Source organism: Sycon ciliatum, chromosome 1 (genome assembly GCF_964019385.1).
Source record: "Sycon ciliatum chromosome 1, ocSycCili1.1, whole genome shotgun sequence".
Lineage (NCBI taxonomy): Eukaryota > Metazoa > Porifera > Calcarea > Leucosolenida > Sycettidae > Sycon > Sycon ciliatum.
The window spans coordinates 60,195,788-60,266,709 of NC_088643.1; the positions used below are offsets into that span (position 1 = coordinate 60,195,788).

The following is a 70,922-nucleotide window of genomic DNA, read 5'->3' on the forward strand; positions in this document are numbered from 1 at the left end:
GCAGTCATGCAAAGTAGAGTTTGCACGTCCGCGTTACCACCGGCTATACAATTGCGTTGAGAAACACAACCAGCTGAGGAAGTTTCGCTTGTGCCAGGCCACCACCATGCCTGTGATACCAGGGTGGCAGATGCCGCTCCGTAACGGCGAGAGTGAGCCGTGGTATTCTCGTCTGGTACATGTACAATAATATGTGCTAGTGCTAGAAGTGCAGTACTGCCAGTAGTACTTACTAAGTAAGATGTCACTGCTCCACCACCTGCACCACTGCCAGCTGCCGAGCTATAACTAGCAGGTGAGCCGGGTAGTCTACGAACAGCGCCACCTGGTCCAAGTCCTCTTCCGGGGCCCCCACGCCGCCGAACACCGCCGCCTTTCGCTAGTCCTTTACCGCCTGCCGATCCGTGATCCACCTTCTGTCGGCCGGTCATGAACGAGCGGAACTGCGCCGCGCTTGACGCCTGCTGAAGGCGCCGGGGCGCCTTTCCGCCGGTCGACTTCCGCGCAGTTTGCTTCGTGCGTGCCATTTCTGTTCTTCACTGATCCGGCGTGTTTGTCCTGCCTGCTGTCTCCCAGTGGTTCAATGACACTACAGCTGCTGAGTACTCACTGATTTAGAATCCTGTATCCCGAGTACTGAACGGTGACTGCGGAGGGGAATGTGATATCGCAATCCCAACAGGAGAGCTTGTGTGGCGGGTAGCGTGCGCGCTAGAAACAGCACTAGCTGCAAACAAGTCCGATTTTTCTGGCTCAAAAGTCAACCAGGTCAAGTAATACTAATAGTTGTGGACCGCGTACAGCTGGCTGCTTGTTTTGAAAGCTGCCAGTAAGTAAAGTTGTAGTCCCTCTACTAGCTCTAGGCAGTGTCCTGCACGGCTTGTAGTGGTGCCTACAACAGGAAAATTTTGGCTATCCTCACAAATCCTGTGCTGCAAAACGGTCACAAGTAACAGTTACGAGGACTTGGCTTGTTGAGAACTTCTCTGAGTTCTCAGTCGTGAGAAAGTAAAAAATCGCATCGGGTTGCACTTCGCTGGCTGGTACTAGATACTGGTAGTACTAGTAGTGGTAAAGCCGTAGATCTACATGGTCTGGCTCCGGCCTGGGCGGATCCCGAATGAGCAGTCTGCTGGCTACTGCCTTGTGAAGTAATACTACTAGTACTACCGGTAGTTGTGTCTGATCAGTGATCAACCTCGTCTGGATCATGGACTGGAGCCCGCGCAAGCTGGATGTAGTAAGTAAAAAATTATTGTGTGACTTGTCTACTACTACTACTAGTACCAAGAGTCCATAACCCAAGAGTATGCAACTGTGATTATGGGTGCATGCGTGGCGCGCTGCCTTCATTACGTAACTTATCTTCATCACGCTCTGAAAGCATGCATTCAAACTCACAATTTCTCGTACGAGCCCATCTGTTTTTGCTCGATTCGTTCCAGTACCTACGCGATCTCTAAATTCTGGCGCGTGAACTCCAGTTCCGTACGAAAGTTCATTTCAAACCAGAGGAAAAGTGCGGTGTTTGATTTTCCGCAGTGCGCGGACTGCAGCTGAATGATGTAATGAAGGCAGCGCGCCGCGCGGTTGGCCCATAGAAAAGAGATCACAGTTGCATACTCTTGGGTTATGGACTCTTGCTAGTACTACAGTACAGTGGCACATGGTCTACCATAGGCATATGGCCATGTGTAGCTACAGCCTACTCGAGGTAGATCTACAAAATATGCCGGATCATGATGCACACGATCAGCTGAGTCTGAGCTAGCTCAGCAGATCAGCTGACACACCAAAATGAAATCGCGTGACCAGGTGACTCAACATGCCAAAAAAGCTGACCCACACAAAAAATGAATAAAAAAAGCTGCTGTGACACAGTGACGTCACGGACAGAAGCAGTGTCATCAACTAATACTTGTCACATCAGGAAGTCGACTCCTAGGCCATCCCTTCGGCCATGGCATAAGTAGGCGCTAGGCATTAGGCTGTGTTTACATGAGAAATAAAATTTAACCCTTTAAGAGCCGCCCCATACTTGAATGCGTCGTAAACGACGCATTCAAATGCAAAACTTCAAAAGATCGTAACTCAGTCTAATCTCGCTCAAATCCATCGATCGAAATATCCAGGGCGAAGAGAAAACTCTCACCTGTCGGGAGAAACAATCCGCAAAGCGCTGCGAGCAACGGTTCCCGAGATAAATCACTCGTAAGTTGAGCCGCGATCGCGGCAATTTCAAAAGCGCGCAGTGCAACTTTAGTATTGAGATTTTTGAGACTTTTCGTCACGCTGGTTTACTCGAATTTGCACGGGTTTCACTGTTGATATTGTCAAGGGTACACAGCAAAAAAATTGGAACTCCACGATCGAGTAGAATGAAATAACTGGAGCGGGACGCAATTGGACGCATTTGGGGCATTTTTCGTACTGTCGCTGCGATCTAGCGCTGGATAGACGGTGTGCTGGCTATCATGATCGACCTCATTCTCTTCCTCTCGCGAATACCTTTCCAGGAAGCCCTAGATTGTGAGGATTGAGTGAGTAGAACTGAAGCTATGATCCGAGGAACATGAAAAAATGCAGATTTTTGAAAATTTCCTGTGGCTCTTAAAGGGTTAATTTCAACCCGGGTCGAGTTCAGCCCGGGTTGAAAGTCTGTACGATAGACAAAATAGGTGAGCGTTTACATGAAGACAGTTGACCCGGGTCAAATACTGATACGCCGCCAAAAGTCCACTTCTAAAGTCCTGTATGGTCAAGTGAATCCGTTCGCGCGAAAATTGCATGTGCAGTGCTGTTCAAACCTGGCGTGAGATATGCACAGAAGTACATTTGTACGATTTTCTTGACCCGGGTTGATTTCAACCCTCCCCTTGGGGGGAGGGGGGCGAAATTTCAACCCGGGTCAAGCGCAATGCGTCATGTAAACGCGCCATTCATTTTGTGCACATGGCGGGTTAAAATTTGACCCGGGTTGAAACGCCTCATGTAAACACAGCCTCAGAGAGGTTCTGGAAAACAAAAATGCGTACAAACTTTCGCTCTACGTCATGAAGCGAGAAACTTCGCACTAACTTTCGCAGCTGTGGACACGAAATGAACTTCCGTGGGAAATTTCGTGAGATCGGGTCATGGCGTACGTGCACTTGGCTTGGCGCGTGCAAACTACGAAAATGTGCAGAACACAAAGTTCGTGTGAAAATTCGTGCACATTTCGCGAGGCCCGTCACGAACCTTCGTAGGAATTTTCGTTTTGCAGAACCTCTCTATTAGTGGCCCGAGCGTCACCTCTGCCAACGGATGGCAACAGTACATAAGGGTTGGATCGCAGAAGCCAAATCGGCAGGTTGGCCAGCTCCTGGTCAGCCCCGATGTCAAAGGAGATCATGTGCACACGGTTCGAGTACCTCTGTAGTACCAAATCTACCACTGTAAACTGACCAATATTCCTGTCACTAAATTTTCGCGATGTCTTTTAACCAGCGAGTTTGCGGTGGCAAAAGTTCGCAAAGCACAGGGGCCACTTACATACACCCACTGTTGAAGTTATAGAGTTCACGATGGTTAATATTCGCGTTACTCTCTTCTTGCGAAAATAGCAAACATTTAATCCGTCGTGGATATTGGGCAGTTGACAGTACGGTAAAATCCCGCCAGAGCGCCCCTACCTCCTCGACGCTTCAAGTGGGGAGGGGCGGATGGGCGAGTCCTACTTGCCGCATGCAGTGCTACATGAAAAAGTACTCACCCTACGAAATCTGTTCGTGCATCTCGTATGCCGACCAAAGGTCAAGAGCCAGGAGTCGTACAGACCCGACAAAACGCAGGGTTTGTGCAATCCCTGGTCAAGAGGGTGGGCACTGTTGCGTACATTTCCAACGGGGTTGAGCACGCGTCTGCAGTACAGTACGGCATCACAGACTGCAACAGAGTCATACGAGGATACAATCAATCACGTCCCTGACAAGAAGTCAGGGCCTAGGGAGGGGCAGATGGGAGAGACGGGGCGCTCTGGCGGGATTTTACGGTACTTGAAGTCTAGTAATATCAAGAGCAGATAAACAAGAGTGTGCAACTCCGGATCTCTTCTGCACAATCTGCAGATACCCCTGCCCGTGGCGGAATTTTTTGTTGACGTCACCTTTTTTCAAGAAAAACGCGCATTTTGCTGCAGAGCAGGGTGAAAGCACGTGCTGGGCACCGACCTTGTAATGTAAAGCCCGGTCAAGTGCACGAGGCAAAACTTTCCAAAGGACTTGCAGGGCGTGCGTCTTCGAAAAGGTTAGGTCAACAAAAATTTCCGCCGCGGGCCAACCCATCCCGAAGTTGCACACTCTTGTTTATCTACTCTTGATATTATCAAGAGTACATAACCAAGAGTGTGCAACTCCTATCTCGAGCTGCGATGGGTTCACCCACGGCGGAATTTTTTTATTGCGTCATTCTTTGGCTGAAGTATGATCAAGTGCGTATGCTTTCCCGCGCATTTTTTGTAGATACGGTGAGAGTTCGCCAGGTTCAGGACACATCGATCTATCGTCCGTTGTTCTGCTTCGACTACCGTAGCTGTGATGTACAAATTCTGTGTACTTTGATCTCTGGCTACGCATGATGGCATCAGCAAGCCAAACAGCCGCCAAAGACTGATGTCATAAACAAATTCCGGCGTGGGGCTGGGGGATCGTTGAGTTGCACACTCTTGGTTATGTACTCTTGATATTATGTACTGTAAAGCGAGAAGCATTCGCGGCGTGCAAATAATTTCACCTTTTCAAACATACATGACCCAGTTGTGGCAAGTGAAATCCGACACTTAGCATAAGGGACTGCACCATGCAGTCTGCAGCCCTGCATACGTAGTACAAGTGTTACATACAACTTTATCTGTCTCATGACAGAACTCGTACTCGTAGATCTACTCATCACAGTCAAGGTTCACAGTCAAGTTTCAAAAGGTGCTGGCAAAAATGAATGAGCACTGGATACCAATACTCCTTATGTGTACCATGTTTGTGAACTGTGTGTATCTACTAACTGAATGAGTACTTTGTCGTTGAGCGTGATTGCCTCCAGGATCTGCTACTGTGCTATTAGGGAGGTTCTGCTCTACGTTTTGGGAACGCGACGCAAAGAATCACGCGAACTTTCTTCGCGTTCCCGTAACGTAAAGAAATGCTGTTCTGCTCTACGTTTCACCTAGAGAAGTCACGTGGAATGTGTACTGGGAATTTCCCCTTCCATATTTGGCAGTTTTCTGCATGCAGTTGATCGATACCCAGCAAATCCGTACGCATTTTCTCTGCGTGTGCCACAACGTAGAGAACCCCATCTCCGCGTAGAAATCTGGAGCCAAAACACGCGAAGCCGTAGACTCTAACCCAGACACCTGCTCTCTACGTGATTTCTCTACGTTTCACGTATAGCAGAACCTCCCTACTGTGCTACTACACCGGGAGTTGATAGAGCACTTATCACTATGTCCAAGAGTACATAACCCCCACTCTTGCTAAGTCTCAGGGGTCGACCGGTCCAACTCCCTATTGTTGTATAATACTATCAAGAGAACATAAAATGTACTCTTGATACTATTAATACTATTATTAATTTTATGGCACCGTGCGTTTGACATGCAATGACTATTGACTATTGTACATGTATGCGGTATACATGTACCATGACGCACACGCAGACACATGCCACTATTGGCAGTATACTGTATACATGTAATGGAATGGCTTTTATGAACCGGTACGGTACGACTACACTGTAGAGTGTAGTACAGTCATAGATATTAGTAGTAGGCACTTCAGGCGGTTTTTTCAAAACCAGAAATACTCGTATTTCTTTCTTGTATCCGATTCAGATAGGTTTAGGAAGACTCCACAGAAAATTTGAAGCAAAAAGAATAACTTCAGGGCTCACAGTCCAATACAAAAGCGTGGAGTCGCGCACGGCTTTGCGCGGATGTCACGTGATGACAACTGACCAATCACAGGCCTCTATTCTCCTCTATTCTCAAATCTTTGATCTTGTCCACTACATCGGCCCTGATGTCCACGAAGCTGGGATTCGCTGTGCTGATTCAAAACCCCCAAACTCAGTGATCTACCGCAGCGTTTCACCATTTTCCCTCCAGTTTTCCGGCACAGATTAGCCAAAGTCTGGTCGTTTTGGCTTCGATTTCGGCACAGCAAACGGAAAAGTGATCGGTAAATGTCTGGAGAATTCCACGCTGAAAAAAATAAGCCATAGATGATCAAAATCCGCCAAGAATGAGATGTAGTGGACATTTTTGAGTGAGTGCCACTCAGCGCGCAGAACGCCAAAAGTGCAAAAGCAGCACCAGATCAAACAACAAGAAAAACGCATGCATGCAGCGGAACAGCAACGCGCGCCGTCCAACAGAAAATCATTGCGCACAGATTTTTCAGTGTTCTCTCCTCAGTTCGCCCGCGGAGTTGGTTGCTGTGCTTTCGTTCTCGCTGGAGTTCTTGTGGCAGCGCATTTCGCCATCATGGAGGAACTGGTACCTCTGGAAACCTGGCCTTTAGTGGCCCTCAACTAACGCCTGGCGGATTTGCTGGTCCCGTTCGCCTCCATCCGATCAGCAGCTCCGTGTTGTATGTTCTCGGCGTTACCTGCCTGGCGAGCTCTGACTCGTTTGTTTGTCTTCTTACCTGTGGAATATCGCGATCGCTCATTGTAGCATCAGCATTTGGTCGAACAGCGGCTACATGACATGAATTTCCTGGGACTAGCACAGGTTGCCTTTCGCCTTCTCCTTCGGTGGACCAATTCTACAAGGCACAGTGAAAGGCAAGTCGTTGCCGAGGGCTGGCAGTAACTGTTCAGTGTTGCAGTGCAATTCCCAGTGAAAATAATAAAGCAAACTATTTCCACTGGAGTATGCACGATCGTAAAAGCACAAGATCGAGACGAACGGAAACGAGAATGGTTTGACACTGCATGCCAAGAGAAGCGAGGAAAGGACAGGTCCGACCAAAATATCGCGAACATCGGCTCTATAGATCTACAAGACAAGAACAGGCTACTCAAGCCCAGGTTCTTTCTCTTTACTTCTTTGTTCTGTTGGGATGCGTAGGATGTACACGATCTGTGCTCTCGTGGGGTCACGCGACTCACGTGCACCAAACCCGCCCTCGCACGACGCTTTTGTCGATCCTGCATACCGACTGTGAGCCCTGAACTTGGCACAGAGATATAGCCATCCAAAGTCGGAGAATTGAATAACGGCAATTTCAGTATTTCGACGGCACCAGCAGCATATCAGAAATTGGTAGGACTTGCTTCAGTGTCTATAGTGGCAAAATACCAGGCTCGCTCGAAGCAGGTCAAAATAACCAGATGAATGCAGAAACAGCATGGTTTGGAAAAACTTCGCATTTTTCATCCGTCCGGCAGCTCAGACGAAGATATCGGGTGTGGTCACCATGGCAACTCCATAGCAACTCCATCGCAACAGCATGAAAACAGTGCAGAGAAGCCTTTGGAAAAGCATAAGATGAGACTTTGAGGTAAGATAAAGTAACTACAATAATTCAGTGCCAGAACACATTGTTGCTACATGTACAGTACTGACGTGGTGATGAGTACAGAAGAACAATGAGCCACAGACGGAGCAAACTAGAATTTTACAGAGTATTTGACGGAAAGAAATGACAAACTATTACATGTAGAACATCGTTTGCAAATGTTTGGGACTACTGAAACTTCAGCAACTCCAGCATGAGAGATTTTGTGCATAGAGTGTGTGCTGGATTCTTGGTATTATATCACCGTCAATGCTTTTCTTGGTTGCTGGAAGCCACCTGCTGATCAGCTGACGATTTGTTCCAAGCAGGCCGTTTTGATGTCAGCTCTCTTGGTCCAGTCGCCGAAGTATATACTGTCCTACTCGTTGCCTGCAGGAGAGGACGACTGCTCCGATGCGACTCCAATAATACCTGGCAATATTAATTTTTCTTCTTGCGCAGCCATGCGCATGGGCTCCGACGAACAAGGACTACTGCCGGGAGGACGCCTGCCGCGGCTCGCTTTTAATAACACCTCGCATTATTTCTTCTTGCGCAGCAATGCGCAAAGTGTTGGACAAACGAGGACAACTGATTCCGAAAGGAAATACGACGCTGAAGACGATGAGCTACATGGCAAATGCGTGCAATCAAGTGAAATGCCCGAAAAATCCTTGCCGATTTTACTCGAACTGTACGTGAGTTCAAAAAATTGCCGCATCATGACGTATGTGGGCTCAAACGAAAGCTGAGGGCCTCAGCTACACGCTGCGCCACACGAGAAGGCCCTGCGCAGATTCCGTGCAGCTACAGATCGATCTATGCATGCGCCTTTCCGTGGTGCCACGCATGTACGCGATTCAGCGTTAGCACTTTTTGACAGGTCGTGTCACGTGACTGAAGTGCCTATTAGTAGTATTGGTATGCAGCGAACTACAAAAATTATTTTTTTCTCATGGTTTTGATGACGAAATAATTGTGACATCACCCATCGATCATCGCCCACATCACCCACGTCATTGTGCAGTCGATCGAGCCATTCACGCAGTCACTACTCGCATACTAGTGCACTGGAGATCTACTGCACATGTGCACAGGTCACCTGCGCTGCATCGATCCTCGAGACCTCGACTCGAGTCCCGTGTGCTCTTTGCCGTCGCCTTTGCCTTCGACTTCTTTGGCTTGGCTTGGGCCAAAGTCTGAACTAACTTGTTTTGCTTGCTGAGAGATCTGGAGATCCAGGAATCTAGTTGTGTGCCTGGCCCTGTTGCTGTGCCGGGCCTACGTGAGTACGTGTTATAAGTGTAGTTAGTACAGGTATATCTGCCTCGATAGCTGTCGTAGTGTGGTAGAAGGCAACCATCAATCTGTGGAAGTAACAAGTATTAGTTTAAGTTTACAGTACACTAAAAATCATTCAATTTTTGAATTATTTGTCAGAAATGCCTGCTTTTCCTGAGCAGCAGGAGGTACCGGTATGTCTAAAGACAGCAAAGTCAGCTTCAGCGAGCAGTCATCCTCGGCCAAGAGAAAGGTCTACGCTCTCCGCGTAGCAGAGCTTCAGGGATTTTTGCAGTCTTGCAATTTGAACAAAAACGGCAAAAAGGATGAACTTCGTCAAAGGGCTTTGACCTTCATCAACAATGCCATTCAGAGTGGGTCTTTTCTGCCAGTATCGGCCAAGCTTGACCTATATTACCAAAAGCGGTTTCCGCAAGCGGCAACACTGCCAACAGCAGTACCTCGCCATGGTCCTGGGGGTGTACAGAAGCAATTGGCGTCGAGTTCGAATTCTGCCGTAGATGTTCAATTCAAGGCACTGCCATTTCATGAAAAGCTGGAGACTCTCTTGAAGCCCATTCTGCTGCCTTCGTTTGACAGTAGAGCAAGCATGGCTCCTCGAAATATGGAGCTTGAGTGCAGGCTGACTCCGCAGCAGGGTGCTCGCGTGGAAGAAGGCCGTCGCACGGTTCCATCAGTGTACGGACCTGGCCACAAGAGCGACCTTCACTTCACCGTGGAGGTGCTGGTCCGGTTTGCTGCATGTGAGCTGAGCTGTACGCAGGACGATCAGTACCCGCCCAAGTGCCAGCTCAGCGTCAATGGACGGACCGTGATCATGCCGGGTTATCAGATGGCCAAGCCGTCCGGCGAGATGAAAAAGCATGGTCAGCCGGTGGAGATAACTGCCAACATGCTACTCAGCGGCAGGAACAAGATACAACTCGTGTGCTCTCCCGTGCCAGAGATCACGCGCAAGTATGTTGTCACTGTGGAGCTTTGCTTGAAGCGCTCATCGGCCGAGCTGCTGCAGCAGGTATGTCAGCGTGTCCGCAGTGCAGACATGTGCCGTGCGCTCATCAAAGATAAGCTGACTGGCGGTGGCGATGCAGAGATTGCAACCACCAGCTTGCGCAGTTCGCTGAAGTGCCCGCTGGGAAAGACGCGGCTCGTCTATCCCGGCCGCTCGATGAACTGTAAGCATGTCAACTGCTTTGACATGGCCAATTTCCTGCAGATGAATGAGAAGAAAGCCCGCTGGGTGTGTCCAATTTGTGACTGCCTAGCCATTTTTGACAGCCTTATGATCGACGGACTGATGAAGGAGGTGCTGGATAAGTGCCCGTCGTCAGTCGACCATATCGAGTACATGGCGGACGGTACGTGGACGCCGTACAACCCTCGTGATGCCAACCAGCGTAGGGCGACGGGCGGCCCGGCATCCTGTGCGACCAATGCTGTTGGCAGTGCAGCAGTGTCTACAGTGTCTGATGATATTGTCCCTGTTGTGTTTGACCTGTCAGACAGCTGCCATAGCTTGGAGCCGTGCGAGCAAGAGCAAGAGGCAGGCGGTGATGGCCGCGCAGCCGCAGCAGGGCCAGACGTTATTGATCTGACTATGGACACCGACTCAGACGATGATGACAGTGCTGCTGCTGCTGGTAGTGGTGGTGCCGGTGCTGCTGCTGCTGCTGCTGCTGGTGGTGGTGGTGGTGGACATGGTATGTTGAGTGCTACCGGTGGTAGTGCCACTACTGCTGATGAAGCAATGGCGACAGAAACAGCGGCAATGTCAGGTCCGGGGTCGCGCGACAGTAGTATTGCCAAGGGAACTACTGGCATGTCGGCAGCGCCGATTGGTAAGCGGTCCGACACGCTGGACAGCATATCGTCAGCTCAGTCGACTAACGTGGAGACAGGCTTGGTACTGGGCAGTGAGGCTGATCTGAGTGCGTATACTGGTGCTGGCCTGAGTGTCTGCCCTCCACTATCCTCCTTGACTCCATCCATATTAGGAATCGGACCGGTACCTTCTTCGTCAGCAACAGCGTATCCGTACCCCACTGATCCATCGAGCTATACCCCCTTTATGGATCAGCCCTGGCCCGAGCAGCCTTACTACCATAGCAGTAGTAGAACTACAGGGCCGTCGACTAGAAATGCACTGCTGCCTGCCAACGAAACGGGCATGTGGCATTACGACCATGGCTTGGACGCCACCACCATGAGTTCTCTGCCAGCGGATGTGGATACTAGTAGCGGTGGAAATGTTGCCGCCGCCGGCGGTGGCAGTCAGAGCATTGTTCACTCGTTTGACACGCCACCCGCTTACAGTCCCTTGCCACTACCCTCGCAGCAGCAGTACAACTATGGTGGACCGTTCGGAGCACCCCCTGCGTATTCTCCCGTCTATATGCCTTCTCTGGACCGGCGCTCATCGGCTGCTGCAGCAGCAGCAGCTCCGGCCTGTTCGTCTCCAACTCAGCCGTATCCTGTCCTTTACCCGCAGGAGGAATCTACTCGTAGAACTACACGTGCTGATTCATCCTCCTCCTATTTGTAGCATCAACACTAAGCTAAGCAGTTCCTCTCCATGGCTGCTGACAGCTCTGGTCCAGACCAAAAGAAATTACTTGTGAATTTGTATAGAAACAACAAAAGAACAGCACGAAAACTGGCTCCATCCGAAATCTTGATTACTGTAAGGTCTGCTTCGCTGCTACTGCCGGGTAATAGTTTCTATCATTATTCTTCAATCCGACTGCATAGTGCATCCCATCCAAGCAACAAGTAATATAAACGGCACTATTCGCCTACAGCATAACAAGCATAAAACCGCGCATGATATTATATATTCACTAGCAGTACAAAACGTGCCTGCTGTAGCGCCATCGTCCGGGAAGCACAGCCCGCCATCATTTTCATGGTCACTCTGCGCCGCTGCTGCGTGTGCTGTACGTCGTGCACCACACAGTATTCTAGGTGTGTGCGTACACCGGTGTGCAATATATCTGTTGAGGCTTTTTCTTTTTTATATCATCCTTAGGCACTCTGTTTTGACTTGCTCGTTTTGAAAATGAATATTTAAGTACGTATCATGTTACGTGCCAGTGCTCGCTTCGTACCCTGCGTGTCAGTCTTGAACATACGGTACATTTCTTCGGGCTTGCGCCGCTACTTTAGATTTCGTCTCTGTGTTTTGTCCCTCGTTCCTTCTTCTTTTGAGTTCAGCAGTTTCATCATTACCTCTCTGTCTGGTGTATTGTTTTTTTTTATATGTATCCGTACGTCCTTCAATTGTGTGGTTTTTAATCCGTTGAAGCAATGCTTTCACAGTCTGCTGTGTACCTACTGTGGGCTGTGAGCATGTCCAAAGCATGCGCGCGTGATAAGTTGTATTGAGACACATGCATTGTTTGTGGTTGATGCCCTCAGTGTAAATGGACACAGTTGAAAAAGAAGAAAAAAAGAAGGAAAAAAAAACAAAACAAAAAAAGGAAAAAAATAAAATAAAAAGAGTGGTCTTGGGCAGTCATCACCGCGTACCGTGACTCGTCACGTCGGTAGTTTTTTGGCAACCACTAGTACAGAATACATTTCCTACAAATTGATACCGTGTTCCCTGCCACTTGCATTGCCAGGCATTGCGATTGTGGTAAGAAGCAAAAAAAGAGAGTAAAGTATCGTGTCCGTCCCCGAAGGGAACTCATGACGCTAACACCCGATAAACCCTTGTATGTAAGAAGACTATTCACACATAAATGGCTAATTATCAAAAACTGCACACTTGGCGATTTGCCTTTTCGCCGTGATAAGATAACTGCTGTGATGGTAGGGTACTCCAGAAAACAGCGTCTGTTGGCGGTCTTGCCATCATCCTCATCTCTGCTTCTGCATAAACCCCATATCAGTACTATCAAGAGTACATAACACATAACCCCGGGTTATGTACTCTTGGTACTATAATTATAGTATTATTATCAAGAGTACATATCCCAAGTTCTGCCGTCGCAGACCCCATAGCTGGAGTTGCACACTCTTGGGGGCTATGTACTCTTGTTATTATTATACTCCCATTTTTTTGGCACTTATCCCCCCCCCTGGCCCACCTTGCACTACAGCTTGGGATTTGCAACTTCTTGCGGAACACATACTACTACTGTAGTATATACTGAATATGGTCCACACTGAACTTCTTTACAGTGGGGAGGTAGTAGTAGTAGTATTCTTTTATTTTCCATCGGAAGCCTCAACAGTGATGAACACAACTCTTAAGAGGGCCGATAACAGAGTAGAGGGGTGTGGGGTGAGAAAAACAATAATAAGAGATGTTTAAACTAAACTAAACTGAGGTATATCCTTTGCGAGGCACGTCTGAACTGAATGCACCTCTGTTGTTGAATTCTACTGTATTTTTTTAGGTAATAATAACAATAGCTACAGTTCGCATGTCACTCATGGAAGGATCCATGGGCTTAACGCATCTGTCAACGAAATCCAGGCAGAAGAGCCGACAAAAGGCATCTCATTATTGTTAGAACGTATCGCAGTAAGAACAACTACGCAAGCGCAGCACATTTTTCCACGAGCATCTGTCATTTTTTTTCTTGTCTAGAGCCAGTTCAAAACAGTCAGAAATATCAATATTGGCGTGCTTTAGATCATTTTTAATATTGTCAATCCATCTGAGATGGGGTCGGCCACGTGGGCGCTTGATGTCCCGGGTATTAATTGCCATCTCCAGTGCTTGGTTTTAGGTAAAAAAAAGTTGCTAAAACATAGTAAAAAAACATAGTTTGTAACATGGAAATTGTGGGCACAAGTCATGCGATCGAGTCCACCAACCAAACCAGATTTTGAACAGTCAGACGTGCACAATCTAGCACAAAACTGACAAGGAGTAAAATAAGAATAATCTTGCCTGCTGATCGCGTAAAAGTGAAACTAATACTTGAGTCACAATGAACCTTGCTCTACCTTCAATTTCTACCTTTAAATTAATACCGGTATTTGTAGCAACGGACGATAACGATATGAAAGATGCCAACATAAAACGCACTCGCAGTAAAAATAGAAATCAGCAGTGATAAATTGCAAGTCCCTGATTCTCAGCATATACATGATGCAACTGTAAGGACAGAGTGTGCAAAACAAAAGTTTACGATGTCAGCCGAGATACCGTACTGCACACGTAGCCACAACAGGTGACTGCTGCAGACCGTCCTAGCAAAGGCACCCCCCCCCCCCCCTTCACAATCCTCTGGCACCCCTCTTCACAATCCTCTGGCGTCAAGTTTGAACGGGAAGAGAAAGTAAAGATGTTGCATGTGAAAACTTACAGCCACGACCAGCGAGCATTAGAATCAGCACACTGCACCCAAGTGCCAGCACAGCAGTGTCAAACACATAGCAGGTGATGTGCGTAGTATTACTAGCCACGGCACGAATGCAGTTAGCCAGCACTTGGCACCCACAGCAGTAACACACCACAACGCAGGTGACGCGTGTACACTGTAGTGCTAACGATGTCACTAGCCACGAAACGGATGCAATAGCCAGCATTCGGCATCCACAGCAGCAACACATAACCAACAACGCAGGTGATACGTGTACATTGTAGTGCTACTAGCCACGGTACGGATGCAATGCTCAGCACCCTGCTACTAGCCACGGCACGGATGCAATGCTCAGCACCCCGGCATCCACACGCCAGCACAGCAGTGTACATGGCAGTGCAATTAGACACATCATGGATGCTGCCCGTGCAACAGCCAACACAGGGTTCAGGATCGGTACGCAGGTGGCCGCTTCTTCCCGGGGGGGGGGGGGGGGGGTTTCAATGCATGACCCACTGCCCAGCATTAGTCCGGTACGTTATAGTCCTGTAGCGTGGTAGGTAGGGCCACTGGAGTTTCCAGGGCAACTTGTCAGCCATTTGATTCAACGTGACCAGTAAAGCACTCTGCCACAGGGCTTTCGTTGCTGCTGCTATTAACGACGATGGTGCTTGTGCTGGTGATCTAGTATCATCTGTCAGCAATAGGCGATCTTATCCTCATGTTGTCAATGTGGATGAAGTCATCGTCCCCAGCTCACCATTGACTGCATTGCCGCCCGGTGACTGGCACAGATCACACTGCGGCCAAGCATCCACAGCATGGATCCACCACACGTGGGTCAACAGTGTACATGTACATCCAATTATGACATGTACAATACAGTATGCTGACTGCCATGGTGGGAATGAGAACTGATCACGAGGACGATGCAGGCCAAAGCTGTAGTATTCAACCACCTCCGCCACACGGAAAACACTCCCGTCGCTACTCCCTTACTGAGGGTGTGGGAGATAATGGACAAGCACACAAACGCGGTCATTGATGGTGAGGTCCAATAGTTTGCCACAAACACAACCCCACGTATCAGCCTGCATCGGGTACGAATATGCGAACCATCTGCTCAGTCGACGCCGGAAGGTGTGTAACCGGGCAGTACCCATGTCGGCTGAGGTGGTTGTGTAAGCAAGTGTAACAGAAGACATAGCTGCAGAGAGAGACAGAGAGACAGAGCACAGTCATGCATGAGAGTGTACAGCAGAGAACCATGTGGTAAACAAATTCCCTGCACAATGCCGGTGGCACACAATACCACACCGAAACAACCAAAGTGCGAGTGTAGAGGAGAGACAGAAATGTTTCGTTACACTCGGCCTAATTCGTTCACAGACCCAAAGCAGCTGTGTTTTAGAGTGCCGGAAGCAAATATACAAGTACATCAAAGTACCATAGAGAGTATAACTTTGCAGCTGAGAGAGCATGTCTGGGCAGGCATATAACGTTATTCACCGCCATTTCTCCAGGTTTGCCTTTACCACCATACGGGTCGACTACTTCAAGGACTAGGTATCAGTCAATTCTCATGCATTGTAGTAGTGTGCATAGGTATAATTATAATATTACCTTCAGCCTCGTGAATATGGGCGAATATTCACTACTACATGTATACAAACCGATGCGAAGCCGAGGTTTGTATAACTAGTGAATATTCGCCCATATTCACGAGGCTGAAGGTAATATTAGACTTATACCTCTCCATATTCACCCTCTTGTCCCTAAAACCCAATAAACGAGTCCTGTTGGTCATACATGTACATGCACGCAGAACTAACGCTGTTACTTCACTATCCTGTATACACCGACTGGCATGTTCTTGCATGAATCTGAGAACGACTTTCACGTGTACTTGATGACGGAATCTTGTTCAACACAGTCAGTGTTGATTGAGGATCGATCGTGTACACGTTCTGGTGCATGTGGCACGGGAGGTGACGACCTTGGAGAACACGCTCGTGCAGCTTTGTGGCGGGAGCCAATCATTGTTAGTTTCGATGCGAAGATTTGACCAATCCGGGAGCATCGCGCCAATCCCCTTGGAGAACACGCTCGTGCAGCTTTGTGGCGGGAGCCAATCATCGTCGGTTTCGATGGGAAGATTTGACCAATCTGGGAGCATCGCGCCAATTCCGGAGTCGGTATATAAACAGCGAGCCAAGCCATTCTGCCTTCACTTATCTTCAAAGTTTGGCAAGTACAAGTCGAAGATATGGCTGATGAACCTCCTCCGAAAAAACGGTTTGGCAGTGCAGGTGCTGCCGAGATCAAAACTTCGTTGAAACAATCAACACCGGCTGCTACAGCGTCAGCCACATCGTACTGGATACGAGTTTTCGATAATTACTGTAAAGAGAGCAGTATTGGTACTGCACTTGATTTCTCTTCAGTCAGCGCACCGGAGCTGGAGGATGCCCTAGAAAAGTTCTACGCTACCGTCCGTAAACAGGACTTTTCTGAGTACAGGCGAAACTCCTTGCTTGCAGCTCGATCCGCAATCCATCGACATGTCACAAATCATCAGCCAATAGTGAATATTTTCACCGATGGAGCATTCCAGCGGGCGAACAAGGTTTTGGACGCTGTATTGAAGGAGAAGAAGCGAGAAGGCCGGGAACCAGCAGTTCAACATAAGCGTCCCATCAGCGATAGCGACTGGGAGAAGATGAGTGAGTATTTCGCAGATACTGACACTTCATGCGACCTGCGGAAGCTATTGATGTACGTTTGTTTCCAGATATCGTCGCATTTCTGCTTGAGAGGTGGCGAAATCCAGGCTAAACTGAGAAAGCAGGACCTCAGCTTTGAAGGTGAAGGCAACAATGTCCGTATAACGCTTTCTACCGACTTCAGGAGTAAGGTCCACCCAGACGTTGACAGGCTGTTTCAGCGAGCTGCGTGCTCACCAGGTATGATACTCTCTAGCGATTTGCCTTGCTGGTTTTTCAAAAGCCCGCTCTCCCATAATAAGTTAGACTCCATGATTAAGATGATTTCAGAAGCCGCTGGCCTTTCTTATTCCTATACCAACCACTGTCTGCGTGCTACGAGCATTACTCACATGAAACGCTGTGGCATTGAAGACCGTAAGATCTGTACTGTAACTGGTCACAAAAATGTCAATTCACTTGCTGCATACAACGGTGTAACTCACGCTGAGTCAGCTAGGTTTGCAGATGCTATCGATTTGAAAGTCCCAGAATGCTCGGTTTCAGAAAGGACTGAAATTTCTCAGTCTGCTGTAACTGAGGCTACTTCACACACGAGTTTGTGTAGCGATCAGGGAGATACATCACCTTCTGGGTTTGTTTTCAATGCTCAAGGTGCAACGTTCTCGAATGTGGTGTTCAAAGTACACGCTTCAAAGCCGAAGAAGAGATTTTGTTTGTCATTGAAAGAGAGGCGTAAAGAAACACAAAGAAAGAATTTTCTAGCTGAACAGTGTGACCAGTAATAGTCAGTGCCATCTTCTGCTTTCGCGGTAACAAGCGTGCTGGATTGCTTCTCAAATGTACTACCGTACTGGCAATATATATGGTCGCAGTGAGGCCATGAAGCGTTACATTGGCACATGTTTACCGCACGCAGGGCGTTACATGCAAAGTCGCACAGGAGCCGTTACACAGGTTTCTATATTGCCGCAGTCCTTTTTTTGCTATTGCAGGACTTCCTGCTGCGTCCAGTTTTGAACTTTTCACCACGCGGTACACGTGCTTTCACAGTTTTCAGCCTTTTTTGCAATGAAAAGATCGCCGCACCCCGCCGGACGCGCGTTACGAACGCAACGAAAATTTGTCGCACTAGCCTGGTCGCGCGTTACGCCGCACCCCCCTGCGTTACGCGTTACGCGGCAACATATATTGCCAGTACGGTAGTAATGCTGTGGCGTTGTTCTTCAATGCATTGCTATTCTTTGCTACCCTGCCTGCTTTCACAGTACGAGAGAGCTTGGAAGCTCAGGGCCCTACGCTATGCTTTTTTGCCTTGATGACCTAGACAAAAAAAGCATAGGGATGTTATAGATTCTTATATTAAAGTTTCAACTTTTTGTTTTTAGACATAACCTGGGATTCGAACCCGCACTATCGCCCTGCATGCATCCCCCGATACACTTCGCATACATACTGATTCTTCCAAGTTGCTTCACGTTATGATCTTGTATTTGAAAGCATAAGGATGTTACAAATTTTTCAATTCTCCTATTCTTTTTCAAGCATTACCTGGGATTCGAATCCGCACTATCGCCCTACATGCATTCCCCCATACACTTCGCATTCATACTCATTTTTCCAAGTTGCTTCACGTTATGATCTTGCGTTTTAAAGCCCTATTTGAATATCACGGCCAGCTGTATGTGGCCAGCTGTGTTTGATGGTACGGTACGGGATAGATACGGGATAGCGCCAGGCGTGACACAAACACACAAACACACAAACACCAAATTAAAGCTGTGTGGACCCTGGCTAGCGCCAGACGTTACTGAAGTAACGTCTTCTGCATAGCTACGGGAATAATTAATTTTTACTTGCTTTCATGGCTGCACTTGCTAGTTGTACATAATGCTGCTGTCTCTCAACTCTCCTTCCTAAAAAAGGAGTGAATATTGATGTGCTCTGTGAACGCTTTGTTTTCAATGACTTTCCTGGAAAAGCCATATCGGAAGTGAACAACAGTGGTGAACATAAGTGGTGAATACAAGCGGTGAATATTGAGCAATATTCACCACTTATGTAGATGGGCAATGGGACGTATGCATCCATTTCCCGCCATAAGGTTTTGCGGGGCAAGTCCACTACAACCGTACACACTGTAATACCAGCTCTGCATAAAAAGGTCATGAACTTTGTGAGGTCATACTCATAAATGTACTATAACGGGTTGTACCGGCCAAATATAGGGTAACTTGCCCCGCAAAAAAGGTGACGGCCATCTTAGATGCATACCTCCCATTGCATGTGGGTGAATATGGAATGAGGTATAATGCATACTACATTGTAGGCGAGAACATACCCCGACACTGAGAGTGCTGTGCTGTTGCGCCGAACTTGACCACACAATGGACACAGGACCGGGTGAGCAGGAGGGTGCACGGCACTCGTCTGAAACAGCAAACACGATGGCAGTACCAGCAAACAAGACCATCCGTGATTAGTTTCCGAGATGTTCAAGATCCTGAAGCGTGTCCTTCTTCTCAGTATTATTCCATCTGTATTAAACGCTGTATAAGCAGAAATATTTGCCTGGAATTAAATTTCGTCTTTTTCGTCCAATGAGCTTTTAGACTAATTAAATGCCGGACTAATGTCGCTTTTTCCAGCTTTTCAATACACTCTTGTGATCCTCAGACGAAAATTTCAACCGGATGAACTCCCTTTCTTTGGAGTTGGGCGAAATTATTGACCGATGAAATTTTCTGCCTGTACAGTACCTATAATAATTATTACGAAAAGAAGATTCCTAAGGTCAAGGGAGTTGAAAACGGGAAGATTCTGCATCGTCTGTTCTGGGTCCACCGGTTCTAAATGCCGGGCGGTCATGTGTGTGCGTGTGTGTAGGGGGAGGGGGGGGGGGGGGGAGCAGCTATACGCAAAATGTGTGTGCGTTTGTGTTTGTGTGTTAGCACAGTGCAATCAGCATTATGTACACTCAGCAGGTTCATACCCAGCCCATCAGTACGAGTACAGTAGAGACCCACTGCACACTTAGTGCACGTCACATACATGATTGAGCAGCTACCCGCACAGCAGCTGGCAACACAGGAATTTGACCGGACAGTCACATGATTATTAAAGATATCCGTTGCATGATCCGGTTCTCATGGACCTCCAGGGCAGGTGATTGGTCACCCGATCAGAGTGATCCCCTTGACAGGTTGTCGCATACGAGCAAACATGTACATAGCTTTCGCAGGCTAAAGGACTATCAGTATGTCATTTAGGACACTTCGCTTCTCAACTCCGAACTCCAAAAATGGTCTCTTCACTGCGGTTCAAATTCAAATTTACACTACACCAAATTTTCGGGCCTGGCCCATCATCAGGATACTAGAGGACAATTATCAGTATGTCATGTTAAAAAATATATATTAACGTTCATAGCCACACAGCAGACACTTGGTGTCACTGGCACAGTTGTGCTCGGTGAAATCTGACCCAAAGTGCATATTTGCTGCCCTCAACTTGCACGGCTCTCGGCGCTCTGGAAGTGGCACGAATGCGGCTGTACGTGCACACGTACAAGTTCAGTGCTGTAATCGGACGCGGTCCAGGGCGTCAGTTTTGCACTTTGGGTCAGATTTCAGTGAGCGCAACTGTACCAGTGAAGGACACACAACACATAAGCAGCACACGCATCACACGCATGGCATACCGCAGTCGTGGGCGGAGGTGGAATGGGCAGCTGCAGAGTGGAGCGAGCGGCTTGACGCGATGCAGTGCCCTCGTCACTCTGCCACCATTCCATGAACTTCAGCAAGAAGGCCAACACGGGCAGACCTGATGCCGCCATTGCCACAACATGACCACCTGCACGACTTGGCAGTGAGAGAATTCTCCAGAGAAACGATCTGTTCACCATAAAAGCAGCAGTAGCCACCGCCATCACAACAACAACAGCAGCAGCAGCAACAGCAAAAGTACCTTGACGAGCAAAGCAATACTAGTAGTTCAAGCAAGACCGAGAACAAAAGCGACAAACATGCTACAATATGCTGCTGGCAGCGTACCATAGAAAGTTGCCAGCCACTTCTGGATAGCCCTCCACAGAGTGCCGTGGATAGTAATGCAGCGCATTCAAGCCCGATACAAGTACAAACAGAAGCTGACAGACTCTACCTCACACAGTGCCTCGCACACATCCCGGCTCAAACTGCCTCGTAAGCAGCGGCAAGTTGTCACTGTTCTGCGCACACCCCAAGCCCATACTAGGCCATAGCCTCACTTCACACCGCTGTCCTGCCCTGCCCCACCGCCACTGCAACAGCAAAAGTACCTTGACGAGCAAAGCAATACTAGTAGTTCAAGCAAGACCGAGAACAAAAGCGACAAACATGCTACAATATGCTGCTGGCAGCGTACCATAGAAAGTTGCCAGCCACTTCTGGATAGCCCTCCACAGAGTGCCGTGGATAGTAATGCAGCGCATTCAAGCCCGATACAAGTACAAACAGAAGCTGACAGACTCTACCTCACACAGTGCCTCACACACATCCCGGCTCAAACTGCCTCGTAAGCAGCGGCAAGTTGTCACTGTTCTGCGCACACCCCAAGCCCATACTAGGCCATAGCCTCACTTCACACCGCTGTCCTGCCCTGCCCCACCGCCCCTTCCTGCCCCCCCCCCCCCCCCCCCCTATGAGAGAGCTTGGAAGCTCAGGTCCCTACGCTATGCCTTTTCGCCTTTATGACCCTGACAAAAAAAGCATACGGATGTTATAAATTCATATAAATTTTTCCTTTTTTTTTAGACATAACCTGGGATTCGAACCCGCACTATCGCCCTGCATGCATCCCCCGATACATTTCGCATACATACTAATTCTTCCAAGTTGCTTCACGTTATGATCTTGCATTTGAAAGCCCTATTTGAATATGCATTGTGGCCAGCCGTCTTTGATGGCACGGTACGGGACAGGTACGGGACAGGTACGGGACATGTACGGTCGAGGGTAACACGACACCGTCTACCGCCTTGATGACCTAGGCAAAAAAAGCATAGGGATATTATAAATTTTTCAATTCTCCTATTTTTTTTAGGCATAACCTGGGATTCGAACCCGCACTATCGCCCTACATGCATTCCCCCATACACTTCGCATTCATACTCATTCTTCCAAGTTACTTCACGTTATGATCTTGCGTTTGAAAGCCCTATTTGAATATTGCGGCCAGCTGTATGTGGCCAGCTGTGTTTGATGGTACGGTACGGGACAGATACGGGATAGCGCCAGGCGTGACACAAACACACAAACACACAAACAAACAAACACCAAATTAAAGCTGTGTGGACCCTGGCTAGCGCCAGACGTTACTGAAGTAACGTCTTCTGCATAGCTACGGGAATAATACCATATACGGTACCCATGTAGCGCTAGTAAATTACCCAAAGCCAGTACTAGTACTAGAACTGCAACACACCACACCCCAACCTCAAAAATACAAGTTGCAATAAATATATTGTTCAGGACTTCCTCTGACTCTTTGTTGTTTGTACTCACCTGTTAGATGGAGCAAGCAATTTGCCGGAACCATTGATCGCATCAAACAACTCCTAAATACATGAACAGAAAAGCAGAAGGGAAATTAAAGGAGGTATCAAGACTCTGCCAGTCGCCTCAAAGCATACAACAAACACAATTACCAGGTGCTGCACAGCGGGAATTTGTTGCACGGAAATATTCTTTCGACAAGACGAGGGTTAGCAGCACCTTTCGGCCTGTTTATCAATGAATTTGTTCCACCTCCCATCACAGGGGCTCTCTGGCCAACCTCATTCACACCGGCAACAGAACACCAAGTCGTAGATACATGTATTGGCAAATTAATAGAATTTCCTCGATACAGCGCTGTTTCGACCATCAAGAGACAATCAATATTCTCTCTTGTACGATTTTGTACACCATGCATGTCCAACGAAAGGAATACAGTTCTGTCCAGACCACAATGTCCCCGCTATAAGCATGTAGCGTTGGAGAAAGGTGCATCAAACTGGCAAGCTGCTGTTCAGTCACCAGTACAACCTCACTAATGTGGAATCTCAGGCTGGCCTCTACACGTGCTTTGCAGTACAATTCTCACACAGCAACGGTGCAACCAAGTCCTTCTTTGCCGCGCTACTCAAAGCTCCGTGTTTGAAAAACAACACTCACCAGGCAGCAAGGAGGACTCGGTTGCACCATTCCTGAGTGAAAATTGTACTCACCGGTATAAGTATGCGAGGTACGCCTGACTGCAATCAAAACTTCCGTCCCAGTATCCTCTATACCATACTGCTTTTCATGATGTTACATGCTCTCTCCTGTTCTCGTGGCAGGTTCCCCACACTGAGACACAATAAGGTTCGCAACATCATTGCCTGCCTATTGAAGCAAGTTGCACGCCCAGCTTCGGTGGTACTCAATCTTCAGCGTCTCTCCAATGAGATCCTCGGATGCTGCACTGCCAAATGCAAAGGCCACACGCATACTTGCCTGGATGTCGGGGGGGGGGGGGGGGGGGGGCAGTAGCAGGTCGGATGAGCAAGTCAAACGCAATATTGTTTTGTTCATGCATGCGTATTCAACCCTCACGTGCCCTCGGGTCGTTCCACCTCGGTTGTTGCTGTTGGTCACATACATGTATAGGATGACTGTGAGAAGAAGTGTGTTGGCGAGGCATGGCTTCTCAACGCGAAGAAGTGTGTTGGCGAGGCATGGCTTCTCAACGCGGTGTGCTTATTGTTTGTAAACGGTGGTTGTGGTCTCCACGACTGGTGAGATTGGTCGCTGCACTGCAGCTCTTTCCAGCACCTCGCCAGCCTGCTAGCTGCCAAATGCAATGGTTCATAGAGTGCCATCATCGCCAATATTCGATGCGAGCTACACGTAAGTATTGGTCCGCTGCGCTCGAGCATGTTTTTCAGCCAAGCAAGATGGGTTTTGGCCGTACCCCTATGAAGCCTGGGCTGCACAGCAGATTTTGCTGCTGAAGCTGAAAATTCAAAAGTTGAGGGAATGGAAAACACGTTTGATTTTCAAGTACTCTATTCACATGAGTCGGACAGACACAAGGCAGGACCAAACAGCCGCAATACACATGATGAACAATTGTCAGCGTCATTCCTGCCGCAGTCATCACGGACCGGCACGGATCATCTTGCAAGCAAGTACCATTAAACTCACCTCATCCTCTGCAGTGACCCGCCGGAGCTCCAAACCTGGTAGACACAGATAATGAAAGGAAAAGTGATGGGTAAAGACTATCATGCTGCAACGACGCTTGTCATCCTTTATACACGGGTATCCTACAAAGCATTGACTGAAGATGAAGGGGCTTGCAATAGCAGTAGATTGCCACTGGACATATAGATGGGTAGTTTCGGTAGGGTTACTTTTCTTATTTTCCGCAAACTCCAACGCGGCAACTTACACATTTATACCCATTAATTCACTCCTCATCTCCAATACTGGTATCCTTACTGCGATTAAAATCAATTCATAATCCACCAAATTTTCGGGCCTGGCCCATCATCAGGATAAATACATCAGGTTGGCTTTGCAGCCTTTGCTACATCGTTTCTGGACAAAAGAAATGAACTGAAGTGAAGAGACGGGACCGGGCCCCCGTCCACTTCCCATAGCCCTGGCCAATCGCAAAGACACTGTAGGTCTTCAGGTGGCAATGCCAGTCTGTCCAACCGTGTCACACGTTCCAAAGCAGGACACCTTTATAAAATGTATACAAAGGCAATTGTCTCCCATGTAAATATACACAATGTTTTGGTCCAAAGCAGGACTGTCCTGCTCAAAGCTGGACGGTTGGACAGTGCTTGCCAATTGCTCTAGCCAATCCAGAGCAAAGCAGCACGACCATGTGCCGTTGACATGAGCATAGATGGCCAGGGTTGCCTACCTGCCAAGTACAGCAGAGGAGTGAAGGCAGTTGTCTTGCGCAGGAGGTATGCCAGCTGAAACAAGAAGAAACAGCCCTGCAAACAGAACAGAATACACCAACTCAATTCTTCCAGCAGGGCAACGAGTGGCAAGAACATTACTATACAGTAGCAATCAGGCTTGCTTGTCGCCTGTACTGTTTACCAAAAAGGAAGATGATGCTGTCAGGAATGGTCAGCTTAACTACAGTCTTCTACCACCTGTGTTTTGTAACAAACACGGTGGACCAGAAGACTGGGCAAAGTATGCACGGACAAAGAGCTGAGAGGAAGTGATCTCACGGGGGGCCACAATCGCAGAAGGAATGGCAACGCCAATGGTGGCGACACAAACACATGCGTCTGCGAACAGACATCTAGTTCGCAGTATGCCCTACCTCCCATAGGAAATGGAAATAAGGATAGACGGCCTGAAACAACTGTAGACAGCGCCTGTCAAGCCCAGAAGCACACACACACACACACACACACACACACACACACACACACACACACACACACACACACACACACACACACACACACACACACACACACACACACACACACACATTGCATAAAAGAAACTATTATAGAAAGCGAAACCAGAGGTTCAAGCAATTCAATGGAATAAGGGAAAAGGTAATACCCAGCAGAAACCTACACAAGTTAGTGTAATAATGTGTTGATTGTGTGTTTACAGGCAGAGTGGATGCAAATGGCGGGCAGTAATTATCATGATAGTTTGAGTTTCACCGCCTTACCTACGCCACTGGTTTCGTCCATGAGCAGTCATCTGTCCAGAGTCTAGTGCCTCGTACAGGTCCTCAAGCTTCTGCTTCAAATACGGGACGAATGTCTGCATGTTTGGACATAGGGAAACGGTGTTGAAGCCATAAGGGTAAGGAATACTAGAAAACAAGTCCAACGTTGCATGCACATGCACTTGCACAGGGGAAAAGCTGGTCCCCCTTTTAGGGGGGGAGGGGGCATGGCTGCATACGTGTAGGATGGTCGGTGCATGTCATTCAGGGTCATTATGTGCATGCAGAACCTAGATCGAAATTCTTAGGGGGGGGACCCCCCCCCCCCCGTGCCCTATGCGGGCTACGCGCCTGCTTGAAGTACTTGTACATGTCCATGATGTGAGAGGAAGCTGGTTGTTCCCATGATGATCTGTGAGAATTCAGGTACACCACTGCACTCAGACTGCAACACTATTGAATATTGAGTCATTGACCGCACTGCACTAACATTGCACTCTGTGTGTGTGTGTGTGTGTGTGTGTGTGTGTGTGTGTGTGTGTGTGTGTGTGTGTGTGTGTGTGTGTGTGTGTGTGTGTGTGTGTGTTTCCAGAGGAAACATGAAAAGCATCACACCAAGTGCACAGAGGACTAGAGACAATACAGCACTGGTCACAAAACTTACAACGATAAACAGAGACGTGTAGGAATGAAAGTGGCAGAGAGCGGTCGGTGGCCGTCCCGTTGAATGGCTGTGTCCAGCCGACGCGCTGGCAGCAGCTGTGCAGCAGTCCGGTTTGGCAGACGGGCTAGTGCAGAACACAGGGAGCAACACCACACTCCTCTAACCATGGCTCCCTTCTCTGTATGTACAAACATGCGTCCCAACATATGCCCTAACGTGCAGCCAGATACACGTAGGCAGCATACCATTTTCATGCGTCCATGTCTATTCAGTATTTTGTGAGATGCACTTGTCCGACAGGAAGAGCAGCCTACTTCTCATGACGTTTTTTTGTTGACCTTCAGGCCAACCAAAACCGGTCCGGTTTGTCAGGTGATCACTGCACCAACTTGGTGGCCACCAACGCATGCTTACTGCTTAGGACGTTGTTTTCACCAGCTATAAAGTATCATACACCAAGAATGAAAGGCTCCGGTATGGCCGGACCAATCAAGACCAGTATCCGGCGGTCCTGAGTCCTTACGCATCAGACAGTTGCGAATCATTACATCAAACCCACTTATAATATCCAAGGCTTCGATCACATCTTACACATGTACTTCTATCTCAAAGCCGTTTTGGAGCTGGTACGTAAAGCTGCCATGATTGAGACACGAGAGGTACCTGGTTCAAGTCCTGCCTGGGAGCGGTTTTCCAGCCGTGCTGCTACCCACAGTCAACTGGGAACTTGTGGCCAGGCACAAGGGGTACACGGATGCAGCTAATGGGGTCGTTTTCGGCACTTGTGCCAGTGGTTGTGAGACTTACCCACTCACCCCCACCGTTAGGCGCTGCATCTGCTGCTAGGGTTTATCGGGTGTTAGCGGCCGTCGTGAGTTCCCTTCGGGAACGGATACGATAATTTACTTACTTTACGTAAAGCTGCCAAAGCGTTCCATTGCTAGTTCACCTTCTTGCGGAGTTAGCTCTACGAATCCTGTTCGGGAATGTTTGAACACTTGTATCTCGTCCAAATAGGCAAACTTTATTGGCACAATAACCCTTTCAAGATTTCAGCGTCGCCGGGACGTGGCTTGACATCATGTAAGCATAGGAACAAGAAAGTTTAAACACACAGTACTTACGGGGAATGTGGCCTGGGACTCCGTCGCAGGGAATAAAAATTCTCAGAGAATGAAGCACCTGTACCAAACAAAGACGGATTAGATACATAAAAGACGTGGAGACAACAATTTCAAAATAGCAACAAATAGGACACATGTACATTCGGCCGTCATCGTGTGGTGATGACGGCAGCATTTATCCTATTTATTGCTATAATTATAGGATTAGATAGTAGATAGCATTGGAAATTGGCAGTCATCGGCAGCCTGAACAGGGTGCTTGGCCAGGTCAGCAAATCACGTGTTTAGAGCATAGCAAGTATACAAGAGAGCATGTGTAACGCTCACACTTCCACTCTCAGAAGGCTCACAGTTATGGTTGGTATGTTGTCCAGTGACAAGGAGGAGAAGATAAAGACAGTGCGAGTATACATGTTCGCACACAGCTTACCATGAAAACTTCAGGTGTACATGCACTACATCAAGAGTAGATAAACAAGAGTGTGCAACTCGCGGATGGGTAGGCCCACGGCGGAATTTTTTGTTGACGTAATCTTTTCGACGACGCACGCGCCGCGAGTCTTTCGGAAAGTTTTCCCTCGTGCTCTTGGCCGGGCTTTACACTATAAGATCGGTGCCCAGCACGTGCTCTCACACTGCTCTGCGGCAAAATGCGCGTTTCTCTGAAAAAGGTGACGTCAACAAAAAATTCCGCCGTGAGCGGGGGTATCTGCAGATTGTGCAGGAGAGATCCGGAGTTGCACACTCTTGTTTATCTACTCTTGGCTACATGTATTTATGTGTATACCAGTATGATGGTATTACGCATGCTAAACTACCTATACGTGTATGGTATTACGCATGCTAAAGTACCTATACAACAGTGTACAACAACACATCTCCTTACCGGTGTGCTTCAAGTAATAGTTCTGCAAGAGCAGGTCTACCAGGAGAAATAGCTCATTGTTCAAGCGCCAGGCCGTGGCCCAGCGCGAGTCTGGCCGACGCACTGCCAACACCTGCCATGCACACACACGCACACACGCCACACACACGTGCACACACATACACGTACACACTAACACACACGCACGCACACACGTCGCACATACACACACACACGCACACAAACACACACACATGTACACACACGCACAAACACATACAGATACAGACAGACGCACGCACACATGCGCACGCACACACACATACACACACACACACACAAATTAGTGCAAAATGCGTAGATGCCTACTACTACTAGAAGATGAAAGCAACGAGAAAGCATGACGAGCACTAGATGCATAAACGAAAGTGCAAAACAAAGCCTGCATACCAAAGCCTGCATACCAAAGCCTGCATAACAAAGCCTGCAGTCAAACTATGTCTAGATATACAGTGCTGCTTAATGAACCGTGTAAGTCAAGTTTGCGCCTTGCACCTTTTCGCAGCCCAGTGTTTGCAGGTCTAGGGCTGTGCAACGCCCGGCGCGTACTTGAGTGACTCGATCGAATTTCAATGGGCAGTACTGTACACGTACTGCACGTGTGCACACGCTATGTCTGTGTATCGTGCACATGCTATTTCCGTGTATTGTGCACATGCTGCGTCTGTGTATCGTGCACATGCTATTTCCGTGTATCGTGCACATGCTGCGTCTGTGTATCGCGCACATGCTGCGTCTGTGTATCGTGCACATGCTGCGTCTGTGTATCGTGCACATGCTGCGTCTGTGTATCGTGCACATGCTGCGTCTGTGCATCGCGCACATGCTGCGTCTGTGCATCGCGCACAGGCATGCCTCCTTCACACATGTACAAACCCAGTGACAGTATGGGAACTGGCCCAGCCTGGGGGGGGGGGGGGGGGGGGGGGCAGCTTTGCACTTGGGGCCGGATTTCACCCGACATGACTAGTCGACTGTGCAAAGGAGCAGTTTATGTTCAGGAAATTATACTTCCACCAAAGACTGCAATTCCTCTCACTGTGGAGTCACTGCAGAGGGCAGTAACATGTCAACAAACTGCACCTTCTCACATCATGTGAGATGGCAGCAGCAGCAGCAGCAGCAGCAAACAGAATACCGGTATGCACCGCAAGTCCTGCCTAGCATGCCATGTGCTACATGTATTCACAACTGAACAGTTAGAGAACTTGCAGTTACATGTACAGTAAACCACCTGTCAAGGCGACCACTCGGACAAGGCGACCACCTGTCCTAGAAGACCACTGCAACCAGGACCACGGGATGCTATTTCCAGTCAATGGACCCTGGATAAGGAGACCACCTGGTGACAGAGACCACACGTTGAAGGTCCCTTGAGCGGTCGCGTTAGACAGGTTTCACTGTACATGTAGTTGGTGGAAATTCCCCCGTGCATAAACTCAAGACGCCTCAAGAGTCAAAACCTTTTCTAACGTGAATAATGCAATGCATTCATGATTGCATGCACGGAACACAGACGCAGCAAAATGATCTCATGACACCGCATTGGAAGCAGCTAGCTGCGGTGCCACTAAATAAAATCAGGAATGCTAAACATCTCCTACCTTCAGGAAATATTCAAAGGCAGGTTTCAATGTGTTTGAGAGGTCTCGCTGTGCTACGAGCTCGAACAGCGTCGGCTGGTCCCTGTCCAGCCATTGGTTCAAGTGAGTGGAAAAGTCACCCATTGCACATCAACAGTAAGTCAAACTACATTCTACAAAAGACAAAAGTTTGTTTGAGGCCATGACCATAAAATTAATAATCAAATGGGGGAGCCAGATCGAGACGGAGTTGATTTCAAAATTATTTTTTTTTTGAACCAGCACACACAGAGCTGCATGCACAGAATCCATGCCATGCCATATGGCCATGCCTGCATGCATGCGCGCGCCTTGCTGAATGAATCCTCATGCATGATACCAAGAGTAGATAAACAAGAGTGTGCAACTCGCGGATGGGTTGGCCCACGGCGGAATTTTTTGTTGACGTAATCTTTTCGACGACGCACGCGCTGCGAGCCTTTTGGAGAGGTTTCCCTCGTGCACTTGGCCAGGCTTTACACTACAAGGTCTGTGCCCAGCACGTGCTCTCACACTGCTCTGCGGCAAAGTCCGCGTTTCTCTGAAAAAAGGTGACGTCAACAAAAAATTCCGCCGTGGGCGGGGATATCTGCAGATTGTGCAGGAGAGATCCGGAGTTGCACACTCTTGTTTATCTACTCTTGATGATACTGGTGATATACGCGTGACCGTGCAGGCGCTAGGCGTGCACGTGGCACGTGCGCAAACTGATCTTGACTCTTGACTCGAGTCTTGCTTGCAGGTGCAGCTTGGTTCAGAGTTTATAATATCTTTATTAGGATGACCCAGAGGCTTGTCGCCTATCAAGGGGTTCACCGCTTTGAAGGATGTACATGTACACGTATGAGCTAAAGTGAAAGGATCTGGACAGGATGAGATTGAGATTCAGATAACCCCCTCCCCTCCAAGCTTGTGGTACTTGTCACGAATACAGTCATGGTCTGCAGTTGTCTCTTCTCTTCTTTCTTCCCTTTGCTTCTCCAGTTGAACTGTTCAGGCCTATCGAGGGGCTCTCCTGTGTAAGTTGTGTAAGTTTGCTGATGGTCTTGTGGCAATCTGCCTCTCTGCAGCCGTAGCGTCGAAGCACTCAGTGACTTTGTTGAGCCGATCAGCAGCATCCACTGTTTTTCTCTCCCGGCTTCACCGTGGCTCTTCCACCTAGTGTTATTTTATTAATTTATTTCAAGTTTAACCTTAATAATATTAAATTATTTGCCTTAGTTCCCCCCCCCCCCCTTTTTAAACACAGGGAACCATGGCCAATACGGTCCGCATCACGGTCAGCACCACTGAGCGCCATCGTCGTCACAGTGAGCAAACAGTGGGTACTGAGTATTAACAAGACAGAGAGTGTCAGTCTGACCAATACAATGAATATACTGACGAATCATAGACATTGGCACAACCGCCCGCGGCACTGACGGCTTCATAGATAAAGGTGATATGATAGAGGTATTGATAGAGGTAGAGGATATTCGTATCCAGTGGTAAAAAGGATTTCCGGAACGAAATATTATCATCCCGCATAGCATAAAATCTGCCAGATAAAACTTCAAGCTCACTTCGGTAGTTTTCAACATAGAACATAATTTTACAAGAATATGAATGGCATGAATGAATACGAATATGAATATGAACGTGTCTGTAGGATCAAGCCTGATCAGGGGTGGCAACGCACCAATTCTGCTGCTCCATTTGCAATCAACTGATCAACTGGTACTACCTTGGACACTAGCACACCAGTGCTATTTTTTTTTAAGCAGTGACAAGTTTGTATGTTTCAGACTCGGTGGCCAGCACACGAATCAAGTCGCACTTGCGGCCAACAGCGGCCACTGGTCACTTTGGTGCCGACCCGATTGAAGTCAGCGTGCACAAGCACCACATCACCAAAATAGTTGTAGAGGCGTGTACATCGGTACAATTACAACATTGGCCATCGCTGCTGTGCTTGACATCTAGTCGGTGATGCTACCGAGTGTGTTCATCGCAGTCAGTCGGCCGGGATACAATCCACCCTGGCATCAGCAGGTCACGGTACTTACGTGCTGAAGAGGTGCTAGAATTGACCAACCTGCAGGATAGCTAGTGCATTCAGCTGGCAGTCGGAATCTGGTGGCCAACCGTGCTCCAGGATGAGACAATACCAGCCATCATCCTGCAAGTACCCTGGAGATAACCGTGCTCCAGGATGAGACACTGCCAGTCATCATCCTGCAAGTACCCTGGAGATAACCGTGCTGCTGACAGTTGGACAACACCGCGATGTAAGTCTAGACAATTGTGTGAAGCACCCCAGGCATGGGTGCAGCTTCTCAAATGTCCAGAATCCAACGACGATATTATATTTGTCCGGAGACAGCCGGTGTTTTAGAGCTGTTTCTCCACCAATCTAGCACGAAGCGCCATAACTATGCACCCCTCACTGATAAGGTCACTACGCTCTCATCCTCATGTGTCAATGGAGCCACTCAAATCGGCCAACCTTACGCACCCGCACCAGCCCCTCATACAGCTGTTTCAGCGATCTCATGATTTGAAGGAACGCCACGTCCTGCTCCAGCTCCTGCTTGGCTTGGCGAAGTACAGCCGCTGACAGCGGGCGCACAGGATCCGGACTCACGTCAACCGGCGTTGTAGACCTTAGATTGCCTGCGGACTGCATGAAGTCAGGTTGCATGCTGTAGCACGGTGCTGACGCCAAAGTCTCGTGTTTCAGTGACCGCAATTCCGTCGACTTCAGGCACAGCTGTGTCATGGACTTGGACAGTGTCCTGCAGGGCGAAACAACAAACAGCACACCCCATACACATGCAGTGGCATTGTCTAGAATCAGAGCTATATGGTTTAATACGAACATATCAACAACATACCCGCAGCGACCAGGAGCCACAAGGAACATACAATCATTATGTATCCGCATGCCCAAAACCAAACCTGTGTTCAGGGACGCACAGAACGTTTGCCTAGGAAATAGCTGATCTACTGAGTGAGTAGCATTACACTGAAGTGCATGCACGCGTAGATCAAAGCACTGTACTGTCTGTGCATGCACGAGTAGATCAAAGCACTGTAGTACTGTCTGTGCATACCAGGTATGGCTGGATGACGGTGACGCTGGCACACGCGTAGAGTTGAGCACTGCCATACGCACGCTGCTCATGGACCGATGGGGGTTTGATACTACATAGTCTCCATCAACAAGCACTACCTGCACAGCAGAGCAACACACACACATACACACACACACCTCAGACATGCCCATCGCGGAAGCGATGATAGCGAACAGCTATGTTAGACATAGCAACTTGTCCTGGGATTACACCATTCAACAGCTTGCAAGGCTGATGAATTGACCGCCACTATTTTTAGCCTGGTATCCACCACACAGCTATTTGAAGTGACTTTTTCTGGACACACACACACACACATACATACACACACATACACATACACACACACACACACATACAACATACACACACACACACACACACACATACCGTATGTGTGTGTGTGTGTATGTGTGTGGCAGGAACACCTGTCAAGTGAAGACTTGGCGAAGCGCAGCGGCATGCCAGCCTCGCTGGAGGAGGCCATTTGTGCGAATCGCCTGCGATGGCTTGGTCACCTCGCAAGGATGGACGACACCAGGTTGCCAAAGCAGATCCTGTTTGCGGAGGGCACTAACACGCGGCCCCGCCATGGACCCAAGCGTCGTTGGAGAGATGTGGCAGCTTCAGACCTGCGTGCGACCGGTATCCCGGAGGCGCAATGGTACCACCTTGCTCAGGAACGGAGGGACTGGCGCGAACGTAGCCGTCGGAAGCCACCAAGCCAGCCCCAACCAAGAAAGTTCGTCTGTGTCTGCGGCCGCGACTTTCGCCGTCCGAATGATTTATCCTGACACAAGAACTACTGCCTCGCCTAATAGCTATCATCGCCTTCGGCGATGGGCTTTCCAAAGGTCCAAAGGTGTATGTGCGTGTGTGTGTGTGGCACACATACACACACACATACACACACACACACACACACACACACACACACACACACACACACACACACACACATACACACACACATACACACACACACATACACACACATACACACACACACATACACACACATACACACACACACACACGCATACACATACACACACACACACACATATACATATACACACACACACACACACACACACACACATACACATACACACACACACACACACACACATGACATCGTGTTATTTTTAATTAAAGCAAGTTGCGTTCTTTTACTTGAAGTGTTCCTCCACCAGCCACCACCGTTTCAGTCCTGGAACTTCTGGGACTGGTGGCCATAGCACCAGGGATGCAGTGCAGACTGCAGTGCAGACTGCAGTGCAGACTGCAGTGCAGACTGCAGAGCAGTGCCGTGCGCCAGGCGACACACTGATACTTGTATGTAGCATGGTCAAAGCACGGGTAGGTTTCCATGGCAACTAGTTGCCGGGGAGAAGAATTTCAGAGAATAAGCTAAAGATGTCACAGTGCAGTGTTGGCAAGTGAAATCCGGCTGGCTCGTGAAATAAACCAGAGGTGCAACACGGGAATCGTGGTGCTAGGGCTGTGCGGTCCCCCAAAGCGGGTATGTTCACGTGTTCGGGGTTTCACTTTCCACCAGTGTACACACAATAGTTACACAGGCCTTGCACAACTCACCATTTCCTCCGAGTAGTGTTGTAACCAGCGACGCAAGTGTGTAGCGTAGTCACTCTGTGCCAAGCAGCGGTCCAGGTGCCTGCGTTCGGCTCTGTCATCTTCAACAGCCTCCATCCCCGGCCAATATCTTGTTCGGTGCTGCAGCGAGAGTGAGAAAGAGGGGAAGAACCGGCGCCTGGTCGAATTTCGGCCGATCCTCATCAATGGTCAAACACTGATGTCTAATCTCTGCAGTTCATTATCATTGTGGTGGTCAGAGAATGCACTAAGGCATGGGTTGTTTAGCTTCAGAATTTAAAATGTCTTCTACAGTCAGACCTCGCTTACCTGGTCCTCGTTTATCCGGATCCCTTGCCATCCGGAAGAAAATCGTTCGTTACCGATTTACAGCATATGCCATGCACACACACACACAGTATGTGTGTTCGATTATCCGGTTCCCTCGCCTATTCGGATTTTTTCTGGAAAACGGAGGTTTGCGGTTATGAGAGGTCTGATTGTACTGTACTGGACCCTTACGGGATAGAGTTCAAAATACAGTACAAAATGCCGCTTTTGGTGTCACACAGACCTAGTAGCGGCAAGTGGATCCCAACAGTAGCACTTCACCTGACCGATCAAACTGCCTCTCATACTTGTAAAGCTATAGTAAATAATTACAATTCCGAGTGCAGAGGTATGGGGGGGGGGGGGGAGTACTAATATAACTACTTCTAACCCAGGCTATCTGCTAAGTAGTGGAGTAGAGTATGGGCACTGACCAGATAACAGTGAAGCACCTCATCGATCAGTGGCATGAGAACAATCACGACATGCGCAGCAGGGAGCAGTGCATGCGCTCTCTGAGGTGCCATTGCCGACTGGAAGTAGCGCGTGCTGGCATCTGCGACGGTCGCGTTGACTGCAACGGACGTGTTCAGGCCGTTAGCCTGGAGTCTGCCAAGATACCTGTGTGAAAGTCAACAAAATGTGTATGGAGAGATCATCATCAAACACAGATAATGTCACAATTACTAGTTTTCTTAACTTTATCCACATTCAGACCCATTCTTTCCTCTGCAGCACTAGATCGTGTCTTTCCGAGTACACATTTGATCCCTGCTGCCAATACAATTTGGTGTGCACTAGAATATTGAAGTGAGGATTTCACGATCCCATCTCCCATTCACCCTCCAGACCAGTAACTGAGCACACACTCCATACGGCAGGCCCGGATGGAACTTTGCTCCGGCACAGTGGCTGATTCCAGCTACTCAACACCTTAGCAGTCTCCCGCGGTGGTGGCTGAATGCACAGGCCCGAGCGGCATGGCAGGTTTCAACTTTCAACCACTAGTACTGCTAACACCATGTCCCACAGATCAGACCGCCGCCACCGCCGATACTCTACCAGCACTCACCGGTCTAGTGACTCGCCGTAGGATTCGTTTGAAGAGAAGAACGAAGAGTCCCACATCTTCCTGTGACACCGTGCCATCCCGGGTGTGCCGACGACATGAGAAGCGGCCCCAGGTTCTGATGACCCTGGCCTACAGCCGTGGAAAATAATCTGTGCCGGCTGTTGTTTGAGACCAGCTCCAGTAGATTGCAACATCAATACCAGCGAGTCCATGGCCAGAGCAGAACTGCTCGGCCCAATCAATAGAGCTGAGGGGAACTCCCTGCAGGTAGCCGGCTTGTGATTCCAGGTAAACAGATGTCGAACATCAGAGCAGGGATTCTGCATGATCGGAAAGAACCACGGATACGAAGGCCTCAGTTTTCATTACGAACAAAGGCAAAAGTGCAGGTGCAAAAGAACACAGTGTGAGCAAAGCTACCCGCTTGGAGAGTTGATATTTACCGCACTATGTAACACACATGTATACAGTGAAATCTGTCTAAACCAACCCGGCACTCAGGGGACCTTCAAATGTGGTTGCTATGTACAGGTGCCGGGTCTCTGCATCCAGGGCCATTGGACTGGAAATAACATCCCGGCTTGGTCCTAGCTGCAGTGGTCCTCTAGGACAGGTGGTCGCCTTATTAAAGTCACGATCGCCTTGGCAGCTTTAGTGTGTATGCACCCCCTACTATAGAATGTATTAGAGAGCATTGGGGCAAATGTAATCAGGGGCTTTTTGCCTACCTCCCATACTGGCCCTGCATCCTCTGGGAACAAGGAGAAGTATCTGTTCGCCAGGTGAAGCGGCGGTTCCCAATGCAGCTGCAGGTTTGTCCAGCTGCTGATGAAGTTCACCAGGCGAGTGAAGACCGTGTGCGCCAGACGATCGTTAGCGTAGTTGTTGGCGTGAGTCATGAACAGGGAGACCTGAAGTGTGGAATACATGGCACACCATGGGTTGCCGTGTGTACGGTAGCACTGAAACTCTCTAAGTCTAAGTGATTACATATACTTTGTTCATCGGTTAGCTTGTACTGGGTCATGACAATAAACAAGCGATTTACTGACCCAGCCTAGGCACAGTAATCGATTTGGAGCCCTCACGAAACACATTCTCGAAATGCATTGCATGTGCACACGCCAGACAGTTTCTTGGGATCGGGAGAGCTTGATTTGACTGAATTTGACTGACACTGCACAAGAGGTAAAATTATTGTTCTTGCTGTGAACTGAAAGAAGACGACGACTAAAACGCAAGGCGCTTGCGCAGAGCAAAAAAGGAGGAAAAAACATGGAGGAAGTCGCCAAGAGGCGAGTGAGTCAGTAGAAATAATAAACACGCGGCCCCGCTTCGGTGTGGGAACGCGGAAACAAACCGGGGTAGAGAACACAAACTATGACGTGTACTGCAAATAATCTCATGACGTTGAACATCATGTCAACGTCGTGACACTCCCCCGTAAGAGATGCAGAGAAAAGGAGATAATTCGTAACAAAGTAACGTGGAAACAAAACACAATAAGTGCATATAACATACGCAAGGGTGAAAGAGAGTAGACCGTCACACAGAGAGAGAGAGAGAGAGAGAGAGAGAGAGAGAGAGAGAGAGAGAGAGTTCAGATGTGAACTACCAACTGTCTAGCTGATTCAACTAAACAAGTTGTCCACGTACACCAGTGGACGCGAGTTGACGACTGCTGACACTTCCATGAGAATGGTAGTCAGTTGCGACACAGTGAGGAGCGCGCGGCCAACGACCTTCTTCAGGCTTCGTTTGACTGTTCCAACGAGACGCTCGTAGAAACCACCCATCCAAGGTGAGATCGGTGGGTTATAGTGCCACTTCACACCAGTCCTCGACATGTACGACAGGACATCATCACTCGTTGCCAATTCTTCAAAGGCCACATCCAGAACAGACTTAGCTAGGATGAATTGTGGCGCGTTGTCAGACACTACCTCTTCAGGGCAACCACGCAACGACACGAACCTGCGGAACGCTAGCAGGAATTCCTCTGTGGTCATGTCTGCCACCAGTTCTAGATGGACAGCTCTAGTTGCCATACATGTCACTAGGAGGACCCATACCTTCTTGGTACTTGGCTGGTGCTTGACGAGCAGAGGACCGAAGTAATCTAGTCCCACATGGGTGAACGGGATAGATCTTGTTGCGCGGGCAGATGGAAGCGGGGCCATATCTGGGGTGCGGTATGGACCACCGTGGTGCTTCCGGCAAGTCAGGCACTTAGTGATGAATGACTTCACTGTTGCACGCCCTCGTGGTAACCAGTACTCGTAACGCAGTCTTGATAGCGTGTGTGCAACGCCGCCATGCATCGTCATCAGGTGACAATCGTTGATGATGAGCTGGGTGATGGGATGCGTTTGGGGAATCAGTACTGGATACTTTGCTTGATAGCAAAGTTCGGCGTTCTCCAAGCGTCCTCTGCATCTGATGAGGCGGTTCTCATCGAGGAAGAGCCGCAGCTTGTCCAACGGGCTGTGCTTCTTACAATTTTCGACAGCACTGACGTCTGACAGATTCTGTTGTGCATGGTGTAGCCACATGATTTTGGCTACCTTGACCTCTGAGTTACAACTAGAATCCACCCCGAAGGACTTGCCGCCTTGTGGTCTCAACCTGGAGAGAAACCGCAAACACAGAGCAGAAACACGCACTAAGGCACTGAAAGACGAAAACCTGGCACAATCAATACCAAATGGTGGTTCATCACATGTTTTTTTTTGTTCGTGATGCGCATCAGGCTTTTTTTTCATTTCGTGTGCAAGCTCAGTGTCTGGACCGGTGGACTCTGTTGGGTGTGATACAGGTGCAGGTATCTCCGAAGTGCTTGAAGGACCCTCCCCAGCGGCAACGTTGACATGGTGATCAAGTGCTGGCTCGGCGTGATGGTCAGCAGTGGCAAGGAAGTGTGGACCGTGCCACCATAGCGAGCTGGCTTGAAGGGAAGGAACAGAGACACCGCGTGAAGGCAAGTCGGCGGGATTGTCGGCAGAGCGGACATAGCGATAGGCAACATCGGGAACCGCACGAATGGTATCGTCAAAAGTACCCAAGCTCTCTGTCGACCAGAACTTACGGAGGTCGAATTCAGGGTCCGTGTCTGTTTGATGAGCAAGACATGACTGCGCCTCTGTGGTGGCAGGCACAGGCAGACTGCCGGTACAGATAAAACCAAGAACGGAGTCGAGCAAGACCAGACCACCGCTTAGTTCGGTGCGGTCCTTGCCGATAATATCATAATAGTGATCGAGACCAATCAAGACGTCTACGACCATGGGCTCTGCGCTGCTGGAGAGCGGTTCTGCAAGTGGCAGAGACTGTAGAAGAGGAAAAGAAGAAGCAAGTGGACATCGCGCAATTGGAGCGGTTATGTTCGGAAGTACACTGGCCTGAATCGCACGAGTGGACCCATCCTTACACTGCATGGTCAAACTCACCTTGGCGTACACGGTACTTTTTCTTTTGTTGTTCCCAAATGTAGCCAAGGAGAGTGTTTCATTTCCGATTGTGGGCAAATCGAGCTGATCTCGATAAGCTTGCGTGATGTATGTCTTGGTGGAGCCGGTATCAAAGAGAATACGGCCATTGATCGGCTTCAGCTTGGAGGAGAGAAACGGTGCCACAGCAGTTTGCATCATGATCTGGTGATCGGCGTTTGCGACCGTGCTCGTGGCAGGCTTGGGTTTGAAGGACTGAGCATTCGGGCTCATAGTGGAAGCTTGCCTCTGAGTGGATGCGGCAGTGAATTTATCTGGACACAAGCTGCTGTGGTGTGCAGGATTGTGGCAATAGAAACACCGCCGTTTGCTAGAGCAATCGTGCACGGAGTGGCCTGATCGCAAACACTTGAAACACCTTTGTTTAGCTACGCTCTTCCTCGCTTCTACTGTAGTGTACTTATTGCATTCGTCAGAGAAATGTGCCTCCGAACTGCAAAAAACACACACTCTCTTGGGCTTCGCTTTTGAAGTAGCTGAAGCTGAGGCAACAAGAGATTGACCGGACGCACTGGCAGATGGTGATTCGTGCGATTTTTTCGGTGGCTGGCTGAGGCGATCTGCTGCTTCATTCGCTATTATGAAGTTGGCTACTGCAGCGCGCAAGTCCGAAACGGTCCAGGATTGTGGCCCCTTTTTTAATTCCAAAGCCGCTAGCGTGGTGCGTGGCAATTTGTTCGTAATCATTGACACAAACACCGCCTGATTAACATTCTCACCAAGCGCTGTGAGGCTTCGCAAGTGCACCTCCAACGCATCGTGCAACCTACGCAAAGATGGAGTAGCGTTGGACGCAGGCGGTAAGTCCATGATTGCCGTGTAGTGTGCATTGACGCGAAGCTGATCATTCCCGAAACGTTTGCGGAGAATGTCAAGCGCGGTTGTGTAGTTGGTATCTGATATGGGCAAGCCAGCTATGGCATCCCGAGCCAAACCCGTTACGTGATCTCTTAGGTACGACAGTTTCTGGACACCCGACAACCCTTGATTCGCATCAATAGACGCAACAAACATATCGTGAAACTCAGCCCATTTCAGGAAATCACCAGAAAATGTTGGTATTTCAAATTTGGGCAAATTGACTGAACTTGTGGGAGCTGGTTGTGGTTGAGGTGATGATGCTTGCATGTGTTGTACGACTAGTTGGTGTTGTTTGATTAGATCCTCTTGCGACTGTAATACTTGCTGGTGTTGACTATGTGTAATAGACTGCGTACGAACAAGATCTCCTATTGACTGTTGGATGCTGGACAAATCAACCATACTAGTTTCTTGTTTGATACCCGCACTGCCCGTACTCTTGGTGCTACTTGGTGAGCTAGTACTAGTAGTAGCAGCTTCTGGACGGTTCGTCTGGGCTCTGTACTGCGGAGATCGCTTGCATTCAACAATTGACCCTCTGATGCGTACCGAATACGCAACCACATCGCAGATCTCCGTTTGCAGAGCCTCATCTGAACCCTCCAGAGTCTCCGAGTCCAAAACACTGGCCAATGCATCACACGCCTCATCATATGCGTACAATTCTTCAACAATACAATCCACAAGTGTACTTAGCTTTTTTGGATCCGAGTCCACGTGTTCTGGCGACAACTCGTCGGCCCTTTGACCTCCTTCCTTCGATAAAAGGAGTTCGGCCTCTTTGACGAGTTCGTCGATGGATCCTTGCAGCTGCGCGATCTTGGCCCGGCGCATGATCTGCGTGCCGGTCGTCACTGCTCTCTTCGGCATGTTAGCTCGACGACCCAAATCGGGCAAGCTGCTTACAAATTATTTGAGTCGAGTCTATCTTTCTCAAGATTGGAATGGTACGCACGGCTCGTTTCGAGCTCCGGTGCGGTTCATGTCCCGGGTTTCGGCACCACTTTGTGCACACGCCAGACAGTTTCTTGGGATCGGGAGAGCTTGATTTGACTGAATTTGACTGACACTGCACAAGAGGTAAAATTATTGTTCTTGCTGTGAACTGAAAGAAGACGACGACTAAAACGCAAGGCGCTTGCGCAGAGCAAAAAAGGAGGAAAAAACATGGAGGAAGTCGCCAAGAGGCGAGTGAGTCAGTAGAAATAATAAACACGCGGCCCCGCTTCGGTGTGGGAACGCGGAAACAAACCGGGGTAGAGAACACAAACTATGACGTGTACTGCAAATAATCTCATGACGTTGAACATCATGTCAACGTCGTGACATTGCACAAAGTAATGTGATAGTCCAACTTCTGCACAGCGGTAAACTCGAGTAAAAGTAAGCCTGTCCTTAGAGCATACATCCTTGGTGCAGACAAAACAAGTCTGACATGCTGCAGTCACAGTACTCCTTTGCCGGACTGCTCTCATCGGATAGGCCAGGATTACATGTACTGCGGGTTAAAATCTGTTTTGGTAACTATTGAGCTGTGCTGTATCGTCTTGTCAGGCGCGTAGCACCGCCGTTGGAGGTGGTCCGGCTGGAGGGGATCCGGGGGTATCCCGCGGGAAATTTTTGAAATTAGGGTGCAAAGTCCTGCATTCTGGGCACTTTTGGCCGATGATTGTGTTAAAAAAAGTGGTCCGACCAAAGCCGGATCAGCCGGACTGGCTGCTACGCCTCTGCTTGTGCCATCCCCATCAGGGGACACTCAGTGATGCCAACCTCACTTTACTATGATTATAAAGCAGGAGGTATGGTACAGTGTGGTGGACTGTCGTGAATGGTTACCCGGCTGCCACCAGTCTATCCACATACCTCCCTACCATGCTCCTTGGTGTCGCTACTACTCTTTCCATTCTGTGTTGGTCACTACTTAGTACGTGGTGACATTCCACCAGTTAGAGCCCTGGATCACTGGTTTAGTCCTCGTAAAGTCACTTACTGGATTGCGTAGGACGGTCAAGAACAACTCGCCGCCTTCAACAAACGTTGTCAGCCTCTTCTCACCACCTGGAAAGCCGCTCATGTAGTTGGTCGTCGTGAACAGCCCACACGTCTGCCTTGGCAGCACCTAACCGGTTATGGCACAGAAACACACAGAAAGGAAATTTTGAAGAGTGGATGATGCAGACCGGGACATGCCCGCGCCCTGAACCTGACACTCCACATTCCGGCCATACCGTAATCATTGCACAGTGTGCCGGTACGTGTATTCTTGCTTACACTGATAAACGTCACACAACTGGCAATGCTCAGATATGCCGGTTCAATTTCAGCGGGCTGAGCGGATTCCAGAATGAAATTGACTGTGTGCACCCCTGTGAGCGACATCACATAGTCGCCTGTGACCATATCAGGACACATTCACACCTAACACTGCACAGTAGATCCTGTTTTGCAAAAGGGTTAGAATCTTTAGCCATGGCAAACTGGCGAGCACAAGTATGTCACATGCACACACACACATACAAGTATTATTATTATTATTATTAAAAGCATGTCCGCGTAGGTGGCGGGAGTGCCACTTTCGCTTATGCCATTCAGGATTGATGTCTGAAGAGTAATACGATACAATGAAATGACAGAAACACACAACAAGTGACATGTGTATTTACCTTGGTCCCCTGGTATATGAAGCCACGACGCTTGCTCGCTGGCTTGAGATGAGGGTACTCCTCTGTCACGGTGACACCTATGTTCCACGTCTATACGAGGAATATCAAGACAGGGGCACACACTTTGTCTGCCATGCCCGCCATTCTTCAAGACAAACAACAGCATCAGACCGTGAACACATTATTGTTGTACATATACTGCAACTGGAGGTATGCTGGTGAGATACCATGCATGTGTTCTCAATACTATACGTTGCTCCTATGCTCCTCACCTCCATGCGCTTTTCAGCCGATAAGCTGCTACCACACAAGATCTCCCTAGTATGGAGTGAAGCGAGCTATTTATCGTGTTTTCTTGTAGCTATACGTATTATCACTAGCACTTCAATTATGATACTCTGGTCCACTGCATACATTCCGGTGAGGCTACAGTAATGCCAGCCTCGGAAAGAGAGACTCAATCCTTGCTTGTGTACAGCCCCTCTATAGAGTGGGAACGACTTACCTTGCGCCACACACGGAACAGCCTAGGGTCTACTGGGTACACTCCAGAGTGGCGCGGCGACACTGCATATCCATCCACGATATTCAGATTGCGATCCTAGACAGTCGTTTCCGGGGGCCAAGGAGAAAGGAAAAGAGATACATGTACAATGTAATGACACTATTGTTAAACAATATTTTTCCAGTGTTCGGGTCTCATTTATACTCAAACTATGGGTTCTGACTTCTGATGCTTGTAATACAGTACATAATGAATGATGAACGAGGGAGGATGAAACCCATCGGTAGCAATAGGCTAGTACAAATTCATGGACCCCCGCCTCCTCCTCAAGTCCCTCACCCAGCTCACCTGTGCAAATGCTTTGGCTTTCTGCATCTCCTGTTCGAGTTCTGCGTCCGTCTTGAACCATCTGGACTCATCGTGGCGGTACGTGTGGTCAAACCATAAGAAACTAAACACAAAAGAGAAGAAGAAGAAGAAGAAACACACGAGGAGAGGCGATAATATCATCATCCAAGGAGAACTTTGCGCACCAGGGGACAACAGAACGTTCCGCTTTTTTTCTGGAATGGAGGCCGGTCTTTTATTACCGCCTGTCTAAAATGAATAGTGCCACATCAGTTCAGGGCTTTCGGGTGAATGTTTTTTTCAATTTGGACGAATGTTAGGGCTCACAAACTACTAAGCACCTTGGTCAGTGTTGCCAAAAATATGCGGGTAGCACCCATGGCCCAACCAACCTTGTAGGATGCAATAACACACACGCACGGCAATGAGCTATCAATAAGAATGGGAAAGAAATGCGAGGCATCGTGTTAGCAGCACAGCAGCAGACCATGCTATCAGTCATCACTACAGCATCCAGGCGCATAGCCCACATGGGGCATGGAGGGGGGGGGGGGGGGTGCACCCCCTAAAAATATCGACCTAGGTTCAGCATGCACCGTGATAATGACCATGCATGGCAAGCACACGGCTGTCCCATGCATGCGACGGGCGTTCATTAAATATGGCGGCCAAATTTTAATATTTTTCATTTTTTACGCGACCTGGCCTAGTTGTATGTTTGCAATTTCGCTCGACTTCCATCTCAAACGGGCAAGGTCAACCGAAACCACGGGTGTTTGCCAGGTCATTCGATAGAGTTTAGAGCTTGGACTGGCCTAGCCTTGCCTTCGACTGCACATGTGCCGCCGCTCGAGCGATCTTTTTGGGTTACCCACGCGCTACGCATGGTTTCTTTCTCGACGTGGGTGCAATTATTTTTGGATCGTCGCTCGATTTCAAGGGCTCACCAACCTCGTCAGCGAATTTTCTCCGCCTCGCAGACAATTTTCTAGTATACCTCGATGTCCTAGCCTTTCGATTTCGTGTATTCCTAAGCTTGACGTGCATAACTGTAGCTTTTCGTGGCCATGTTAGAGACGTTATTTTGTTCAGAAATGGAGGCTCATGTTAGCTTCCTGTCGTCGTGTTGTCGTATTGGAGGGGAGAAATTCGCGTCAAGGAGTGGACGGACGAAGTATCGTGTGGCAGATCATACTCAATCCATTTTGGCAGTGTTTCATCTCAGCTTGATGTGGATGAAACCAAATACACCCTGAACTTTTTTGCCACACTTGCAAATTGGCCATAGAATGCACTGCTACTGCCAGGGGCCCAACATTCTCTGGAGCTCCAGAGGTGGATGTACACCGTTCAAAGACTGGGAGCCACACAGTGGGACAAACTGTTTGAAATGCAAGTCTTCCAAGCCTGGCAGGAAGTCCAAATGCAAAACACAAACGCAAGACAAACTTGCGGCATGGGAGAAAACGCGGGCCATCGCCCGCAAGCACGAGCACATGCACGCCGCCACCACTGACAGCAGCATCACCAACAAAACCTTGCCCCACCACACCAGTACCTGATCACTGGATAGTTTAGTCTGTTTGGTTTACGAATTCAAAAAAGGAAGACAAAATAACAAAACTAAAAACACGAGCGTCGCATGGACCGAATCTGATGAGCAGCAGCACGTCACACCCGCATACCAAGTTTAGTAATAGTAGTATAGTATTTATTCATATTTCTCTAGGGCTTAGTGGGTAAATCTCTGCATCCAGGACAGTTCATATAGGAATGCAATAACACACGCACAATGTCCACTATGTCACAGGTAGAGAGAGAAGTGTTTGCAGCTTGCTGGTAGACGTTCAGCCGTGCATGCATTGGCAAATGGCTAGAGCAGACGGCCCGCTGCCCTTAATGTAAGGCACACACGCAAGCGTCAGAGCTACAGCAGCCGCACAGCATAGTTTATGGATTCATGAAAGACTGCACCATACACTGCGCCAGCTCTGGTAGGGTGCCCTATTTGAGCATCGTCACTGGTCGGTGACGTTTTGCAGGCCTCACCATCAAAGATGCGAGGTGATGCTGCTGATCGACTTGCTGGCATGATAGTCACAAGCATAACTAACGGAGGATGGCTGGAAGTCGAAACCAGCTGTAGATGTAGATTCCAGGTATACAAGAGAATTACTGACGCCAGCACTTTATCCGATGCCCCATCAGTGTCAACTGTACGCCGATGGTCACAGGACCGTGACAGCCTTTCGATCGGTCTACGGTCGGGAGACGGGGCTGCAAGCCCAAAGCAGCGGGTATATAGTGTTCGTCACCAGCTGAGCAAGAGAGCTTGCTGAGAGATTTAGGTGTGCACTGTTCAGCAACCAGTCCCAACATAGGTTTGTCCATGAAGGCTGGTGATCCTCAGCTATCATACAACAAATTCCTACTCACTGCGCATATGCGCATATGGCTTGTGAAACAGCAGCAGAAACTGCACTGCCTTGACAAACGCACCAGTTACCAGGATGGAGCAGATATGCCAACACCAAATCTCCAATCGCTAGTACAAGTAGCTCTTCGCTAAATCATGCCTAGTGCCTGCTGGCAGTGATATTTTCAGCAAGAGCGCTGCAGTTACTGCTGAGGAGATATAATATTGCGTCCTTGAAGTCGAAGGCGCTCATCAAAGATTTCTTGCCATCAATTCTTGGCCTTATGCAGGCACGAGGTGGTCTCCCGTGGCATTGGCCATATTACCCCGAGCTGCACTTGCTCGAGGAGCACGTTGTTTCGCTCATGGAAGTCCTTCGTGTTGGACTGAGTAGGCTTGCTGAGAGAACAGAGCGCTGAATCCATCCACGTCCACAACTACGAATAATTTACAAAAACATTCCTACTGCAGATCAGCGCTTGAAAACGGCGATGCAGATCAGCGACGTTGGGCTTCTCCATTCAAAAGGAGAGCCTTCCTAACGAAGCAATTCTCATGTGACACTACATAGTCTCTCAAGCACTCTAGTTCAGGTCTTCTTCTCTCCACTCCATTATCATTTCGATCTTCACTCGGTCGACGTGATGGTAGTAGCTATGTAAAATAATTATGATGGATTTCTCCCGATCCTCGTCGCGGCTAAAATTTGTTCGGTGTTTGTCTAAATTCTCAAACTGACAGGGTTTACAAGAGAAATGTACCTAATTTTGTGCGATTGATGCAAATAAATCGGAATATGTCCGACTTCATAAATCCGTGCGGTAAACCGCATGAAAGGACGCCATGTCGTTAGTTGGTGCACATGAAGTCACCGTGAGCACCAGCCATCCTACACATATGAGGCTGTGCACCCCCCCCCCCCCCCCCCCCTGAAAGGAGGACCAGCTATGCCCCTGATGCACCCCTCCCCAACACCAACCAGTTGACCCAGCATGGCTGACTTACTGCTTGGCTGCAGCGATGAGACGGGTATCGCCTTCGGAATTCTCCTGTGGCAATTCGAACACGCCACCAACGAAGCCAAGCTGAAACTGGAAGTTGAGAATGTGCTTGGCCAGTTTGCCCTGCAACGCCACCAATGCCTGACAGGTAAAGAACAAAAATACAATACGATGACCTAAAAAACTCAACTTGACGCCGCCAGCGTTGACTACATGTAATGGTTACGTGTTACTGTACTGACTGTCAGCACTCATTGATCCTCATGGAATCCAGTGACATTTCACACCACACAAACTGGTTTGCCACAGTTTGCCAACACGGCGTTTGAAAAAGGCTGGAAGCAATTCAGGTCAGAGCAGACGTACACAGCTGTGTGTGTTTGTGTAGCGAGGGAAGGGGATTCAAGGGTGGGGGGCACGGAGACTCTGTGTATGTTGAGCACCACTTTGACATCATACATCTGAGATAATACCCAGCTCCATGTAGCTGCATCATGTTGCATGATCTTTAAAACACTTTAGAAGCTCTGGGAACCCCGTCCATCATACATGGGGCATGTCAGCAGTCTGCCATGCTCAACGCTAAACTGGCTTACATCAACATCGCTTGCCGTCATGCGATGCACTTCTGGACTACTGAATACATCATCAACGTCAATCGTGATGAACCGCTTCAAGCCGAAGTCTCCAAATCCTCTCGGCTGACTTTCTACCCAGTTTGTTGCCGAGAGATAGCGCACTGCGTCCAGAAACAGGATCTTGTGCATCCAGAAGAAGAGCCCTCGGCCGAAGAATATACGCTTCACACCGTCCTGCAGACCCCGGTCGACTAGCAGCGTTGTGTAGTTACGTCCGAGCGATGCAGTCGGAGCGCCGTCCGGCAGGGACACCTGCTCCTGCTCGTCCCGCCACATCACCACGCCGGTGCGAAACGTTTCGTGGAATGGCGTGAAGACCAGGGTCAGGGTGTTATGATCCGGCAGGCGAAGGACCCTGCCCGACTTGGCGACGTACAGGAATTCACTGCCATCGCTGCCATCAGCAGCCGTGCCGGCGACTGGTGGAATAGTGGCATGCGTCAGCCCCGCCACGGGGCGGGCGGCAAACGACCAGCCGATGTTCTGCAGGATCTTTGTTCCCGCGGTCAGCTGGCCCGGGAACAGGATTTGCCCCACGCCATACTCGAGGCAATAGCTATCGAGCTCCTTCTGCCACGGTACTTTGCCTTTCTGAGAGCGTGGTTGATGTCCCAGGACAGTATACAGAGAGATATCGTCAATGATCACCAGTGCATACTCACCTGCATTGACTACAGCGCCAGTGCGTAGCACATGCTGCTGCCTGACTAAGGGCCCGAGATCTAGATGGTTGTGACGGCCAACGACTTTCTCCACGACCACAATGCGAAAGCTCTGTAGCCATATGCGCACGTTGTACGACGTCACCGAACGTTCTGCGGAGCTAATGAGTAGAGCATGTGGCATGACCATCTTCCTGTTTTCCTGTACTGCTTCGTGCTGTTGGCGTTGATCATCGGACTTTGCCTGCTTGATAGAACGGTCGTGCTGGTCCACAAACAAATGATTTTCCGTATTGGCATCCTCGTCTCCATGCTTCACGCTGTCAATGCCATCATTGATGCTTGGTGAAACTGTAGCTCGTGCAGCTGAGTAGGCAATTTGCATGTTCTGTAAGTTGACAGTGTAAGCATCGCGATATGTCGGCGTGCCGGAGTGGAAGATGGCCACCAGGCACAGCGTCGACACCACGCTTGCCACCAGTATTTTCGCTAGTAGCGCAGGACGCGGACGGTAAAGGGAATGAACGGAGGGCAGAAGTCGGCCGCGACCGCTGGCGTGCGCGCCATGTGCGTCCATGCCTGAATCGAGAACACGGCTGTCTCACTCACAGGCCTGTCCTGACTCCTGGGTTTACTTTACTTCACCTGTTTAGGAGCAGCAGCCGCTAACTACCCAGTTGACATCGTTTTAGTTCACAATGAAACATAATAATATATTATCTCCTTTCCACTTTCTGGACACACGCTGCTCCTATATACGGGTATATCCTGTAGTTGTACTAGTTCTGACCAAACTCTCAACTCAAGGTAGTGTCCATTGGCATTGAAGTTCACCAACACCATCTAGATAGAGTCTTCAGTGAAATGAAGTCCAAAGAACGAGACGCGATTGCTAATTCGAAACGGAACTACAGCACATGTCACAATTAAAATATTTACGCCGAACAGAAAATGTCACGATCGCCCAGACAAACTAAACGTTACTTGCCAGTACTGTACAGTCATGATTGTATACACATCAATGACACTGAATGGCACATGTGGTCGACGGTCCGTGCATGTTTCTTATCTTTCATGTTTTGACTTTTTCAAACATTTTAGACTGGGTAGATCTAGTTTGTGTGTTTCTGAACATTCAAGCGATGCCAACGCGAATCCCGCGAATTATTATTATTTAGATCTACACACTACATGCATGTAGATCTACATGTACATGCATGACCTACCTCATCAATACATCATTGTTATCATGGTTATCACCAAGCCCAAGGCAAGAGTATTACTATGACTATGAGTCTGACTAACTACATGTCTACATACATGTATGTAACAACAGGGGCTTATAATTCCTACTTTTAATATAAATTATAATAATTATACTCTAGTCTATAAGTGTGAATCTGCTTCTGTTAGCTTACTAGGTTAGGTTTCTTTGTGTGATAATTATACAGCTTCCAAAACATTCGTCAACAACTTGTTAGATACATGACTGTATGTCCCGACAATAGAGAAGGCTTGAAAGTACAAGTATGCATACTGATGAAAACTTTCAAAGATGTTCAATAGCCTGCCGGAAGTGTGTCCTTCTTCTTTTTATTATTGCATTCATTTGTGTGTTGCAATTTCTGCAATGGCCTACCATGTACAATGTAGGTTTGTTCTTGTCTTGTTCCTTCCTCCCTCGACAACAACAACGACGACGACGATAATAATAATTACATTGTATGATAACGACAACGACGACAACGACAACAACAACAACAACAACAACAACAACAACAACAACAACAACAACAACAACAACAACAACAACAACAACAACAACAACAACAACAACAACAACAACAACAACAACAACAACAACAACAACAACAACAACAACAACAACAACAACAACAACAACAACAACAACAACAACAACAACAACAACAACAACAACAACAGCTCTTATTGGCGACGGTGCCATCGTGAGAATAAAGAATTCAACAATCAACAACGACGACGACGACGACGACGACGACGACGACGGCGACGGCGGCGGCGGCGGCGGCGACGACGACGACGACTACGACAACAACAACAAAAACAACAACAACAACAACAAATCGTGAGGCCACCGCTACGCGTTCTGTTGGACGTTTCGATTATCCCGAGTTGCTGGTTGATCTACATGGTGCTATTTTTTATTTTTTACAAAAACCACACACCATTTGACGGCACAAAGCAGCAAGGCAGCAATGAGACATATGGCCGGAATGGCAGGAGTGGGGGAGAGGCAGGGGCAGATTGACCGACCATAGGGTCTCGGCTTCATTGCAACCCAAGCGCTCCACAAAACCAAAAGATTAAAGAAAATACGCAGGGGGGGGGGGGGGGGATAGATAACTGGGGATTACGGGGAAAAGTATGCACAATAAAAAGTTATCAGAGAGTCAACGAAGTGAATGGAGGAGGGAACAGAGTCAGAGCCTTTTTTCGTCTTTTTTCTTTGATTCATAGCCTGTTCGTTGCCCACTCCCAGCGGGTAAGGCGCAGGCGGGCATTGACCTTTTCTTTGAACGTCTGCAGTCCTTTCCTTGTTGGCTGGTTCAGCAGAATGCACTGCGGGAGCTGGTTCCAGACCTCCACAACAGCGGCAGGGAAGGACCGAAGGACATCATTCCGTGCTCTGGGCGGAAGAGTGGAAGTGAGCTGAAACTGGTGCGAGGGATGCTTTTGTGTGCGTCGGCTATGGCGTGATGTGTTGGTCGCTCGGGGTGGAAGGAGAGTGAGAAGCATGTCTGGGCCAGTTGAAAAGTGGAGCTTGTACAGAAAGCAGAGTGCTCCGACCATTCTGCGGATATCCAAGCTAGGGAGGTAGGCCCCATCACCGATTAGGTGAAGGCCACGGCGTTGGATGGCAGTGAGGCGAGCCAGAGTGGTGGGTGCAGCGCTCATCCACACGAGCATGCCGTACTCCAAAACCGGGCGGACAAAGCCCTTGTAGATCACTCCACGGCACCTGGACTGGCTGGAGTCCAGCACTCGTGAGGCTTTCCGGAGGAAGCCGAGACGCTGCGAGCCTCGAATAGCCGCCTGATATGAGCTGTGAAGGACAGGTGTTGGTCAAATAGCACACCCAGCAGCTTCAGCTGGTCGACTTCCGGAACAACCGTGCCCTGGAATACAATCGGTGGGACGACGACTGTGTTGCGATGGTGAGAAATCAGGAGGGACTGAGACTTTGCAGGTTCAAACCTAATGTGCCAGGCCATTCCCCAGTCTGCCAGCGCATTTACAGCAAGCTGGAGTGTGGTGACATCTTCGGGTACGGCAGTATTGGTCGATATGCACTTGTACAACGCGGTGTCATCAGCAAATGCGGCAAGCTGGGCCCCAGCAGGTAGATGGTCCTCAGCATCATTCGTATAGAGAAGGAATAAAGTCGGGCCCAAGATGCTACCCTGGGGGACGCCTGACATGATGGGGTAAGCAGAGGAGGACTGTCCGCTCACTACAGCCTGGAGCATGCGGTTGGTGAGGTAGCTTCTGAGCCAGGCAAGAAGATGTCCCTGGAGCCCATACCGCTCAGCTTTGTACAGGACACCCGGGTGCGACACTTTGTCGAACGCCCCAGCAATATCCACTGCGAGGACGCACACAAGTCCTCCACTGTTGGCAACTCGGCTCCATTCGTGTTGAAGAGCTAGGAGGAGGTCGGTTGCGCCAAGTCCAGAGCGGAAGCCAAATTGGCGAGCAGAGAGAATAGAGTTGCTGTCGAGAAAGTTTGTAATGCTCCAGTTGATTATGGTTTCCATACATTTGGAGATAATGGAGAGAAGGGATATTGGTCGGTAATTCTTCACACAAGATCTTGGGCCCTTCTTGTGGACCGGGACAACGTTTGCCACCATCCAGGCAGATGGCTGGTGGCCTTGTTGGAAGCAGAGAGAGAACAGATGAGCGAGCGGGCGTGCAAGAGAATCTGCACACATCTTAAGCACCCGAGAGGGGACAGAGTCAGGGCCAGTTGCTTTTGACGGGTTGATGGCTTTAAGCACACGCCTCACAGTAGATTGGCGAAAGTACACTGTTGTTATTCTGTGTAGTGAACGCTGTTTGACATCGGGAAAGGCGGTAGCAACATCACTGAAGTCAGTCTCTAGACTGCATTTTTCAGCAAAGTAGCTTCCCATAATCTCGGCTTTGTCACTATGTCCCCAGCCTGCCTTTACTCGTCGATACTCGTCGATATCGATACTCGTCCGGTGCGGGTAGGTGGCCTCAAAGTGACTAGTAATCTGCGGCTGTGTGCTGGGATCTAGGACCCCCTGGCCTGGCCCAGGCGGGCACAGTGTGGTGAGTGTGCCGGTGTCGCGACTACATCCTCCGCCCCAGGCTGAACCCGCAGGTTGACTAAAGGAAGTAAAGATAGGAGGCCCCGGCCCCCGGCAACATCTTGATTGAGTGATTCTGAGTGCATGCACCGTGGTACTGCACGTTCAGGCAGAATGAAGCTTTACCAAGAGTTATTTTTAATAGCTCGCAAGGGGCTTATTTTATTTTACTCGTGTTCGTACATGGTCATCTGGTCATAGCAGTTGCAACTCGCGAATTATCACGCAAAGGCCAATGCTCAGGCAACAATTCAAACAGTATCAGTGACCAGGGAAATAACCTCTTTATGCAAGGACCTTAGGTAGGTGCTAGAAAGTACATACCTGTATAACGTTACCAGGTAATAACCTCTTGGTGCTACTAAGTACAGTCATGTAGCTATGGCAGCATAGGTCATGTATGATGTAGGCCTACAGCCTGGATGTTAGCTGCGTAATCGTAGTTGGTAATGTTAGTACGTCATTGATTGTGATGTCGTAGCCTAATCAGGTGATATTACCGGTAAATAGCAGCATGATGCATGCAGCAGCTATCACCCACGGCCTTCGTGGTCGATGGACTTACATGTTGCGCACGGTCCCATTCCCTGCGGATTGTTTAAAGCCTCTCTTGGCACTATCATAGCGAATGAATGATTACCGGCACCCACAGGGAGAGAAACCTTTGCCGATGACGAGCTGGCATTACTGGCATAGTCTGTGCATACTCACGCGTCCTGGCAAGAGTACAGTCATACTGAACCCCCGGTATGTACTCTTGGTCCTGGCGGGCTTGCTATCCCGCATTTCCAGCGGATGGCGGTTTTGAATTAACTTCGTCTCGGTCCGTCAACTGACCTCCAGGTGGCTGAGATCGTTAACCAATGCGATCAAGAGTACATGGGGGTTATGTACTCTTGATGCGATCCATCGTGGCTATCCAGAGTTCCAAGTGCCGTAGTTGAATCTGCATTGCTGGCAAAGTATTAGTTCGCTGTTGGTCGTGAGCGAGACCTGGAGAATGAGAAAAGATAGGTTCGCCACTCAGCTTCATCTGCCCTTGTCACTTGTGCGGAGACTAGATCAGCTCTCCAAGAACTGAGGGGATTTCGACGCACCTGAATGCGTTGCCACTTTATGAGCATGGTTTTAGAGATGCGCTAGCCCCCGTGGACGACTCCAGAAGCGATGTGTCGACAATGAAGACCTAACGCCTCCCCCTGCCAATTCAAGAATGCCAAAAGCCTCGCCACCAACGAGCGACTCTGGTTAACGAGCATTGATAGATTATGACCCCCGTATTGTTTGTTTTAATAGGGAGGTTCTGCTATACGTGAAACGTAGAGAAATCACGTAGAGAGCAGGTGTCTGGGTTAGAGTCTGCGGCTTCGCGTGTTTTGGCTCCAGATTTCTACGCGGAGATGGGGTTCTCTACGTTGTGGCACCGGCACACGCAAAGAAAATGCGTACGGATTTGCTGGGTATCGATCAACTGCATGCAGAAAGCTGCCAAATATGAAAGGGGAAATTCCCAGTACACATTCCACGTGACTTCTCTAGGTGAAACGTAGAGCAGAACAGGATTTCTTTACGTTACGGGAACGCGAAGAAAGTTCGCGTGATTCTTTGCGTCGCGTTCCCAAAACGTAGAGCAGAACCTCCCTAATACCGCGACTCGAGTAGGGGTGATGGTAATTTTTAGCCGCGGAGCGTCCACGCCCCGCTGCTTTCTGATGGATGTTTACCGTTATAACTTATATGACGGATGTTCACCGTTATGACGGTAAATGCGCTCGGCGGTCAGTCATGTCTTGAACAACTGGGTGCGGCGGTGCAGCGTTTGTGCCCATTTGCTGGACCACCGCAACCAGTCTGGCTCTGCAGCTCTGGCGGACGCTGATGCCCCCAGAGTGAGTAGACTGTGCGGTTGCTTCAGTAAGTAGAGACGACTTGAAAAGTTGAACGGATGTCACCATCAAGAGATTCACAAACTTAAACCGTCCACCTTGTCCTGTATGCCGGGCCTCAGTAGCTTTGGCATGGAATATCTCAGCGTGAGGTTGATCCGATATCACCATCCTCAACCAGAGTAGAAGCTACGCTCCATCAGCTACTGAAGATGACAACAAGCGGAATCCAGGTCAGGCTTTAGGCCGTAGTGAAGAATCCAGGTTGTCTGCTTGAGACTGAAACGATTTTTTTGTGAAGTATTTAATAGTTTGGGCCGCTGGATAGCTGATAGTAGATCACATCGGACAAGATGGCACACACAGACACCGTGACACACGCACAGGCCCCGAGTCCCAGTCCCGGATCCCGTCGGCCTGACGGCTGACCCGGGCCTTGCTTGGCCTGGGTCACAGCCGATTCTGCATGACGTGTGGCCGCATATGGGATATCGCTTGTCTGGGGTCAGCAGGTCAAGGCCGCAATGCACGATATGCATAATATATGGTGCACTGTCACTGTAGATAGCATGCAGTGTAGAATCCACATGTACGGTGAGTACAAAGTATCATTGTTTGTGTGTACGTGCATGCGACATGCGTGGCCAGTGCAGCTTCGAACTCGATCAGGTGTCTCGAAACTGAGAAGACATCGATTGGACCGCGGACAGCGCTGGATCGATCTGACTCAGTAGAGTGTTGATGGAAAGCAACTGTTTGTTCAGGCACAGGCTGTTTTCGGGAAGCTTTTTCAGGCGGAAGCTTGACACCTGGCCAAAAGGAAAATGGACCGTGTTCCTCAAGTGCTTTAGTGTTTATGAGCGTAGAAATTACAAATACATGTAGATAGCAACTCGGCATTGTTCAGTTTTCTTACTTCTTTGTTGTCATTCGTAGCTGATGAGCAGGTCGAAATGTCGTTTATGTCTGTGCCCAAACTCCTAAGTCCAGCCGCTGCGGACAGTTTCGTTATAAACGATGGAAAAAAGCTTTATTATGATCTAGAGGACCTCCGGCGGTCTTTAGCACTGGAAGAGGATGAAGGTGCATTTGAGGATGATCGCCACGACGAGGAACACTATGCGGAGTTTGCCCCACCCGAGCATCAGTGAGTGACATTTCATCAAATTTGGGGTTGGGAAATAATTCATCCTGAGTACGCGGCAAAGTGCGGTGGTGAGTCTTATGGTTTCGTCTTCGTCTGATTCTATTGTTTTACAGGTGGTACCATGGAGTACTTGACCGACCTGGTGCCGAAAGCCGGCTTCAGGGACAAAGGCCTGGTACCTACTTGGTCCGGGAATCGAATGGCAAGCCCGGTTCCTACTCACTCTCCTATCTGGGACGTCACGGGTTCGACCATTTTCGCATTATCTGTGTGTACGGTCAGTACTACATTGGAGGTCGCCAGTTTGAGTCCCTTGGAGACCTGATCGGTTACTACACGCACAAATCCTACATACTGATTGAGCAGAAGTTGGAATATCCGCTGCCGCCAGAGACGGTACGTACTGCGCTGCACCGCAAGTAACTTTAGTTCGGCTGGCGCATCCGCCATGAGTCCATGCGCTTCGCAAGTCCACTGCAGTTCTCAAAAGCGTCATACCACGCTCACATGTGAGCGTGGCATGACACTTTTGTTATTTGGGGCATGTTCGATTGTACGAATCCATCAGCCCCGGACCCGGATTCGCCAAATTTGTGCATGTTCGATTGTACGAATCCGGATCCCGAGAGCACGGATTCGGATCCAGTCAACCTACCTCCCAGAGACGGATTCGACGGATTCGACAGATTCATTTCGATAGTACGACTCGCATCTACTCAAAACTCGCAATATGCGTACACTAGGTCAAGAGTTTACCACAATGCGTACAGATACTACGGGATGAGCTGTAGCAACGCGGTTGCTAAGGCCTTGAAACGGATTATCGGTTGTGCACATTCGATTGTATCCGTCCGATCGAAGTGATCTGGTCGGTGGGGATCGGGATCCAGTTTCTACAATCGAATGCAGCCTTGGATATGCGGCGGACTGCGTTTTACATTGAAACTGCATTATACCATGGTACGGTACGGAGGGCCTGTTTTCAGCCAATCAGCGCTCGTCTAGCCATGGTTATATTGGCCAGTATAAATCCCAGTGCACGGTACGTACGCTAGGGCACTGCCACCGTACAAGTTCACTGCCTGAAAGTGAACTTGTACGACGGCAGTACTCCAGCACACAGACCATTCACAACAGACACAGCATACACCACATGCACGTGTACACTCCACACAGAACGGCATTACTGACGAGGAACAGTACACAATGGAAAAGAAGAATGACCTGGAATTCGTCTACCGAGTATTCTATTATACTGAAACTGAGGATAAAGAACGTCAAATAACCACGAAGTATCCCGAATGGATCAGCAATGTACATTGTACTTCGAATAGTTGAAGATCATCAACAGACTGTCTCCTTCGTAACTAAGTGCATGATACAGAGTGTACTTCAAATCCACCTAAACCGATTGGAAAACGCTAGAATGGATTGAAGTGTGATACAGTGATACAAAACAGTGTATGCAAATGCATCTACTTGCAAGTAAGCAAACCTGATTATAAGATGGCGCATGTGAAAATCAGCACTGTACCATAATCAGGATACTGTCATAGTAACACTTACCGTAAAAGTCCGTAAATAAGTACGTATTTACTTTCGAATTTAGTGACCACACCCGTACTAACCTTCGGGCGGGTACTGACTTTCGGGCGCGAACTAACTTTCGGACCTGACTGGTGTGTAGTGGAGAAGTCATTTTCATGTCGATGTACATGCTATGTGCTGCATGTGCGCACCGTACCGGTACTTATTTCGGGCAGTATGTTTATCGGGCTTGACTTGACTTCAACAGACAGAGCCAAAAGAATGAAGGGGGTATTTCTTTCGGGCAGGTATTTATTTACGGACTTTGACGGTACTCCCAAACTTTCAATTGACAACTGATAACCAGCAGAACATGTTCATGTACTGTATGATGTAGGAGATCTCCAAATAGGTTCGTTGTTCTGGAAATGCGTAGGGATTACCTGGCATAAGTAAAGTAGGATATGACCCTCGTAGTCAGGTTATACCGTACCCTCATATAAATCCCTCCTGCTATCGCAGTCGGGATTTATATTCAGCCGGTATAACCCTCTGACTCGGGTTATCCTCTACGTATAAAGGACCCTGCATACAACATCCTTTTCTCTTCGCTGTGGGTGCAAAGTACTGCTCTGACATGTCACAAGACTGCAGTCACGGAATTGACCAATTACGTTGCACCTAGCAGGGCCTAGGTAGGGTGATCAAAGCATACTTCACTTCCGTACTCACACCACAAGCTTTGATTATCCCACCAAAGCTTGCCCAGGCGGGCTTTGATTTTCCGATCAAGCCCGACAGCCGGGGTGGGCTTTGATGCACTGATCTCAACTTGCTTCTGGTATTTTTTTGTTCGAGAAGGTACAGTCGCTCTTTGCAAGCGTAGTGTTCAGATCGAAGTCCGCGTTCATGTTGGAAGTTCAATCAAAGTAGCTGTGTTCATATCCCATCAGCCAGTCACTGTCGTTCACGAATTATGTTTTAGTTCTGTTCTCGTGTATAAGTATGGGCGTGAATCAGAAACGTAATCAATATCAGTATTATTCTGTGAATGGTAACTTATGATTAGAGTGGTGTTGTTGGGAACCTGGGGACCAAGTGAGGACTGGAAATTATCATGTGCATTCCAGATACTTACACCATGCTCTGCCACTGTGTTGTGCGTGCTTTCTTTAAAATTTTTGTGACCACAGAGGATAATAGAAACACAGCAGGATCCACATGAAGGCAGACCGTAAGCTGCTAGCTACATCTTGATACACAAATTATAATTATACATGTACATATGTGCACGCTTGTACACACACACGAGCTGGATTAGACTGTCAGCAACGTGTTTAGCAGCTTTATCCCTCTCCCCTGTGTGTGTGTGTGTGTGTGTGTGTGTGTGTGTGTGTGTGTGTGTGTGTGTGTGTGTGTGTGTGTGTGACCGACACCAAAAGCGACTCTGTATGTCATTGGATACTATTGCGGCAATGGACAGTACTTCGAAGTACTTCATTGCTTTGAAGTTTAGGCATATTGGCAATTTGTAGTTGGTCTCATCGAGGTCAACTTTGAATAGCAGTGTTCATCTCTGCACAGTGAAGCTTGTATGCAGGAGGTGTTAATTAAACCACAGTGTTCAAAATGCACATGCTCGTATACCTGCATGCACATGCACACATTGTGCCAAAGTCCTACAGATCTTTGGCTTCAACTGTTGCCAGATTTACTGCCTTTGTTATCGAAAACAGACACACTCGAAGGGTGTGACTCCTTCGAAGAAACAACTCACGGTGACACCTCCAGGACAGGAAATGTACTTGTTGACAGTTGCGAATGTTATGTTGTCCTTGGCTAGGTGGTTCTTCTCCGGACTGTCCAAGCAGCATGCCATGTCCTATGTTCAGACACATGGAATGGTGGGCAGCTTTCTCATTCGACCAAGTGAAGCTCAGGGTGACTATTCCCTCATGGTGCAGTAAGTCCTTGACCTGCTCATTTCCCCTACATCTCCAGGCATGTCCCCAGGCATGTAGCCAAGCCAAGGTTGAGGGGGGGGGGGGGGGGAGGGATGGTGAGGAGGGTACTAGGCCTAGGGTGCCCCTTTTCCCTTGGAAAATTGGAAATCTCTTGTAAAAGGCACGTGCACGTTACGTGTACATGTCTGCGCATGTTGTATTGTGTAAATGCAACTCCCCATTTTTTCCGCCTGCGGTTTAATACCAGACTTTGTTAGGGGGGTCGGTGCATAATTTAAGAGTGATGCTGGAGTTGTGTGTGTGTGTGTGTGTGTGTCCCATATGGTGCAGTGGTATGTGCAGCGATTTCCAATCGATAGATTGCGGGTTCGATTCCCGACGATTATGGTCACACACGTCTTTCTTCTCTTTCTCAGACTCTTCCTGACTTTTCTTTCATTCTCCTGGGCGTTTACCAACAGCCAGTGCATGCCGGAGTATGTGGTGTGATGTGTGTGTGGGAAAAAAAAGAAAGAAAAAGACCAAAAATAGGGATGGTATGTGGTGTGATGTGTGTGCGGGAAAAAAAATGAAAAGACCAAAAATAGGGATTCACTGGCCAGAAAATGTCACTCCAAGTAGCTGTATGGTGTAGACCAGGCTGAATAGTGACGGTCAATTCTTCAGCCTTGCAAGCTGTTGAATGGTGTAATCCCAGCACAAGTTGCTATGGCTTCTGCCGTAGCATTGCGTGAAAGGTCAAGGTGTATGTGTGTGTGTGCGTACACGCGCGCATGTGTGTGTTTTCTCCTGGGACAGCATTGGAGACAGCACTGTGCAGAGATATCGGATTCGCCAGGACTTCAGGTTTTTCAACATTGGCGGGAAGGCATACAGAAGGTGAGGTCACACGTCCCATTGCATTATAGCTACATGTACAGTATATGAAGTCTGGTCTTATTCCTGCTTGCAGCTCTGCTGCTGCTGCTGCTGCTGCTGCTGCTGCTGCTATTGCTGTAATCAACCAAAGACACCTGGCTGAGACCATGGTCCCACTGGCCCAGCTTCTTGCTGACCAAGTGGAACGCTTCGTGTCTTGTCAGTAGCATTCGGCGGCACTAGCTGACTGTCTGGTCACGCTGCATTCTCGGTGCCAGCTGAATGACTGAAAGATGAACACGTGCTTTCAAACTCCCTGGTCTTCTTTCTTTGAGAAATTGACCCTTGTTTTGAGATTCCTGTCGATACGAGCTCCTTTCCTCTGCAGTTATGTTTGCAAGGAAAAGGAGCCAACTGGTGACGATCACACGTTCATTTCTCCACCAGTGTTGGCCTTGAAAGAAAAGCATGTCAGGTTCACGACAGGTTTTCCTTCCCCAATTCCTGAGTCTGCACGATGAGAGATGTAGCAGAAGGACACTTGCATTGAAAGGATGCGACATGGGACAAATTGTGGATAGAACGAAGCCAGAAATAGAAAGTTAACTTCGATAATGGGCGATCAATTGAGGCTCTATGAAGAACTTGGTCAAGGGACTGCAACTAAATGGGTCTGGTGGAATTCGCTCAGACTTATTTTCGGTCAAAGTGACGCTTTACTCTACTCAGTACAAACTCTCTGCAGCAAACTCCACAGAAGGTTCACCAAATTTTCAGGCATGGCACACTATCAGGGTGAAACAGTAAAACTAAATGCAAACAACCAAGACAGTGAGTGCAGCACGGGGAGTGGAGATACATTGTATTGTGTTTAGACAATGTCATGTATTATCCTAGCCTCTCTAATCCCTCTTCTTGCTCTGGGACTCTAAACCCATTGTTTTGCGCTGTTGCACGTGCCACTCTATGCATCTCCTCCAGTCTTGATGACATAATCGCTCACTACCGGCAATGCCAGATTGCAGCTAACGTGTACCTTATGGACCCTGTAGTGAAGGTAGGTGACATGCGTGGGTGTGTCTGTGGCGATGTGAGTTGGTGGATTGGTGTGCGAGTGTGTTTGTGTGGGTGTGCGAGTGCTTTTGTGTGGGTGTGTGAGTGCTTTTGTGTGTGTGGGTGGGTGGGCGTGAGTGAACTGTGTATAGACTATGTGTACCGTGTGCAGGCCTTTCCCTCTAGAATGCAGTGCTGGCTGTGGTGGCATAGCTACTCACACGCACAAGAACTGATAGGCATACACCACACGTATGGTCAGCGCTGCATATGAAATAGTACATGTGTGAGTCACATCACTAAGCCTAGTGGAGAGTTTCCAGAATATCTCATGCAGATAGCCTCATGAATATCTCATGCATGCTAGGCGAGTAGCCTCATGGCTTGGTCAAGGCTGCAGCATACTTCAATAGAAAGAAGTAGCGTTTACAGAGTGTGCAAACTGTTACTTAGTCACCTGGACCTGGAGGTGAGAGGAATATTGCTGCAGTTCCTGTACGTGCCAGAGTTAGTTGCATACATGCGCATGTATTCACAGCTCTGACAGCTTGATCCTCATATGACTTGTAGTCGGAGGTAGCATGTCTCGTCCTCCATGCTAGTATTTCAGTTCCCTGCTAACTGGCATGCTCATTCACTGGAAATGGAGTTCGGGCACGGTCTGAATCCTGCCGTAGCGCCTGTGAGTGAACAGCAGCTGTACACACGTTCCATAGAGCTGATCAGTGAACGGGATTATTCTGTTGGTGTTCAGACGGAGGAGTACATCACATTGGAGCTGGGTGTTTCAAAGGCTGTGCAACAACCCAACGGCGGTGTCTGCAAGGAGGGATACCTGACAAAGAAAGGTGAGGAGAAAGAGCTTCTAGTATAGTGTAACAGACTGTGTTGGTGTAGCAAAAAAGCTGTATGAGGGCTCAACTTTTACGTCCACTGTCTATAGCATGTACCTAATGTACTTTTTAAAAGTTGATCATCTTACCGTATCACGCTAGTGTAGCTGTGTATGGTTTGGAGTGCTCGACAGTTGAACGCATTTGAAAGAGGTACTTGGTGGTTGTGTCGAGCTCACGGTGTGTGTGTGTGTGTGTGTGTGTGTGTGTGTGTGTGTGTGTGTGTGTGTGTGTGTGTGTGTGTGCGTGTGTGTGTGTGTGCGTGCGGGTGCGTGACATTTCTTTTGCTTGCATTTGTCTGACCACTATCATTTCTTTTGCTTGCTTTTGTCTGACCACTGACTCTGCTAGAATTTAGGCTTGTCCAGTACCCTTCAAAGTTCACACTCACGCTCTCTGTCTCTATTTGTCTCTCTGTCTCTCTCTGTCTGTCTGTCTGTCTCTCTGTCTCTGTCTCTCTGTCTCTCTCTGTCTCTGTCTCTCTCTGTCTCTCTCTGTGTGTGTGTCTCTCTCTCTCTCTCTCTCTCTCTCTCTCTCTCTCTCTCTCTCTCTCTCTCTCTCTCTCTCTCTCTCTCTCTCTCTCTCTCTCTCTCTCTCTCTCTCTCTCTCTCTCTCTCTCTCTCTCTCTCTCTCTCTCTCTCTCTCTCTCTCTCTCTCTGTCTCTCTCTCTCTATGACTCTCTGTCTCTCTCTCTCTCTCTCTCTCTGTCTCTCTCTGTCTCTCTGTCTCTCTCTCTCTCTCTCTCTCTCTCTCTCTCTCTCTCTCTCTCTCTCTCTCTCTCTCTCTCTCTCTCTCTCTCTCTCTCTCTCTCTCTCTCTCTCTCTCTCTCTCTCGCTCCTTCCCGTGTTCTCGTTCTGTATCCAGTGGGCCACTCAAAGAAGTGGAAGGAGTTCTACTTCTCTCTGAAAGTTTCTGAACGTCATCTTCTTTTCTTCGAAAGTGACAAGGTATTTCTTTATCTAGCCAGCCATGTTAGGTCTTATTTTCCAGATCATCAGCAGCTGAAGGGATGCAGCGCTACAGCCAGTTTTCGAATTTCTGCATGCCTTATATGGTCGCATCATGCAGCCACTGCTTGCTCTCTTCCTGAGAACTTTGTCTACCCCTCCCCTCCTTGTTCTGTTTGTTCTTCTTCTGTTGTTCTCATTCAGTCATCTCATCCTAAAGGTCTCATTGACTTGAACTTCTGCAACCTGTACAACGTCCACGAGTCTTTACACGGCAGGTAAGCAACGTTGTCACAACTTAGTATTTGATCTAGATAATAGGTTGACTGACTGCTACGCCAGTGGAGAGACAGAAAGAGGGAGAATTGAGTTTGTTTCAATGTGGGATTGCCCTGTCCAATTCGCCATCCCCCTCTTCCCAGTCGCCCTGGTGTGTGTTCGGGGGATAATGGCTGCTGCACAAACCCCCCAAGCATTGCTATCTTCTAACTATCACCACACTGAACTGGGTGACTGTCACCACACTGTACTGGTAACTGTCGGCACATGACACGCTGCTGTCGGCACCGGACCGTCAACTGTGAACTCGTAGGTGCCAGCATACATAATACTGGGTGCAGCGTGAGCACTGGCTCTGCCATAGATCCGGGACGGCTGCGATGAACAGTGCCCTGAGATAGGCCATACTCAATGCCCTGGTTTCGACGAGTATCTCAATCGGGCGTCATGCACTGTATGATATCTTCAAGAGTATCAACCCAGCAGTGCTGTTTTATCTGAGCACTTTATGTGGGGACTCACAAGTTAAAACCATAGTACATGTACACAACATGTGGCTGATGAATCAAACAGAGAAGTAAATCTGGCGAATATCACATGACCATACCACCTTCCAAATGGTATACAATGTACATGTACATGTATGCTAGGCTTTGAGCATTGTAGTCATCAGTCTCTCCAACTACGCCATGTCTTGCTCGTGACCATGGCTTTCTTCTCTGCATGTGTTTTGACTTCGACTTGGATGGGTCCAGTCTAGTTTCCGAGACGCACACATGGAAGCACAACTCCCAGGCCACGCACTAGCAGCATGTGTTTAGTAGCACTGTGTATATATAATTGTCGGTGCATCATGCAGCTATGGATGTCTTTGTTCAATGAAATCATAGACACTGGTGAATGTCATCAGGACGGGTGTACATACATGCACATTTACTCTAGCCGGAGGTGTTTTGTCCTCAAGACCACTATCATACAAGTAGATCTGTGTAGCCATTGGAAAGTGTACAGTCATTAAAGTACACGATGACTTTGTTACATAAATGAGAACAACCGTGGTGAAGAACGACTCGGCACGGCTCAGAGCTTGTGTGACTAAGCTCCACAACTATTGATTACTCTGAGTGGCTTCACTTGCAGCTACCTCACTGCGGTCGGCTTTGTTATGTCTGTGGAGTTGATAGCAGGATAAGAGTACTGGTGTTACTGTCACACATCATACCCATTGATCTGGCTGCCTGAGATTGTATAACCGTGACCGTGGGTGGTCTGTCCTCTGGTGCTCCGTTGACTCGAGTGAATTCGGTCGAGGCAAACACCAGTATCAAAGCCAGATACGATGAATTACACTCTCCCTTGGGTATAGGAGCGCTAGGTCAGTTGTGAAATTCACAGTGGGATTGAGTGCTCGGTGCCGACCAGTTTGATCAAGTGAAAGTTATCGCGATCACCTCTTGGCCGTGTTGTGTCTACTGGTATTGCTTACGGGTGACATACGTGCGTCCGAAGTGACCGAATGTGCGGTGGACAGGACTCCGTGGCTTCTGAAGGAGATTTTTGCAATGAATGGTGCTCTGGGCACAATTGATCAGTGCATGCACAGTACTAGTGACAGCTGTGAATACATGTGCCAGTTCAGTGGCATGCACATGACACTTGCGCTGTTGCATAGTGCGGCGAGGTGGACACATCTGCCCGCTGCTGTCTGCACTGATCCCAATGCACCGGCACTGTGCAGGTTGACATCCTCTCCAGTCCTGTCAGCTGTGGCACCAGTTTGCATAGCTGTGCTTCTCTCCGGAGCTTCCTGTTCAAGTGTAGACAGCTGAACTCATTCTTTGTAGATGGTGGTGCAATACCCTTTTAGCTGCGGTAAGCCGTCCAGCTAAACGCATATTCCAATTTCACGAGAAACAGTCTATGGAAATGCTGTTGTTGCACTACACATTACCCTGCACTTGCAGTAGTACGGTACATTCATGTACATGTGGATGGACAGCTCACTAATGCCACAGTACTAACTGTAATAGTTTTAATGTGGTCTTTTGATGGCCATAGGCACAACCATAGCGTACATGTACATGCCGACGGCACGTTGTTTCATCAGCTGACTACTGCTACAGTGCTGACACGACAGTAACAGTTCAAGCAGCCCTGTGGTGGCCATCAACACAACTAACTGTGGTGCGCGGCATGTATGTCCTGAGAGCAAACATGCACTGTTACGCAGTTTGAGCAAGCACTCCGTGTAGTGCACACAGGCACTGTCTGCACCGCCCCATGGTGCATGAGTATGTCAGTGCGTGTACACCGTATCAGCACTTCATATGTCTGTACATGTAGCAGATTCTCTGACAACGCCTTGACCAAATTCCAGGACTCTTTTCTTCCAGAGAATATGGTCCGTGCAGTGGGACTGGTTTGGCACTCACTAGCATTCATTGTCATTTGCGGTCCTGCGGGGTATGCAGCACAGTATGTTAGTGATCCACTTTCTAACGTACCGTATACCGATGCAGTATGTAGGAGGTGGGGTAGAGCAGACCCGCTCTTTCCTGTGTGTGTATGCATTGCCTATACTCGATGCAGTCAGCACAGACTGCAAATGTGCTGTATGGACACCCCCGGCAATTCTTCTTCAAACAGACGACAGGCCACTGTTACATGCAGTAGGCTTGTGTGTGTTTACTTGGCCTATAGCATAGCTTTAGAGTGTACATGCATACTACCCGGTATGACATTCGGACTGTAGACTGTAGAGTAGTGTAGTAAGACTTAGACTTGAAGTTAGTGTAGACTGTAGATGGTAGCCCCGGAACCATTGACTTACTGGTAGTAGTATTCTGCATCCTTACAGAGCTGTTCATGTTCGGACAGCTTTTGCTGCGGTTACCAGTATGTGTTTGGATCAGGCAGTCACTGTAAGTGTGTTCTACAGACTAGTGAGGTAGTTTGTTGGCATGAATGCGTTATGTGCGTGGCTGAATGCGTTCATGTGCGTGGCTGAATGTGTGTTCCATGGAAAACCTGCGTGTAGTGACTTGTGTGATATTGTGTTATTGAACGGACTGACACTACATCTGCTCTGCCACTGTTGTCCTGGTGTCAAACTTTTATAAAGTTCCTTGCGTAGCATGAACCTTTCCTACACATGCACCCGAAGGAGGGCCCCTTAGCATATTCTTATTGATCGACCCTAACTGACCAGTAATCCTACGTCCTTGCTGCCTGTACTTTGTGTTGATCTACTGCCAATGCCAAACCATCTACATACATGTACTTACCATCTACTTCGAAGTAGATGTTTTAGTAGACTCTACTACACATGTTAGTTCACAGTTATCATTCATGGTCATGTAGTGGATCTACTGCCTTGGTGTTACGAAGTAGCACGGCCAAATTTTCTTCTCTCCTTGGGATTCGGTAGATAAGACTTCGCATGCTCGATATGCGCACACGCGGTTCAAGGTACAAAGGTGACTGGACTTGTTCACGTCGTGGCTCACTCTGTTGCTGCGGTCTCCACGAACACTAGTCGGACACTTGCATTGCTCTCCAGTGCAGTGTCAGGGCTTGCTTATTTCGCAGATATACTACGAATCGTATAAAGATGCTACGAAGACAAATCAATGACAATAGTCATTACTACAGCCAAGCAGTGTAGCACAAGTGATGTAGACCTACTAGTACACGAAATAATTCAATCGTCGATGTTCTCGCTTGCGAAGCCTGGGCGAACATAGCACGGTTATCCGGTTCGCACCCTGTTCAAGCAGCAGAGCTGGGACGACGTCTTGCACTCTTGCCAGTCTTGGGCTAGGAGCCTAGGTTCGTACTTCTGCACTCTACCTCGTCGACCCACTGCCTGGCATCAAGTAACAGTTTCCGAACTCTCAACAAGGACTTAGGTTCGTCGGCACATAGGCATTGAAGTGGTCGTGGACTTGTTTTGAATCTACTCGTAGAAAGTAATACGTTGCGTCTGGTGAAGAATTATTGTGGTGAAAACGATCTATTGTTCAGTTCCTAGCGTTAGCTTAGATCCATCAACACCTTCACAGTTTCAACCCATAAATTCGATACCCAACCAGGAGTAATCATAACACCTAGCTGCTGCTATAGCCTTTCTCCTCCCCTCAATGGTCATCTTCTTCTGGTCAGCTCACTCTAGTCTTGAGTCTTGACAGGACACTTGAGAGAAAGTTCGCTTAGAGAAGCGGTTGCCATTTCCCCGCGGCTCCAACTCCGCAGGGTACGCGTACCTTCGTGCTCCTGAGTCGGCTCTCGCTCTCCTTGATCTTCTTTACCTCCATCACCGGCACTATCGTGTAGATCAGAAGGACATCCTACACAAGACTGCTTGGAAACTGGAGAGCGCTTCGTCGCGGATGCCGCTTCGCCTCGAAGCTATGGTTCGAGCGGCTAATGTGTGACTTGCTGGCGGTACTGGAAGAGCTTCAATCACGAGACACGGCGGCATTTTTAGACGTTCCCGGCCGCTCACTTTGCTCAGGCTTTCATCGTGAAGGCCATGCCGCTTGGGAATCGTGTCAGGCTTGTTGCATACATCGCTATGTCTAGCTCGGTGTAACTAATGTTACTTGTTTTCGTCGACGGAACCATCACTCAATCGACTCGTACGATCGTGGACACGGTGTAGTCACCTTGTAGAATTGTAGCATACACACTGGCACGACGACGGGATCAGGTCGACTGTAGAGGCTACACGATGGACGCCGGTGAGTGGTGATAGGGATATTAGGGTAGCGCTTGTAGGGTATTTACGTCGGTCCTGCAGTCTGCTCTCGTGACTCCATTTTGCGTGCCGTGCTCGGCGTCAGTTTTCGTGCCGTATTGCCCCAGCTGTCCCGCGTGTTGTCATGCTGGATAGGTCATTGTCTTTGATTCAATCATTGGATGAGCCCCGCATTTGTACAAACTCATCGACGAACAACGGCAGCAGCAGCAGCAGCTGTGGCAGCAACAGCCAATACTACGACCATCACTGGCAACAGTGCCTCGGACACTGTTCTCCCTATCATTGCGCGTATCTCCTTATCCCCCTTTCACGGTCTTGAGTCTTGACGACCCGTAAGCTGTTCGGTCGATGTCATTTTGACTGGCTATGCTGCAGGGCATAGGGCATACATGTATCCATCATGGAGTAGCTGTTATTCATTCCAGTGCGTACAGTGACTGTCAAATTGTTACTGAGTTTGTCATAGACCGTATCAGACCCGCACAGTAAAAGCTCATAACCATAATCGTCGGACTCGCTCTTCCAAATGTGCAGTACATGTATAATACCTATGTCGTGATCCTCGATCATTATCTGTAAGTCGTGATCTTCAGCTAGTCAGGACAGAACACTTATGCCTGTCTTGGGTATTCCGGCCTGCAGTGATTAGTGACTTTGTACAGCCAATGGACCACACATCTCGGTGCTGTCCATACCCTGTCCACGTAATTAATTGCTGATGCGCAGCCAGAGGCTAGGCCATTGATCAGTTGCTAGCAAGGAGAAAGGTTTATCCAAAAGGAAGAGTTTCAGTGCCCTGCTCTCTGGCCCGGTAGTCTGGTGTATGCTGAATCCTGACAAGACCTGAGAATTGTACCAGTCGGGGTTAGTGCAGACAGCTCATGATTACAGTAGTGAGTACTGTTATGCTAGGCTGTTAGTTATTGTGAGTGCGGGTGTCTGTTGCAAGCCGCAGTACATCCGTATACTAGTACTGCATAATACTATGCTGCTGCTGCTGTTGCTATTCTTGTGCTCTGGCCTGTAGGCTGCATAAGCTGTGAGTTGGTAGGTCAACTGTGCTTCCCTGTGGGAAGAGTGTACTCGGGCTCACTCATGCTCATCCCTTGTTTCCGGCTGCTGCTGCTTGTGTATACATGTACATGCGTGTGGTATGCTGTGCGGTGTGCCTATGTACCTGTGTGTATCCATGGTGTGACCCTGCTGTGTGTAGGTCCAACTGCTTTCAGCTGGTGATCAGGTCGTTTGCGGAGGTCTCCTCATTCTTTTTATGTTGCCAGTCACCGGAAGACAAAGAGGTGGGTCTGCTCAAGACTGTTAGCTGTTCAGTACTTGGACTGTCTGTTTGTTTCTCCCTGGTGCTGCCTTGGAAGGAGAAAGGATTTCGGGACGTGCCAAGCTTGATTGCTATTTTGCTGAGCATAGCTGTGTGTCACTGAAGCATGTGCGTCTGCGGTCTGTCCAATACCAGGCAGCTGCTCTGGTCAGGCAAAGTGGCCGTAAGGTATTGCTGCTACTGTTCTGGCATGTGCATGTGACCAGTGTTGGTTACATGGTTTGCTGGCGCCCTACCCTACCCTTCTCTGCCACCACTTAGCAGTTTCATGACCCGACAAGTGCCTCTCCTCAAGTCACTACAACAGTTGTAGTCTAGATTAGGCTGAGCTTCATTCAGTAAGGTTTCAAGTTTTGGATGCGGATGGAGTAGGACTCTGGAGGTGCCTGTCAATGCTTGAAGGTGACAGCTTCTCTGGATCATTCCCACTGCCCAGAACTGCTCCTCCTGGCTCAGGTGTCACGCTGATGCCCGTCCAGTCCAGCCTCTTCAAAGTCCTTGTCCTCAGCTGCTGAGCCTGCTGTTTCTGCTTGAGTTGGACCTGGTGGAAGTACAGTCAGTGGTGTGCAGTGCTGGTGTGCAGTGGTGCTGGAGGAATAGCAGTCATAGTGTCTGGTGTGTCTGTGTCACTGTCACACACTGATGATGGCTCTCACATGCCAGCCTGGCAATGGCCGCAGACACCACTTGTCAGCAGCTGCAGCACTTTGCAGCATGCCAATGACGGTCAGTTGGTAATGTCCACTCTGCTCATATCATGAATTCATGATGGCACCTGCTATTGGCAATGCAGTGCAGTTTCTACTGCTATGCCTGCTGTTGGCAATGCAGTGCAGTTTCTACTTCTGCACTGCCTGCTAGTGTTGGTTGGATAGTTAGTGTGATCTCTTACTGATTGCACTATGCAGTTATAGTTTAGTAGACTTGGGCTATATTGGGACTGTACTCTATTGAATGCTTTCTCATGATGTGCATTCTGATTGGCAAGTCGAGTTAGCACCGTATCTTCATTGTTTCCTCAAACACTGCTTGCATTCCCTGAGGGAAGGGGAGGGGGTGTTAGCAAGTACACTGAAAGGCAATGTAGAGATGGATACAATTGAGTGACAAAAGAAGGGAAACAGATGAGCTACAACCTGTACAGCTAGCCCAGGGGGCAGGAATTGATGTGTGTACGTTTGTGTGTGCATGTCGAGGTACCAGTGATGACTGGTGTCACGCTGTGCTTTTCCAGCCTATGATATTTCCTTGATGT

The 70,922-nt window shown here is 48.7% G+C and overlaps 5 protein-coding genes across 6 annotated transcripts in view; 2 read left to right on the forward strand and 3 right to left on the reverse strand.

Annotated features, from left to right (window-relative positions):
* The window catches only part of LOC135804677 (uncharacterized), a 16,434-nt gene extending 15,302 nt beyond the window's left edge, over positions 1-1,132 (reverse strand). Inside the window, exon 1 of the mRNA XM_065318600.1 lies at positions 234-1,132. Within this exon, the coding sequence (XP_065174672.1) occupies positions 234-527 (294 nt within the window). The 5' untranslated portion in view covers positions 528-1,132. The remainder of the gene's footprint in view (positions 1-233) is intronic.
* Positions 1,133-8,658: 7,526 nt separating this feature from the next.
* On the forward strand, positions 8,659-12,154 carry LOC135804678 (E3 SUMO-protein ligase PIAS2-like). Its single transcript, XM_065318601.1, has one exon. It carries the CDS (start codon positions 9,013-9,015, stop codon positions 11,377-11,379), a length of 2,367 nt encoding a protein of 788 aa, XP_065174673.1. The 5' UTR covers positions 8,659-9,012; the 3' UTR covers positions 11,380-12,154.
* A 1,409-nt stretch (positions 12,155-13,563) lies between these two features.
* On the reverse strand, positions 13,564-30,122 carry LOC135804679 (peroxisome assembly protein 12-like). The gene is made up of 12 exons (XM_065318602.1): positions 29,914-30,122; positions 28,271-28,382; positions 27,385-27,442; positions 26,261-26,384; positions 25,597-25,691; positions 25,231-25,285; positions 24,814-24,889; positions 24,084-24,118; positions 22,422-22,474; positions 20,576-20,771; positions 19,217-19,305; positions 13,564-15,359 (listed from the first exon to the last, which is right to left on the reverse strand). Exons 1-12 carry the CDS (start codon positions 30,034-30,036, stop codon positions 15,239-15,241), a joined length of 1,137 nt encoding a protein of 378 aa, XP_065174674.1. The 5' UTR covers positions 30,037-30,122; the 3' UTR covers positions 13,564-15,238.
* Positions 30,123-31,266: 1,144 nt separating this feature from the next.
* LOC135804681 (bifunctional heparan sulfate N-deacetylase/N-sulfotransferase 3-like) lies at positions 31,267-49,647 on the reverse strand. Of its 2 annotated transcripts, XM_065318603.1 has the most exons (12): positions 47,939-49,634; positions 47,347-47,483; positions 43,926-44,028; positions 43,578-43,673; positions 43,073-43,162; positions 42,400-42,528; positions 36,771-36,953; positions 36,043-36,362; positions 35,405-35,591; positions 34,644-34,781; positions 33,024-33,142; positions 31,267-32,705 (listed from the first exon to the last, which is right to left on the reverse strand). In XM_065318603.1, exons 1-12 carry the CDS (start codon positions 49,217-49,219, stop codon positions 32,390-32,392), a joined length of 3,099 nt encoding a protein of 1,032 aa, XP_065174675.1. In that variant the 5' UTR covers positions 49,220-49,634; the 3' UTR covers positions 31,267-32,389. The 2 variants fall into 2 exon arrangements, with proteins under 2 accessions (XP_065174675.1, XP_065174676.1); XM_065318604.1 differs by lacking the exons at positions 31,267-32,705; positions 33,024-33,142 and adding an exon at positions 33,349-33,888 and having other exon boundaries at positions 47,939-49,647.
* A 5,994-nt stretch (positions 49,648-55,641) lies between these two features.
* Positions 55,642-70,922, forward strand: part of LOC135804682 (ras GTPase-activating protein 1-like) — a 22,198-nt gene continuing 6,917 nt past the window's right edge. The window contains exons 1-10 of the mRNA XM_065318605.1: positions 55,642-56,051; positions 56,165-56,447; positions 58,772-58,812; positions 59,422-59,541; positions 60,341-60,421; positions 61,382-61,457; positions 62,208-62,301; positions 63,211-63,293; positions 63,498-63,571; positions 69,545-69,629. Of these exons, the coding sequence (XP_065174677.1) occupies positions 55,858-56,051; positions 56,165-56,447; positions 58,772-58,812; positions 59,422-59,541; positions 60,341-60,421; positions 61,382-61,457; positions 62,208-62,301; positions 63,211-63,293; positions 63,498-63,571; positions 69,545-69,629 (1,131 nt within the window). The 5' untranslated portion in view covers positions 55,642-55,857. The remainder of the gene's footprint in view (positions 56,052-56,164; positions 56,448-58,771; positions 58,813-59,421; positions 59,542-60,340; positions 60,422-61,381; positions 61,458-62,207; positions 62,302-63,210; positions 63,294-63,497; positions 63,572-69,544; positions 69,630-70,922) is intronic.

What these genes read in the sequence shown, in the direction of transcription:
- LOC135804678 (XM_065318601.1), top strand. Translation starts at nt 9,013, where the DNA reads ATGTCTAAAGACAGCAAAGTCAGCTTCAGCGAGCAGTCATCCTCGGCC.
- LOC135804679 (XM_065318602.1), bottom strand. Translation starts at nt 30,036, where the DNA reads ATGGGTGACTTTTCCACTCACTTGAACCAATGGCTGGACAGGGACCAG. An exon ending in ATTTCCATTTCCTATGGGAG is followed by an intron (nt 24,890 to 25,230) that starts GTAGGGCATACT and finishes TTCTGTTTGCAG; the next exon opens with GGCTGTTTCTTCTTGTTTCA. An exon ending in TTGCTTGCTCCATCTAACAG is followed by an intron (nt 20,772 to 22,421) that starts GTGAGTACAAAC and finishes TATGGTGAACAG; the next exon opens with ATCGTTTCTCTGGAGAATTC.
- LOC135804681 (XM_065318603.1), bottom strand. Translation starts at nt 49,219, where the DNA reads ATGGACGCACATGGCGCGCACGCCAGCGGTCGCGGCCGACTTCTGCCC. An exon ending in TGACGGCAAGCGATGTTGAT is followed by an intron (nt 47,484 to 47,938) that starts GTAAGCCAGTTT and finishes TTTACCTGTCAG; the next exon opens with GCATTGGTGGCGTTGCAGGG. An exon ending in AGGTGCTTCACTGTTATCTG is followed by an intron (nt 34,782 to 35,404) that starts GTCAGTGCCCAT and finishes CTCTCGCTGCAG; the next exon opens with CACCGAACAAGATATTGGCC.